At 35.9% G+C, this 60,948-nt stretch overlaps 5 protein-coding genes across 6 annotated transcripts; 2 read left to right on the forward strand and 3 right to left on the reverse strand.

The window, feature by feature from the left end:
• Nucleotides 1–9,899: 9,899 nt before the first annotated feature.
• On the reverse strand, nucleotides 9,900–10,722 carry LOC110698659. Its single transcript, XM_021876150.1, has 2 exons — nucleotides 10,419–10,722; nucleotides 9,900–10,332 (listed from the first exon to the last, which is right to left on the reverse strand). Exons 1-2 carry the CDS (start codon nucleotides 10,597–10,599, stop codon nucleotides 10,121–10,123), a joined length of 393 nt encoding a protein of 130 aa, XP_021731842.1. The 5' UTR covers nucleotides 10,600–10,722; the 3' UTR covers nucleotides 9,900–10,120.
• Nucleotides 10,723–19,085: 8,363 nt separating this feature from the next.
• LOC110698660 (phospholipase D alpha 1-like) lies at nucleotides 19,086–25,253 on the reverse strand. 2 transcript variants are annotated; one of them, XM_021876152.1, is made up of 5 exons: nucleotides 24,916–25,253; nucleotides 24,545–24,662; nucleotides 20,276–22,175; nucleotides 19,505–19,959; nucleotides 19,086–19,394 (listed from the first exon to the last, which is right to left on the reverse strand). In XM_021876152.1, exons 2-4 carry the CDS (start codon nucleotides 24,635–24,637, stop codon nucleotides 19,523–19,525), a joined length of 2,430 nt encoding a protein of 809 aa, XP_021731844.1. In that variant the 5' UTR covers nucleotides 24,638–24,662; nucleotides 24,916–25,253; the 3' UTR covers nucleotides 19,086–19,394; nucleotides 19,505–19,522. The 2 variants fall into 2 exon arrangements, with proteins under 2 accessions (XP_021731844.1, XP_021731843.1); XM_021876151.1 differs by having other exon boundaries at nucleotides 19,086–19,959.
• A 2,886-nt stretch (nucleotides 25,254–28,139) lies between these two features.
• On the reverse strand, nucleotides 28,140–30,577 carry LOC110698963 (protein MAIN-LIKE 1-like). Its single transcript, XM_021876467.1, has 2 exons — nucleotides 30,359–30,577; nucleotides 28,140–29,351 (listed from the first exon to the last, which is right to left on the reverse strand). The coding sequence occupies exons 1-2, from the start codon at nucleotides 30,425–30,427 to the stop codon at nucleotides 28,140–28,142; spliced, it is 1,281 nt and encodes a 426-aa protein (XP_021732159.1). The 5' UTR covers nucleotides 30,428–30,577.
• Nucleotides 30,578–37,403: 6,826 nt separating this feature from the next.
• On the forward strand, nucleotides 37,404–38,815 carry LOC110698661 (ethylene-responsive transcription factor WIN1-like). The gene is made up of 2 exons (XM_021876153.1): nucleotides 37,404–37,595; nucleotides 37,971–38,815. The coding sequence occupies exons 1-2, from the start codon at nucleotides 37,507–37,509 to the stop codon at nucleotides 38,425–38,427; spliced, it is 546 nt and encodes a 181-aa protein (XP_021731845.1). The 5' UTR covers nucleotides 37,404–37,506; the 3' UTR covers nucleotides 38,428–38,815.
• Nucleotides 38,816–56,224: 17,409 nt separating this feature from the next.
• Nucleotides 56,225–59,893, forward strand: LOC110698891 (cytochrome P450 71A1-like). The gene is made up of 3 exons (XM_021876398.1): nucleotides 56,225–57,011; nucleotides 57,959–58,277; nucleotides 58,705–59,893. Exons 1-3 carry the CDS (start codon nucleotides 56,431–56,433, stop codon nucleotides 59,320–59,322), a joined length of 1,518 nt encoding a protein of 505 aa, XP_021732090.1. The 5' UTR covers nucleotides 56,225–56,430; the 3' UTR covers nucleotides 59,323–59,893.
• The last annotated feature ends 1,055 nt before the right edge of the window (nucleotides 59,894–60,948 follow it).

Below are 60,948 nucleotides of genomic sequence, written 5' to 3' on the forward strand. Positions count from 1 at the left end.
GCTTCTGAAGTTTATGAAGCTCGAGTACTCGGCACTCCTGCCCCTCCTCCTTTCGACGAGTGGGCTGAGAAGGGGTTAGGGTCAGAGCCGGATGGGGTGCCAATGGGAAACCAGCCGAAGCAGCTGCAAGAGCAGACGGCTGAGACTCAGGTTGGGCAAGCTCAAGGGTTGGAGCAGCCTCAGCAACAAGAGCAACAGCAAGATTGATATTTTCTTTCTTTTTTTACCGGCCTGCGTGCCGTGTATTTTCGATGTATCTTTCCCGGACAGGGGTCCGGCTAACATTTCAATTAATCTATTAACCGACACAGTCGGTTTTTCTATCTCTATTATTAGCATTTTTTTTATTTATGCATTTTTAAAAGTATTTCAGCCGTTCTATATATGCCGGATGAAGAAGCGATACCACAATATGCCCCTGAAATGGCTACCTGTTTCCTAACAGTAGACTGGTAGCCGTTTCATGGAAGCCGGATGGGGGGTCAGTGACTGACCTAACCTTGCCCCGTCTGGTACAATTATATATAGGATGGGATGTAAAACCGTTTAGGTGGTTACGGTGGCCCATTAGGAATTTCATTTTTCCGGATGGACCTCTTTTGGGTCCTTGCCGGATGAATGCTAGATGCAAAGGATCATTTCTAACGGCTGCAAAATTGTTTTTAGACAAATGCCGTTGAGTTATTGGATCGCTAGAACAATGTTCCACCCAGAAGGGAGCTGTTCTCTCCAGTGATTCACCCGGATGGACCTCTTTAGGGTCCTTGCCGGATGAATCCTAGATGCAAAGGATCATTTCTAACGGCTGCAAAATCGTTTTAGACAAACGCCGTTGAGTTATTGGATCGCTAGAACAATATTCCACCCAGAAGGGAGCTGTTCTCTTCAGTGATTCACCCGGATGGGTGTCACCGGATGACTGCTCTTTTTGGAGCAGTGGTTTTAACAAGTGTTCTTCCGTCTGTGTTCTTGCACTAGACAGGTGCAAATACAATTGTATGAATGGAAATTATATGCTTTCACATTTCAATCCTTAGAAGTAGTACTTTTTCAAGTTATCTACATTCCAGGTACGAGGCAGCCGCATTCCGTCTGGGGTTTCCAGGCGGTATGTGCCGTTTCTAACTTCTTCAAAAATCCGGTAGGGTCCCTCCCAGTTTGGGGTTAGTTTCCCTTGTTCGTATGCCCTACCGATTGCTTCAAGCTTCCGTAATACAAAATCTCCAACTTTGAGGGGGCGTTTAAGCACCCTTTTGTTGTAGGCCCTCGTCATTCGAAGGCGGTAGATTTCATGACGCAAGGCGGCGTTGCCCCTTCTTTCTGGAAGAGTATCCAGAGACAGGCGCATGGCTTCCCAATTTGCCTCTTCATCATACAACATGATTCGAAGTGTTAGCTCATATAATTCAATGGGAAGCACCGCCTCTGTGCCATATGCCATAAGGAATGGAGTTTCACCGGTTGACCCCTTCTCAGTAGTTCTGATGGACCAAAGAACGTGAGTTAACTCTTCTGCCCAAAGCCCGCCTGCCTTCTCGATCTTTTTCTTTATGCCGCCTGAGATGAGCTTGTTGAAAGCTTCAACTTGACCGTTTGCTTGCGGACGGCCAACGGATGCAAAGTAGTAGGAAATCCCTTGGTCTTGCAACCAAGTCTTTAGGACAGGCGTTTCGAACTGGGGGCCATTGTCAAAGACCATTGACATTGGTACACCGAACCGGGTGATGACATTTCTCCAAATGAAGGAGATGACATCCTTAGTTTTGATGCCCTTTACCGCCTCGGCCTCAACCCACTTGGTGAAGTAATCAACAGCCACTAAAATGTATCTTCTGCCGCCTGGGGCAGGAGTGTATGGCCCCAAAATATCCATGCCCCATTTTGCAAAGGGAATTGGGCTGTGAATAGCTGTCAAATCAGTTGCCGGCTGCCTCATCAGCCGGCCGAACCTCTGGCACTTGTCGCATCTTTTCACCAGATCTAATGCATTCGCCTCTAGTGTAGGCCAAAAGTATCCTTGCCGCCGGGTTCTTTTGGCGAGGGTCCTCCCGCCAATGTGAGATCCACAGAAGCCGGCGTGGAGATCTTCCAGTATTTCCTTGCCCCGTTCTGGGGTAACACACTTGAATAGCGGCTGCAAGTAACCCTTCCGGAACAGTTCACCTTTGTGCATTGCGAAGCTTAATGCTCGTCTTTTAAGAGCAGCTGCTTCGGATGAGGTTTCCGGTAGAGTGCCGTCTACCAAGTAATTCCGGATGGGGTCCATCCAAGTGGAGCTTCGATCTAGAACTCCAATGGGGTCATGTTCAATGCTTTTCTTTTCCATGACTTCCCAGAAGACTGATCTAGGCGTATCACATGTGGCGGAGGATGCAAGTTTGGATAGTGCATCCGCCTGATTATTCTCGGATCTGGGTACTTGACTTAGGTTGAATTCATCAAATGCCCCAGCCTCCTCTTTGACCGCCTGTAGATACATAATCATCACCGGATGGGTGGCCTCGTAGTCACCGTTGTACTGGCTAACGATGAGTTGGGAATCTGAGCAGGCGTCAACTTTCCTTGCCCCGACTGCCTTACACATGCGGATACCGGCTAGCAGGGCCTCGTATTCAGCTTCATTATTCGAAGCTTGAAACTTGAATCGTAGAGCATACTCGTATTTGTCCCCCTCCGGAGAGTGAATAATTACACCCGCTCCGCAACCATTCAGCGTAGAGCTCCCGTCTACATAAACCCTCCAAACTTCATCAGTTTTATCCGGCTGTATTGGCCTTGTCATTTCAACGATGAAGTCGGCAAACGCCTGACCCTTCACTGCTCGCCTGGGTTCGAAAGTGATTTCTAAGCTTTGGATTTCCACAGCCCATTTAATCATTCTTCCGGATGACTCTAAAGTGGTCATAGGCCTTTTGAGCGGCTGATCAGTGTAAACGGTCACCGGATGTGCTAAAAAATACGGTTTCAGCCGCTTGACTGCTTTGAACAAAGCCAGACCGAATTTTTCGATCATGGGATAACGAAGTTCAGCATTCCGGAGTACATGGCTTATAAAGTATACCGGGAGCTGATTACCGTCTCTCTCAGCAAGGAGGACGGCGCTCAAGGAGTGATCCGAGACGGCCAAGTACATGTAGAGAGCCTCCTGGGGTAAGGGACTCACCAATCTTGGCAATGAATGCAGGTGTTGCTTCAGCCGTTGAAATGCCGCCTCAGCCTCTTCACCCCATTCAAACCTTGACCTCTTTTTGATTGCTTGAAAGAAATACAGGCACTTGTCACCTGACCGGCTGAGGAATCTCCCCAATGCCGCCAGGCAACCGGTAAGCTTTTGAGCCTCCCTGACGGTACGTGGCGACTGCATGTCAATCACCGCCTGTACTTTGTCCGGATTGGCCTCTATGCCCCTCTGATCAATCAAAAATCCAAGAAACTTCCCGGACTCAACTCCAAAGACGCATTTTTTTGGATTTAACATGACTTTATGCCGTCTGAGGGTGGTGAGAGTTTCTCGGAGGTCGGCTAGATGATTCGCCTGCAGCTTTGATTTGACAATCATGTCATCAATGTACACCTCCACGTTCCTTCCAATCTGATCATAAAAGACCGAGTTCATCATTCGCTGGAAAGTAGCAGGCGCATTCTTCAACCCAAACGGCATCACCTTGTAGCAATATAGCCCTTGATCTGTGACGAAAGCCGTCTTCTCTTGGTCTTTCTTCCACAAGGGTATCTGATGGAAGCCGGAATAGGCGTCCATGAAACTCATCAGGGCATGGCCGGCTGTAGAGTCTACCAAATGATCTATCTTTGGAAGTGGGTAGCTATCCTTTGGACAAGCCCTGTTGAGGTCCGTGTAATCTACACACATCCGTCAGGTTCCATTCGGCTTTTTCACAAGGACGACATTGGCTACCCAATCCGGGTAGTAACTTGTCCGGATGAATCCAGCATCCAAGAGTTTCTTGACCTCGGTTGCTGCCGCCTGGGATCTTTCCTCGCCATGGTTCCGTTTCTTTTGCCTGACCGGCTTCTTCTTAGGATCCACAGCGAGTCTATGTACAGCAAGATCCGGACTTACACCCGGCATCTCTTCTACTTCAAAGGCAAACACATCTTTGAACTCCTTCAGCAAAAGGAGCAAACCTGATCCCAAACTTTCAAACGCAGCCGTTCCAACCTTGACGGTTCAGTCTGGCCGGCTGTCTTCAAGGACAACATCAATTATTTCTCCTGCCGGCTGAGGGCGAAGGACGTTTGTCCTCTCCCCGGACAGTGATTGCTATTGTTTCTCCTTCACAGGCGCCAGTTGGTCCGCCTTCCTCTTTTTACCGGCTGGCTTTGTAGCCGGTAAGCTTTGATCACAGTCGTCAAGTTCAACAATTTCTTTCTCTTGACCGCCTGTGTCAAGCGTTGGTTTGATGTCCGAGAGGTAACACTCTCTCGCCATCTTTTGGTCCCTACTCAAGGAACCGACTGTGCCATCATCCCTTTCAAACTTTATCAACATTAGAGATGGGATGATGACTGCCTTTGAGAGGTTAAGGGTTGGACGGCCAATAATCAGATTGTAGGCAGTCAGCTCTTCTACAACAAGAAACTTGACAACCATATGCCGGCCCTTACCCTTCTCTCCGAACCGGATGGGTAGATCAATCATGCCCACCGGATGTACTACTCCTCCCCCAAAACCTACAAGAGGGTATGAGGCCGGAAGCATGCTACTGGGCTTATACTTGAGTTTCTCCAAGCACCGGTAGCTGATGAGGTCGGATGAGCTCCCGGTATCAATTAAGATCCGGCCAACTCTTTGATTGGCGATTTTGCACTCGATGACTATGGGGTCATCATGAGGCCGCCTGACCTCGCCCCTATCTCTCTCGGAGATGTTAACTTCCGGAAATGAATATTCAGACGACTGGCCCTCGTCCACCGAGTTGACCAGTTTCCGAATATTGTCTTTTGTGCCCCGGATGGTAGGCCCACCTCCCGCAAATCCACCGGCTATGGTCAGGATGGTTTCCTCATCCGTATCCGATTGAGTAGCCGTCTTCTTTGGGGGTGGTCCTCTTGCTTGTTTAGGTGTACCCCTTGACTTGGAAAGATAAGATTTGAGAGCCCCCTCATCAGCGAGCCGGTCGAAGAGCCGCCTGAGGCTAAAGCAACCCTCAGTGTCGTGGCCAATTTCCTCGTGAAAAAGACAATATTTGCTCTTATCCCGGGTGCTTAGAGGACTCTTCATAGGAGACGGTTTTTCAAGATTCAACCAGTCCTTTACTTCGTTGAGAATGGAGGCACAGTCCTTGTTGAACTCGTACTTTGGCACATACGGATCCGACCTCTTCCTTTTCTGGAAAGGTTGTCCGGATGAGTCTGCCGCCCATACCCCCTTTCTCTTGTCTTCCTTTTTGGCCGACTGGGTAGGCCGATTCTCTTTTTTATCGGATCTTTTGTAATTCGTTGGAAGTTTAACAGCACACAATTCCACTGCCTGAATGTAGGCCTCCGCCTTCATGAGTGCCTCGTGAAGAGTGGAGACCCTCTTCCTAACCAAGTCAAACTTAAAAGTTGATCCATCTTTTAAGCCTTTGAAGAAATCAGTATAGGCAACGTCATCAGACAATCCATGGATTTGGATCCTCATCAGGTTAAACCGCCTGACATATGACCGGAGCCCCTCTTTGTCTCCCTGTTGTATTGCCCCTAGATCAAGGCTTGTTTTCTTGGCAGGGATGTTCATAGAAAAGTTGGACGTAAACCAGTAGGCCAAGGTCCTGAAATTATTGATGCATCCGGCTGGGAGGTTACCAAACCAACGTTGAGCAATCCCTTTCAGCGTAGCCGGGAAGCACCGGCACCATGCGGCGTCATCCAAACCCTGCAAATACATCAGGTTGGTGTATGCCATAAGGTGATCTTCCGGGTTGGTGGTACCGTCGTAGGCGCCTACCAACACGTTTTTGATTTTAGACGGCTGGGTCATCTCGGTGATTTCTCTGGAGAACGCCGTTGGCTGTTCCCCAAGGTTGAGCAGCCGGAGCTGCCAGTCCATAGGCTGGACGGGCGGCTGATGCTGCCCCCCGAAAATACCTGCCTGTGTATAGGGGGATCCAAAGGGCGTATACGGTGTTCCATGCACTGCCGGTTGGATCATATGGGGGTCGGATCGAGCGGAAACCTCGCTCGTCCGGCTGTCATTGTTTGTTCTCGAGTGCCTTCCTGAGGTGGCATTGAAGCTGTCTCGAAAGGTCGATGTTGATGCCGACTCGGATCGCTGAGTCTTTTTATCTTGGATGAGCGTCCGGGCATCAGAATAGACTTTCTTGGTTCCATCCGGCTGAATGTGCCGGACGGGCTTTCTGACTCCATCTATAGGAGTGTGCATCTTTGAGAAATCAAAGAGCCTAGCCGGCATGTTTGACTTCGGATGCGGGGTAGATGCTCTACCCTTTACTGTTTTGGCTGTCTTTTTACCGTGACGCCTTTCTTCCGCCTGACCCTTACGGGGGCCGGCTGTATAGTCCAGAAGGCCTTTGATCTCTCCTTTGAAGCTCATCATCATATTCATGAGCTCATCTCTGGAGACTGGGGAGTCTCCAGCGGTAGAGGTTAACCCAAGCGGCCCCCTAGTTGGCTTGCTAGGAGCCGCCTGGTTCCCTTCCCGTTCTCTCTTATCTTTGGAACGGGTGTTCTTGGTCCTCAAAGAGCCATCCGCAGCAGTGTAGGCTTCCAAGTCATAGTTATCGGCTGTATCTTGGTCCGAATGGACCTCAACCTCCCCAGTAGGCAGATTGCCTTTACCAGGTAGTATAGGCTCAGATGTCATCTAGAAAGTACTCTCCCCACAGACGGCGCCAGATGTTTGGGGGTATTTTATGTCCTTCGGGAGAGTTACAATTTCCTAGCAGACTTCCTTCTTACGCCTGTACCTGCACCTAGCAGACTTCCTTCTTACGCCTGTACCTGCACAAGTAACGGAGACTCCGGATGGGGGTGGGAGTTCCGCCTCCGAAGATTAAGTTAGTATCTTTTCGAAGTGGAATAAGAACAATAAAAGCTTCTCGGTTCGAGAGCGTTTCAGTGGGTTTGGGCTTTGTTTGTTTTTTTTGTGTGGTTGCAATTAATGTGTCCTCTTCATAAATAAGGTCTACCCTTACTATTTATAGTAAGGGAGAACTGTACCTCAATTAGGGTATAAGGGACACGTGTCGCAAAGGGATTGAGCCTTTGCAGACCGTTGAAAGATTGAAACGTGTCAAGCCTTTATTGGGCCACGTGTCTTAGGGTATTTTCACCCTAAACAGTAAGGATGGTTTTCATCTGATTCACTTGAACGCTTTTGAAGATTTGACAATCGTTGCGATTCCAGACAACACTTTACCAACGAACTAATAATTGGGCAAAAGATGATTACCTTTTTAAAAACCCTAACACAAAAAAAAAAAAAAAAAAACCATAAACAAACAACTAAACTAACAAAAACTAACGACTCTACCATTGGGAGACTGAGAACATCTCCACTACTCGTGTAGATTTATTGAAATCTAAATTGTAAAACTTAAAAAAAAAAAAAGAGGGGAAAAGGGTCGGAAATGAAGAAATTAGACTATTTCCGGCCTAAATGGCCAAAAAATTTAGAAAACCCTAGAAGAGAGGAGGATAGAGGGGGAGTCGGTAATTTATATAAACATGTTTATATAAATATATTTTATCTGAACTTATTTTATTTTACCTAGGCATATTTTGTTAACTTTTCTAAACTTAATTATATTCTATGAACTTATTTGTTCTGAAATTATTTTGTCTGAGCTTATTATTTTTTCAAATAAAATAAATTAAGTAAGATGAAACAACTATTCAAAAAATAAAAAAAAAAAGTAAGTAAGATGAAACAAACATAGCCTCATCTTTGACTTATTACTTTTTATACTACATATTTCATTTCAATTCGACCACCCGTCTAAATTTAATACGAAGTATTATTTACTCCATATTCGATATTTCATATGTGAACTTACGCCTTGTTTGGTTAATGGTGTTTACAAAAAATGATACTGTGAAAGAGTTTATATGTAAATTTAAAAAGAAATTCCATGTTCATTTTCCTGATCATTGAAGATGACTCTTAAGTTGTCTAATTTTCTTCAAAATTTTCATTTCCACCTAATACCACCTCTCAACTCAAAGTGGTAATGGAAATATATTAATTAAGAAAACACATGCTTTAGAGATGAGATTTGTTCCCCATTGGAGATTAAAAGTTGTTATTTCCATACTAAATTACACTTAAAACTCATTCTCATTACCACAATTTATTATCGGCTATCAAGTAGGCTGTTAATAAACCGATCTAGCCAACTTACCATTTACCAATGAGGTTTAGACCTAGTGATCAACAGATCAAGAGTGAGTGTCTTTATACAGTAGGTTATAAGTTTAAATCCCTATTTCCCTACCTTTTTAAAAGTATGAGAAATTCTTATGAATAGGGTTTAGAGTATTATACCCCTAAAATGTTTATTTACGTATTTATCCCTTTTAAAAGTATGACCACACTTTTATGAATAGCATGTTGAGATGATTATGTCCCTAAAATGTTTATTCACATATTTGCCCTCATTAATGTTAATTGTTTTTTTAAAACTAAATCTTAAGACTAGTGTGTGGACATTTATACTACTAAAAATATTTGTTTACATATTTTCCCTAATTAGTGCTACTAACAACAAAAGTTATCACATAACGCCAAACCTAAAGAACTTTTGAACATGGCTAGCTATGACACGCGTTAGCCGCCCTAGTTGTTGTAAAAAATTTGATAATGTTAAGCATTAATTTAATTTAGCTTGTATTCTCCAGTATAAAATGTTAATCACTACACGTACGAATACATAAGCGCAACTCCGATCCAAGATGTTGTTTTAATAGATTTTCTCTAGCTATAATTTGCTTGGCCAAGCTAGTTTTAAATTCATTAAAAATACTTTTCAAAATGTTATGTTATAAAATTTGAGGATATAATTATTTTAGAAAATGTAAAAAATTTGTATAAAATAACTTGTAAGGACAAAATCAGTCTAAGGAAACGTCCTAATTTGGTGATTCATAGTATCAAGTGGTATAATTTGGTGATTCAAAGTATCAAGTGGTATAATTTTGTGATTCATAGTATCAAGTGGTTCAATGGTCTTCATATAATCAACTAAACAGACAAATTAGGAAAAATCATAATTTGTTGATTCCTAGAATCAAATGGTTCACCTAATTAACTTGTTGGTAAAATCTTAAGAAATGATACACGACATTCAGTACATCATATCCCTTTGTAAAACCAATACTTCCTCCGTTTCTTTAGTCATATTTGTTAATACACAAATTCAACCGTTAATATTTTTAATTACTGATAAGCAAAAATTATAAAAAGTCGATACTTTGAAAATATACATCATGACGAATCTAACATGACCTCACATGATTATATTTTTCATTACGTATAAATCACAAACTCCGGTCAAAGAGAAGTGTGTAAATAATGTTAAAGTCAAAACGTGTCAACTACTCCTTCCACCCTTATTTATATGCCTATTTCTAACATTTATTACTCACATAAAGAGAAATAGACATATAAATAAGGGACGGAGGGAGTAATAAAAAACAGAGGTAGTAATATTTTCCTTGCGGAAGTTTCTCCAAGAAAGTGGTGAGATATTATAGAAACTCATACTCAAATTGTCTTCTCCAACTTCCTCAAATCCAAAATTAATGTCTAAATATTGCATGCAGCAAATTCACAAACACTTGTTAATCAATTTCTGCCAAAATTCAATTTCTAGAACACCTCTGTTTTTTTCATTTAAACAATAATAAAAACAAAAAATAAAAAAAAAACAAAAAAAAGGAGAGAGAGAAAAAAAAATAGATAAATAAACTAAAAAACTAATATTCATCAATGCAAATTACAGTAAAACTATACAAAATTCCAACTTGAACTGTTTGCTTTTGCTGTGGCTATATATATGTACCTCACAAACTTACTTTTCCCAGAAAAAAAGAAAATTAAAGGTTGTTAATTTAGATTAAATCTAAAAATTAAAACTTGAAATTAAAATTGATAAGAACATTAAATTCGATGAACTCTATCCCTCAAAATTCCTTGGTATAGAGCAGCTCGATTCGCCGGCATTCGACGAAATTCTGGAATTTTATCATCAATAAAAATCTCAACTTTCTTCTCTTTTTTCCCATTAATCATTTTGGTTAATTCACTCTTATGATCCTTAACATTCTCAGCAAATTTCACCCTTTTCTTCTTCTTTTTCTTCTTTTTATCATCTGCAACAAAAAACAGAGCAAAATCAGAACCATATAAAAATGAAAAAAAAAGGGGGAAAAACAGAGTAAATCAAAACTTGAATTACCAGAAGATAAACATGATCGTAAACAAGGAGGAGGAAGATAAGTTTGTGAATTAGAAGATGAATTTTGATGGGTTGTTGGTAGATTTCTAATTCGATTAAGAGAAAGCAAGATTACAGCTCCTGAAACTGCCATGGCAGTTGTCAAGATTACACTTTGTGAGGTAATAACAGAGGAAGTCATGCTTATTGTTTTGAAGAGAGAGAAAGTAGAGAGAGAAAGATAGGTGTTAGTTGGTGGTTGCAAATTGTAGGAGAGAGAGAGAGAAAGATAGCGAGGGTTGAGCAAGAAGCAAAGATTTTAGGGAAGAAAGTATGAAGATTTATAGTGAGTGGATGTGGATGGGGTGGATTTTGGGGGGATCCGAGTAATTTCATTTAGTTGTGAATGTGGGTCCTTTTGAGTACTAAATTGGTGGTCTAGGTATTATTTGAATTTTAATACTAGTTTTTTGGCCCATGTAGTACTCGTGTTGCACACTCTCCTCCGTTTCTAGATGTAAAAACTCGATTGTTTGGATCGGATCAAATCGATATAAGTGATTTCTAGTAAATCTTGGGTACCATTGTATCAAGTCTGGTATTTTAAATTGAGTAATCAAATATGAATCAGTTTTACTGTACTTACCTAAATATGAATAAGTGAATTACTTTGATTTTTCACTATTTATGTATTCTCAGAGTTATCTAGCTATTTTTATTCTTCTTAAACACGATACCAATTGCTACAATAGATTTCAAATTTGTAACCATAGAGCCATCAAGATTATATATTTCGATCTTAGGATCTAATGAAACGGAAGATACGTAATACAGACGATAAATATTTAGTCATCACTTTAATTATAATTTTAAAAAAAGTACTTTGTAAATGGGAACATCTTGATTTTGTAAAATCCTTCATAAGGGGAGGGGGAAGGAAAGTAGATAAGTAATATATCTATGTTTTATTTTTTCTTTGAAAGGAAAGATACTTAAAGGATATAAAACTTGTCACTGGAATCATATAAGATTAACAGTGTGTTTGGATAGAAAAAAAGGAGAGAAAAGAATGGGAGGGAGGGGAAGGGATGGGAAGGGAAAAAAAAATGAGTTTTCCTTCCAAAACTCTTTATTATTAGAGAGATCAAATTCTTATAATTTAATCTCTCTATTTATTTTTCCTCCAATTCACTTCCTTCCTTATCTGTTATTCAAATAAAACATACTTCATCCCTAGACCTGTCAATTTTCGACCCAACTCGAACCCGACTTGTTTTTGTGGGTTTTGAACAAATTTTTTTGACCCGTAACCCGATTTAACCCGAACCTGTTTGACCAGCAAATTTGTGGGTCAAACCCGAACCGTCAACCCGATTTTATGGGCATTTTTTTTAAAAATAAAAAAATATTTATTTGATAATTAATATTAGTGTATTGATTAAGTTTGATCATTTGTCTAGCATCGAACATTCATTTCATCTCTTTCTCATTTATCTATCTTATATAACTCTTGCTCAAATCCACACCAATCACCTCGATCTTACACCAATTACCAACCCACACTAATTGCATCCGCATAACCCACATCACCATCATGCCACCAATTAACAGGTCTACTAATATTATGTCAAACGAGATATTATACTGCACATATATAATAATGTTGGCCTCCACCTTAAACTTTTGGATGTTTAAAAGTTTTATTTTTAATGTTATTATCATTTTTTATTAGTTAGGAATTGATGTACTTTGACGAAATGGTGACGATTTAAATTACGTAGTATGTAATGGCTAAAAATAATATGGTGAAAATGTTCGATTAAAAAATTGAAAAAAAAAAGCTTGAAAAATTAGAAATTACTAAAAACCAGCCAAAAAAAATTAAATAAAAAATTGTTCTAAACTCGTTGGGTTGACCCAAACCCGAAACTTTGGGTTAGGGACTTAGGGCTGATTATTTATCGATCCGTGACCCGAAGTGACCCGACCCGAAATAACCCGTGACCCGGAGTGACCCGACCCGATTGACAGGTCTATTAATCATCCCTCCATTTTCCTTCCCTTCTCTTCCTTTTCCTCTATTTGCTTCAATTCAGATAAAGTGTAAATAAATAAAGAAAATTTGTGAGAAAAAACCTTTTAAAAGCACCATTTTGCGGAAAAAAAAACCTTTTAAAAGTTTTTTGGTAAAAAAAAACCACCACGTTCATTTTTTATTGCAAGAGGAAACCTATTTCCTTAATTACCCTCTAGTTAACTTAATTAAACTCTAATTTCCTCCCATTTCTTCTAATTAACCTCTAACCCACCAAATTACTAAATAATTAGATTCAATTTATATATAAAAAACCACCACCCCCAACCACCAACCAACCACCCCTCCTCTTCCTCCTCCCTTGGCAGCAACCCCCTCCCCCACCGGACCCGCCGCCCAGATCCCCCCACCTCAAGCGACCTACCTCCACCACCGGCTGACCCTCCCTTTGCTCTCTATCCCCGTCGGTGACCACCACCTCGCTTCGAATTTTTGGCTCTAATTACTCAAACATGCTCAAATCAAGTCCAAATCAATTGCAATTTGCTTCTAAATCACCCTAATATCACATACATACATAATCAAAGCCAAAACAAGCATCAATTGCAAGCAAGATGCACGAAATAAAAAAAACCCTCAAATCGATTTTCTAGGGTTTTTCAAAATCAAGAAGGTAGTGATGGTCGCCGGCGGGGATAAAGGGGAAAGGGAGGGTCGGCTGGCAGTAGAGGTAGGTCGACGGAGGTGGGGAGAACTGGGCGGTGGGTTCGGTAGGGGAGGGGGTTGCTGCCAAGGGAGGAGGAAGGGGAAGGGGTGGTTGGTTGGTGGTTGGGGGTGGTGGATTTTTTTATATATAAATTAAATATAATTATATTGTAATTGGGTGGGTTAGAGGTTAATTAGAAGATATGAGAGGAAATTAGCGGTTAATTAAATTAATTAGAGAGTAATTAAGGAAATAGGTTTTCTCTCGCAAAAAAATGAACGTGGTGTTTTTTTTTTAGCCAAAAACCTTTTAAAAGGTTTATTTTGACAATATTTTCAATAAATAAAAAAAATAATCGAAGAAAAATGAAATATATACAATTAGTTCACAAGGAATTGACCAAATACATAAAAGGAGAGTGGTAATTAAAGTGGGAAAGAATATATGGAAAGACATTGAACAAATGGTGGGAAAAGGATGAGATAAGAAGAGGGAGAGTTATATTTTATGTTTTTTCTAGAAGAAGAATAAGCAACATAAGGAAAAAATGAAAAGAAAACAGGGGACATGTGGCATGCCCCCTCAATCCCCCCCATATCATATAACTCCAAATTGGAATAAATATCGTGAGGGTAGGATTGTGAATGAATTTATGAGAGGTGTAAACCAGAAGATTAATAATACAAAACCATACTTATTTTCTTCTATCCCACAGTTCATTTTGTAGGCAATAATAAGTTGCGCTAATGGAGAAAATCAATGTTCAGTCCCATAATTATTTAAGATGACCCCTCGATTTGATTATTTTCCTTTCTAAATTTTCCTCCAAAGTAATGGAAAAATATGAAAAAAAAATAAACACAAATTTGGAGATGAGATTGTGTTTCTATGAAGATTATAGGTTGTTTTCTATACTAAACTACACTTAAAATTAATTCTCAGGCCATGACCATATTTTATTACCGGATGATTTTACAGCGGTTATTTGAAAAATGATTATCATATTATTTTAATATATATAATATGATTGGTTCATATTTTCATGTTATAAAATGACCACAATTAGTCTTATGATTTCTACAATGTAAATATAAATTTTGAAAATTTTAATCCAACATAAAATAAATATTTTTTTGAGAAACTATAAAATAAGAATAAAAATTACATAAATGAAACTAAAAATTTGATAAATCAAAAAAATATTGATAATAATATTTAATACCATTAATAAAGTAATATAATTAATTAGTTGGAAAAAATATGTCAATTATGAACTATATAATCATTAATACATTATAGTAGATTTCATACAAGTAAAATTTTCAGTTATTACCGGCAACCACATGAACCGTTAACTTTCAATGTGAATGATCTTTCCATATAAAACAAATGAAAGGATTGATGTTTCTTTTGCTTTTCTCTTAATTTTGTGTGTGCTCATTATTAAGATATTAAAGACAGCTATATATGAATGTAATTAGGCCCGTCTTCTCTCAAAATTAAGACCTAATCTATATCATATATTACATTCATATAAAAATTAGATCATCCCATGCTAATCTCATGTATTATTAGACGGCTTGGCACATACAATAACACGTAGTTATGTGTCTACCTAATGTCCTTACTATTTTTTCCCTCGTTGAATCATGTTACGCCAAGAACCGGCCTAACCAGTCTAATGTCATACTTCCTTCGATTTTATTTACTTTCAAGTTGCAACACTTTGACTTAGTTACTATTCGTATATGCCGTATAGTACTCTATTTAGACTATGTTTGATGATTTATAATTACAGAAATATTTTGTCATGTAGAATCTTGTTGTATTTGCCTCAATTTATAAATACTTTTATAATATCAAAATGTTACTCGTATAATTTTTACATATTGGTGGTTGAAGATATTAATGATTAAAATAATGTAGCCATTTAAGTAATTGTAAAACAAGAAGTGTTGCAATTTACACCAAAAAAAAATAAGGTGTGTAAAATGCATCCATATTCCATACATCAATATATTTATTAAAATCATTATTAATAAGTGGTCACGTCGTCGTTGGCTCCCGTTATCTCTATTATGAAGGGTTTAAGATGACTAAAAAATTATCAAATTCTACAAGCAATTAGACGTGCAAAGAACTCTACCATGGGAATTAAAAGTAAATTATTCCACTCTAAAGTCTAAAGTGTGTGATTAAATACTATATTATCCGTTCATACTTTAATTTATGTGATTCTAGTCAATCTTATACACTAACAATAACTTTAGCTTTATGCAAAATCTATGTAGCTAAGCATTCCCCATACTAGAATAATCTACATAGAGTACGTATATTCGTTAGCTATGTAAAATTATATCAACTAAAGCAATAAGATTTCCTAAGTTTACAATAAAATATATAGCAAAGGACATGAATCATATGACAATAAAAACTACAATTACATTGTAATCGTCATGTAATTAGGTACTCTGATATTTTAGTGAGAATTTTATGGATGAGAATTGTCTAATGTTGAATCAAGCGATAGGGGTGGCGAATCTATTTTTTTTATAGTCAAGAGTGGCCTGGGTCAAACGACTCATCTTAATTGCACTCATAATTTTTTTTTTTTATAAAAATCTTAATTATACAATTTTGAAAATTCTAGCATTCCGTTTTTTATTAATTGTAACAAAGGAAATTTTCTATGTCTCAAAAATAATACTCTTTTATTACAACTAATAAGAAACGATTCAAACGAATATAATACTCTGTATTAAGCTAACAAACCTTAAAACTTTCACCCTATTCACCTCATTTTATTTAGTTTTGACTAAATAATATTCTGTATATCTATTTTTATGAACAACTAATACAATTTATACAAACATGCTTTGTCAACTTATATGTTTGATCGTAAATCATAAAAAATGAAAATACATATGTATTAATATATAAAGATATATAATCAAAGTTACTATTCTAATTATAAATAATAAAAAAAAGTTAAAATTGCGTTATAATTTATCCCGAATAAAAGATGATTTCTAGACCCGTCACCGACTTGTTGGAGTAGATTTAGTAGGGAGAGGGACAAGTTGAGAGTATGTGAGGACAGAAGTAGCAGGAAAGGGTCAAATAGAGGTCATTGGTTTGGCTTTCAAGTAGGGTAAGGCGGCAGTTACATCGTCGGTTGAAGCGTCCACGAGCAACTACATCTTGCAACAATAAATATTATTACAACTTGAACTTGTAACCAATTGAACTCGGAAGTTGGAAGTACAAATAAAATAGTAGGAAAACAAAAACAAACTAAGATACAGTGAAGCTTCAGTACTTAGTAGTAACATTTTTGAGCTGTTCGTGGTGGACTACCATGTGAAGTTGCATGTGTCTTTCCTTTGTTTTTTTCATGAATTTAAGTGATATTTTCTAGTTAGGATTTTGGGTTGTAGGTTATTGACTTGTTGTTATATGATTTGGAGTATATCTTAGTATTCATTTGATGAATTATTAAATGGTTTAGTTGTTAGGAATCTTGCTTTTTCGGTTTGATTTTTGAAGGTAAGTAGTGGAACAAATTACGTGTTATTATTCGACATACTTTTAAGGTGAGATTTTCATACTCTACTTCCTCAATTTAAGATGTTTAGACTGAAACCATTCTAAATATGAAAAATCTTGATCCAACCTTAATTTAATCAATTAGATTAGTTGTTCTCCTATCTAATGCTTTTTTCTCATGGACCAATTAAAGTTTAATGACCCCAACGATCAATCAAATGCTAAACACGGGATATTTGTCCGATCATTTGACCATCACTACACGTATGAAATGAATCTCTATGCCCAAGTTGCAAAATCATCAACTACTATCTCACATGTACGTCCAAACTTTTCTTGTACTTATTTTCTAAATTTTCCAACCTAAATGTTAATGGAGTATACTTATCCAAGTGGTCAACCCTCGAATATTCCCACCTTGTAATGTAGTTTATTAAATTAGTAGGGCTCCGAGCTTTACTTTTGATGTGACCATTTTCATTGACTTCCATTTTTTTTTTAAATTTTTTTTTAATGTATTTGGGTTATTAATGTACAATTTTTCGAATTTACATAATTATTGTGAATTTTCACTGATCTTTTATTTATTTTCTGAATTCTAACGTTTTTAGTTAGTTTATATATTGAATCACTTAACCCCATTCAGACAATCATTACAGGGTTTGTTATGTTGGCTACACATCTATGAGCCTATATTTCGGATTTTTTTTAGAAGCACTATATAAACTCACTATGAAACCTAGCTACTACGGAGTACTATGTAATCGGTACTACCCTTAATATCCATATATTTCTTTTCTCGCCTATCGTGCTATTAGTGGACGTATTTTACTCGTCTCAGTAAACCATGTATACTCTATTTGCTCTTGTCTATTGATTTTCGTTGATCTTTGTTAATTTTTTGTTAACATTTTTGCTATGTTATGTTACGATCGATATTTTTGCACCAAGAGGATATAAACTGCGAAAGCTAATAGCAGGAACACCAAAGCCAAACACGTTATGACGTTACCAAACAAATCCAAAGTAAGCTAATCACGTATCATCCTACACCACCAGTTACAAAGTTTAGAACAACAGAAGGAGATTAACAACTGTCAACTTCTTGTTCGGTTTTCGAGTGTCGTAGTGCCAAATGGAGAGATCTTAGAGTGCCACCTGTCGCTAAAATATCTAAGAATCCATTGGCTTAATTAGGTTTACTAGTTATCATAAAATTTGGCTTTGTATCAATTATTAGAAATTTTATGTGGTCCAAAAAATAGACCGAAAGTGAAACATATTATGAATGGTTGATTTTTATTTGTTGATTCATTGGATTGGACTCCAAAACACACTTCAGGCTATTGCTTTCCTAACTATCTAACTCTCCAAATTTTGGAGGGTTTGTGTTAATTTCAAATTTTAGGCCTAATATAATGTGATGCACAAATTCGATCATAGATTGCACATCCTAGATCGATTATAGTCGACCACGTAACTATCAAAAGCAACATTTCTTGTAAGATTACATTAGTACTAATTACGTCCTTGATAACTTACGGACATTCCTCATCCATAGTCTTGTTGAGTATACGAGCAAATGAGACATAACTGAGCATCTTCATTAGTGAAGCATGTTATTTTGTAAAACGAAGCCTAATATTATTTTAAGTTAACCTCGTTTGAATTACTAAATTAAAAAAATAAAAGTATAATTGAAACATCATGCTGAAATGAAATAATTCTTATGTGAGATTAATATTGATGCATAGCATAAATCCAAACTTCAAATCAACATCTTAATTAAATCAATCCAAAGTTTGGATTAACCAAGTATAATTCCAATTTTAGGGGTCATGTTCTAATAGCAACTTTTGTGTGCGATTGGCCACACTGTGTGGCCAGCTGACACACCAAATAACCCCTGACTGATCGAGTAACCCTTAGCCGACTTAGTAACCCTTGACCGAGTGAGTAACCCAGACCGAGTAAGTAACCCAGACCGAGTAATCCCTGACCGACCGAGTAATCCCTGGCCAAGTAACCCGTATAGCACTAACAAAATAACCCTTATAATGGTTGGCCACACAGTGTAGTCAGCCACATATAAAAGTTGATCTAAGTGATAAAGAGTACTTTCTACTTCGTACAGACTTTAGAATAGTTCCACAAAACACAACTTTTTATGGTTGATTTATATTATTCTAGTAATAATACAATCTTTACAGTTAGGAGTAGTTCTTATTTCAAAATTATGATTAGAAAAAGGTGACTGTTATAAGTTACCAGAAACTCTAAAAGAATATGTGATTATTAATTCTAAACACATGGAGAATATTTGCCATGTATGACCATGAATCATCAAGACATCAATCACCATAACCACAATAGCTTGATTTAATGTTAACGAGCCTCAAGATTTACCGAAAAACTAACTCCAAAATGATACAGATGCTTTTCAAATGCAGAACAACACTGATGCAAACTGAAACAACTGTCTGAATCCATAATCAAAGCACGAGCTAATGAACTATAGCCTGTTGCCTCATCTTAGTATAAATAAGTCAAAATGGGGAAAAACTTCACAACAAAGTACATACGTCGATAGCCTATACAGATTCTATAGTTAACAATCTTAGAGATCTGTTACGAAGGCAAGTCGACTCAAACAAAGATTTGGTAACTACCAACATCATTGGAAAATGAAAATAAAACTCCTTGTGAAAACCTGAATACACCAGTAGAAAGTTTGAATTACCAGCCTACTAAAAAACACAGCTTTATTATTATGCCTAATCCCGGTATGTTTCACAATAGCATGAGTAAAAGGGTTGTTACCTCTCAGAATGGATTAGCTTAAGTAGTCAAGATTGGTGGAAGATAGTCAGATTTAGTACCAAGCACTCGTGCTTTGGTATCAGGGAAGAATTCAGAGCCTGGGAACTCTGTGACATCTCCTTCACTAGATATACCAATAGGGTAGCGAAGCAGGTGACCAGGCAAATCACGCTCAAGAGATTCGCTTGAATAAAGATCCCAGTATTTATCTGCAGCTCGGTTTACCTTTTCAGCGCATTCGCTGCTTTCAGGCTGATTGAAAGTGTCATCAAGCATGCCAAGGTGCTCATACCACAGGGCCATTCGGAATCCATGAATTTGACCCTGTGCTCGTTTGTTCCTAGTTGCCAAGTGGTATGGTTGGTAGGCCCCCATGGCTATTTCGGAATCCCTTGCACCATCCATTGATCTTTGGTTGATATTGGCAGATCCAACAATAATGTATTCATCATCAACTACAGATTTTAACACAGCATATAAGTAGCAGTCAGAAACTAGTTCCACAGACAGTTTGAAAGGTTTTTAGCTATGAGGTTTCTATAGAAAATAATCATCTAATTAAACTATAATATCCATAAATTAAAGTGCAATGGTTGTACAGACGTACAGGAGAGTGATAATCGACATTCTACCTTTTTTGGTGGAATAAATGTCCAAGGGTTGAACTGTGGTAATGTAATAAGAGAAGAGGGGAAGGGTGGGGGGGGGGGGGGGGTGTTGGGGGCGAGGGGGGTGGTAAAACAAAGAAGAAAATAGATGTGAAGAGCATACCAATCATCATTTTTGAATGGACATAAATCATAAATCGTCGGTTCTGCTGAGCTCTTTCATAGTCAGAGTCAGGCTCAGGCTGTTCTGAAGGTTCATATTCACCGCTCCTCTTCATCTCCCGGTTGGCCAAGCAGAAGAACGTCAGATAGTTCCTAGGATCCTCATCGCTACCCTGCTTCCGCAGAGCATCAATAATATCTTTATACATCATTGTCATTGTCCTCCTTTGCCAGTCTAATATAGCCTGAACTGATCCACTTTCCGGCATTCCCTCTGGCCACATTGGAAGAACTATGTAAACAGTGAACCTCTCACCAGCTTCAATCTTGTTAACTATCTTTAAGGAGAGTTCCTTGGGGATCAGATGTAAGGCACCAATTTCCTCATTCTGGATATCATCTGATTGCTCCCATGCAAATGAGCTTCCAAGGAAATATTGATTTTCAATGTATATGAAATTTCTAGCTCGGCGAATTGCATGGATATAAGCATCCTGGATGCTTCGATCAATAATATTATCCTTACCACTTATAAGTCCTGCTTTGGCTGCCTCTTCAGGTGTGTCAGGGAAACCAAAAGCAGCACCACCGTCAATTGATCTAAACAGCTGAACATTCCAAGTCTCAGGGTCATCAGGGAAAGTCACTGGTGAGGGAGGTATAATATCATCAAGTTCCCTCAGTGGGATTAGTACATCTTTCCCACCCTGCTTTCTCCATCTCTGTTCAAAATTGAACAAGACATCCCAAGCAATAGGTCCTTCAAGACGAGAGTGAATGTCGTGCCAAGGTTCCCTAGGCCCACCTTTTGTAATTGCACCATCAGGAAAGTTAGGTTGATGGAAATCGTCATGATGTGCAGTGTCAAGTGTCCTGAATAGTGAATGGAAGGGAGTATCATACCTCCCATCACAAAGATCAATACCCCCAACAAAACTTACAATCCTCCTCTGCTCTGACCCTCCTCCAGGCATTGCACTGTCAACCGCAACAATCTTCTGGTGATGAGTAAACATAGTAGAAATCTGTAGATCCTGAACCATGCTTCCACCATTATCAGGATTGCGAGGGCACAGGACACAATGTACCTCAGAATCACGGAAGTATTCCTCAGTTTCTTGATCATGTGTTGCCATCAAACCATCCTTCTTCAATAAACCAACAGATGTTCGGTCATCCCACACAAGCATACAGACCCTCACACCTTCATTTGCCTTCTTCTTAAGCAGCTCGCCAATGGTAATGTCACCACCAGACTTTGGCCTCCTTGAATCCCTTACCAGTAATATCTCAGTGTATACAGACCATCCAGTTATGTAAATCAGGTGTTTTGCATTAGTAATTGCATCAAAGATATCTTCCCAGCACCTGTGAGGCTCATAATACTTTCCACCCGCAAGAGGTATCTTTGGAATAAAATTATCCGGGATATGGGCATCCTGGTACAGAGAGACTTTACATCCTTTCCTTTGTGGGAAAAAGGTGTATGGAACTCCAGGATATTTTCCATTTCTAATACCATGATTGAAACTCTTCTCTTGGGTAACCTTAAAGAATTGCAGCTTCACATGAATTTTAGCACCACTATCTAGAGGGTTCTTCTCTTTATCACAAATTTCAACCCATTTGTCAACTTCTTCCCCTTCAATGATTTCCTCGACAGGTACATATGCTCTTCCAATCAATGTCGCCCCAATGGGATTATCATCTTTCACAGTGAAAATAATATCTGAAGCCAAATGAGCACAATATATATGAAATGACTCATACCATCTGGGGTTAGAAGGTTCATTTTCTATCATTCTAGTTCTCCCAACTCTAGCCTTTTCAAGATCAATGGTTGCATACATTTTAGGGGTTCCTTTCCCAACACCAACAGACTCCTCAATATTTGCCATAAGCTGCAAACAAATTATTTGCCAATATATCAGAATATACAACATGGCACACACAAGTACACAACAGAGGAAAACAAGTAAAAAGAAGAAAAAGGGCCTGACCAGAACAACATCAAATACAGGAGTCTAACACTATATTATTAATAGACAGAGGAGAAGATAACATAATGATATTACACCATATATTTGTAAAAGATCCATCACTGGACAAACTTCTTGAATTGTTCAGATAGTTGTCAATGTAAGTAGTGCACGGCAGCAGGAACATTACCTGGAAAGCTGGAAGCTGAACTCTCTATTCAGAAAGCCTAAATGAGTTTTGGAAGACTGACAGCATTCTGAAGGAACACTACCTATGGCAACTTAATGTCTTAACACCATAAAGAACAATTGAGCAAGGGGTTTCCTTCCAAAAAGATTGCCCAAATGCCAAGTGTTGATGTACATAAATGTTGATGGATAAACAATAAAACATATGTATGCTCTTTGGAACTGAATCTTACAGGCCCTTTTGTTTTGAAGATATGTGGTCGTCCAGAAAACTTATGTTTCAAGGGGATATGAAATAAAAGCTAAATAAGCTATTAACAACAAATTCATGTTTAAAGATACGAAGTATAAATCATACAAGATTAATTCACAAAGACTAAGGTTTTGGGAGTGATTGGTGATCATACATCAACATTTTAGAGTAACAAGTAATAATCCAAAGAAACAAGCAGATGAGTTTTTTAAATAATCAGACTTGGATAAAAAGACAAACGATAGTAAACTAACAGAGTAGTCAACATAATATGCATAAGGCAATTAGTGGTTAATTTTTGCAGCCGTATTATAGGTGGGTGATTTTACTCAAAGCTAGACCAGCTCCTGAGGTGTATCATTAGCTATGAGAGGCCACAGAAATGCAAAGATTGGCTGATAAACAAGGCAACCAGATCAAAATTCAACATATATAATCTAATAAATTCACTGTACTTCAGTCTTCGATGCATATTTTAGTGTAACTTGGATACCACTCCATTCTAAATTAAGATCTCTTCATAGTGGAAGTTTTCCAATCATGTGGAAGAAATCAGCACATTGTACAACTAAAGTTCGAAATACATTGGAAAGTAAGATACAAGTCATTGGCTTCACCGAAAAGTTGTATTAAGGACAGCTGAATATGCAATTTTCTCTGTTGGGCTGATGGTGATGGGTGTAAAAACGTAAATAATGAAGGATATAAATAAAAGAGAGTACCAGCGTATCAAGCATGGCTGGATTGGAAGAACTACAATGCATCAATCTATCCTTTATAGCAATCTCTATGTGCTAAAATAAATCAGATGGTCAAACACAATTATTTGCATTTTACTGTTACAAAGCCTTAAAAGAGTTGGAACATGCCATGTCAGTTTGAGATAAACATATGACATCTTTTTATCGAGTATAATTCACCGTATTTCGAAAGCTGCATGTTTTCCAGTTTAATTACGCAGTCCCTATTATGTAACATCCAAATGAGAATACACAAAGACTAAACTTGACAACAAAAAGACGTCCTCAGGTAATCTCTTGGCACTATGTATCTCTCCATACTCCTCCCCATTTTAATGCCCTTGCACCCACCAAACAAGTGTTGATGGTTAAAGATTTTTACACCCATCAAAATTTCTTTAAAAAAGCCAAACATTTTACATATTTCAATTTATCACCCAATTTTATTTAGCTACCATTCACCTTTCAACCCCAAGATCCAGATGCCAAAAAATATTCTATTGATGTTTTTTACATTATTTGCCAAAATTCAACTACATCTACAAATCCCATCAACAATTTTCCAAATATTTGCATTGATTAAATTTTTTTTATCACTTTTTCCTTACAAAAAGCATGATTCTAATACAAGGACAACTTAAAACCTCAAAAGCACATTTAATGGGAGATTCTTTGAAGTTTCAGATACCTTCCTCTCAAGGGATGATGGGGCCTAAAAGTTGACCCCTTTTTAATTTTACATCTTTTCATCAACTGTAACTTTAATAACTTCAGATTTAATCACAGTCACAGAATCACAAAAATTAAAAATAAATAAATAAAATCTGGATGGCCAAATTAAAAACACACCACAAATTCCCAATTCATCAAAATATATATATATATATATATATATATATATATATATATATATATATATATATATATATATATATATATATATATATATATATATATATATATATATATTGAACAACAAATAGAGGAGTGGATAAAAAATTAAAGTCGTGACGGGTGGTACCCAATACTCGGGATCAATTCTGGTCTACATTATTACCCTTAGGCCAAAAAAATATAAAGTAGATTATATATAGAGGAGAGAGAAAGACCTTGCGGAATACACCAGGTTCGCTACCATGGTGAAGATCCTGAGCATCAAAAATCGTAACATGTAAAGTACCATGCATTAAAATCTGCTCCATTTTCCACCTTTTTTTTCAAGTCCAACTGAAATCAAAACCAAAATCAAATTAGTTTTTCATGATCTGCAAAAATTCATCAACCCCATCATCTAATTCATCAGAAAAATCCAATCAAATCCCACAAAATCAAAATTCCAACACAAAATTCAAATGAAATAAAATCAATGTTGATCAAAATAGCAAGATCAATAAAGTAATTCAACTATGATCATTGATGAAAATGGATGATAATTACAATAAATTTTAATATAAAAAACAGAGAGAATTAGAATTATTACATGAGAAAAATAGAAAGAGGATGAAATGATGAAAGATCTGACAAAAACGAGGATTTATAGGGGGAGGTGAAGAGAATGTGTTCGATTAAATTAATGAAAAGATCAAAGATGGGATCTTGACTCTTGAAAAGGTGGGGTTTAGTGGGTGGATTGCGCGTAAAATGGAGAGAGAAAATTTAGGAATGTAAAATTAAATTAAAAGAGATCCGTAAATGTTTGAGGATTGTCTAAAATTTTTGAGGGAGTACGTAAAGTTAATTTGTAATTGACTAATTGTACTAATTGTGTGAATCTATCTAATTTTGATTTTTAATTATCAATGATTAGTTTCTTTTGATGGATGAATGGATGGACGAGTGACATGATGCATACTAATTTTTTAGTTCGGTTATAGAATTATACAGTATTGTGGAATTGATGGTCGGTATGATTGTGTGACGAGTGTATGTGTCTTACTTGTGTGTAGAGTCTATAAAGACAATTAAGGCACACGCTCCACCTTGAGAATATGTATACGAAGTATCATTGTTTAAATTTGTGCAAAATGCTAAAATTTGAATTGAAGGAACCTTCACTTTATTGTTTTATTAAGTGGAATATATGTTCAACCTAAGATTGAGAGAGGGAGAGACTTTCAAGTGAAATTTTAGCTAGGTAAAACTATGTCAAATTGAGGAGAGCTTGGATCAATTCATTTCAATTGGGCTCGTGGATAAGTCTAGTGGCAATTGTAAACTACTAAACTATGACCCTGTCCTTATGAGTTGTTTGATGGTTGTGTTTTATTGTGGAAGTTAGATAACCTATGTTACATAAGATCATATACAAGTACAATAATATATCGGTTCAAAATTAGGAGATACGAGTATGATGAACTACTAATCATCAAATACGAAGTACTTCATATATCATTAAAATAAAAAATTGATTAATAGTTTACTACAATGGTATAAAAACATTCAAATTACTTAAAATAAGCAAATATTATATGTAATGCAAGCATCATGATATGATCTTGAAATTTATGGCACCATAAATACGAAGATAAGAAAGAAGAAACATACTTTGTATGAGTTAGACATTTCCTGTATAGCTTAATTTGTTTTTGCTACCGTAGTAACCAGGGCCCATAATCTAGTTATTCGAGCTAGTAGAGGGGCCTAGCAATAATCCTATCGTTTCACCAATGCCCCCCTCCCCCACACACAATGATAAAAAAATGTGTAATAGAATCATACAAGTCATTGATTTTCCTTCAATTAAGAACATCTTGTTAAGGGTTTTTTTGTTTTTTTTTAAACGGTAAGATAGGGGGGTGCCTCTCCTATTATAGGAGGGGTGGATCATTCCTGGGGGAGATGGAGGGACGGTCCCTCCACTCCAATATCCTCTTTTTAAGTTGTTAATGACATAGATTTTGCAGCTATTTTGTTGAAATTGGGCCGCAAAAGTTGGCCTGCATGGCCGAATTTATACCAGCCTAGGCAACCTATGAATCAAAGGAGCTTTGCTCAATCCAATTTCTATAAGTGGATCAAGTAAAGTTGTAAAATTAAGTACTAAAAAGTATATACAAGTATATACTTGGAATGAAAAATCAATTGAAGTAGACGGGTAATTTTTCAAAGTAGAGGGGAAAATAATGAAATCTACTATTTCAAGTATATGTAGTTGGGGAAATTTGAACATATGATTCTTAAAGCTGAATCGCTATTCGTCGTTCGCAAATTACTGGGTGACGTTCACATTTTTAATTGAAATTACATTTTTGCCCTTGTGGGTATTTTACCTATTTAAAGGTCCACCATGGGTAAATTTATTTACCGACAACATAAAAACATTACCGACCCCACCACTTGTGTTAAAAAAATCCCGAGCATTAAAAAATCTCGGTTCCACCATTGTACGGTAATCCCGAGGAATTTAAAAATCCCGGGGCATAAAAGAAAAGTGTACGGAGTGGTGTTTTACGATGGACGACGACAACGTTCACACGCCGGAGGATTCGACGGAAGAATCTGTAAGTATTTCGGAAATTTTTTTTTTATGTAAATAAACATCCGCCTTTTATTTCCGGAAACATGGGGGAGATCCGACCAAAATTTCCAGATGTCCCCCATGACATCCGGAAATTTCATCCGGATGGGTACATCCGCCTGAAATTTCCGGATGTATGTGGGGACATCCGGAAATTTTGGGCGGATCTCCCCCAGAATTCCGGAAAAAATAGGCGGATGTCCCTTTTTTTTTCTTTTTTTCTTACGTAATTGTTATTGTTGTTGTTGTTATTATTATTATTATTATTATTATTATTATTATTATTATTATTATTATTATGGTTATTAATATTAGTTTTGTTAATTTTGTAAATTTTTGTTATGATTATGATTATTATTAATATTATTACTACTATTATTATTACTATTGTTGTTATTATTATTATATTAGTTATTATATGTTAATATTACGTAGTTATTGTTGTTATTATTATTAGTATTATTATTGTTATTGTTATTGTTATTATTATTATCATTAGTATTATTATTGTTATTATTATTATTATTATTATTACTACTATTAATACTATTAATATTATTATTGTTATTATTGTTATTTTTATTATTATTATGATTATTTGTATTATTATTGTTATTATTATTGTTAAATTTAAAATACTAATTCTTGCGTGTTTTATTTATTTGTGTTGTTATTTTGATAGGATTCGGAGGTTGAAGACGACGGTGACGTTGTGAATTACAGTGCACATTTTGTGACAGACACAATTTTTCTAACGTTTGACGATGCATTTACATGGGCGGATGCTGTTGCAATAAATCTGGGATTTATTTTGGTGAAATCGTCTTTCAACAAACAGAGGGATGGTCGACCAGTTCGATATTTAAGATGAGACCGAGGACGCAGGAGTAAGCCGAGAGATCTTGAGAACGCAATTCGGAAGGACACCAAAACCAAGGGCATTGGTTGTCCTTTCTACATCAAGATATGTTACGAGTTCGTCACCAATACTTGGTTTATCCGGGCGAAAGATGATGTAACTGGGACCCACAACCATCCAATGATTGCGTATCCAGAGGGTCATCGTAAAATTAGTGGGTTGAGCCCGAATGCGAAGCAGGTTGTGCGTGACATGACGAAGTCTAAGGTTGCACCGCGTAACATCATGGCAACTATTGCGGAGCAATTTCCTGCTGATCATCCAAACATCAGACATCCCAGGCGGACGCACGAGGAATAGCAAGCTCTCTGGTCAAGGTCCCCTGCTGAGGCCGGAAACACGGAAAGTACTCGTAGATCCACGCCTGCAGAAGCGTAAGGCAGCCAGCGATAGAATCAGCATCTCTTCGTGATGCTGTACCCAATTGCCGGTACATGTATGCTAGCACAGCAGAACCCCAGGAGTACTCACTAATCTGAACATCCTCAAAAAACAGCTCGTTGAGGAAGGAAGGATGAGTACGGTTTCCACTCTTGTCCAAAAACAAACAACCGCCGAGTACTAACCACAGGTACGCCCTGTAATGGAAACTGAAGGGCCTCTGCGCCTCCAAGGTCGACTCCACTATCCTCTCAGTCAGGACCCTACTACCCTGCCATACGGTTTTGGTACCGCACTTCTCATTCAGCTCTTCCTCAGTCATATCCAAGGTAACCGAGCACGCGTCCCGTAAAACGTCCGTGCTAGGAGTAGTGGAAACCATGGAACCGTCGACACGAAGCCCTAGAATATGATACACATCATGCAGCATGATCGTGATCTCCCCAAAAGGCATGTGAAACGTGTTCGTGTCTGGCTGCCATCTCTCAACAAAAGCAGAAATTAAGGGCCAGTCAAACCGCCGGAACATGATCCCGGGTAAATGAGATAGACCAGTGCCATCAATCGGTTCCAGGTGCTCCGGCGGAAGACGAGCGCGCCAGTTACCCAATTCAGAACACAACTGTGTCCTGCTCAAACACCGCAGCACGTTTCGCTCCTGCCCACCCCATATGTAGGCAGACACGTGACCCCCAAAACTCGGAATAACGGTACCATCCTCAAGCCCACCTGACATCGGCTCCTGCACCAACCATGACTCTGACTTGCTGGTAGAAGCTTGACCTGGTTCACTACTGCTAACATATCTCCCATGGTCACCCCTATACACAGTACGGTAATCCTGAGGGTCGTACTGTGCATCTCCAGTAGATTGACTTCCTCCATCTTCATCCTCCTCCCGATCTGATGAAGGCACTCCAGTAGACGAATACATGGGGGCGCTCCCCTGTGACTGGTGCTCCCCCGACCAAGCACCAGCAGTCCCATACTGCTGCTCATGCTGAAACGGTGCATGTGAAGGTCCTGCACCACCTAACTCCCTCCTAACAGACGCATTCAAACGTCTTGATCTTGCATGACGAGGACCAGAACCCTCAATCTGCATTAAAAAAATAAGTACAGAATCATATTTCAATAATAATTCATAGTCAAAAAAATCAAATCAAAACTATAATAAATCAAATCAAATAAACAATAATAACAAAATTACAAATAATACTACTAACAACAACGACACACTAGCAGACTAACAATACTAACAATACTAATACACTACTAACAATAACAACACACTAACACACTACAAATAATTTCAACACAATAACAGACCAAATCAAAATTATAATTAACCACAAAACTGCCAAAATTTAAACGCAACAACGACAACCCAATAAAAAAAACAATTACAATAACAATAACAACAATTTAAGTAAACAGCCATAATACATAACAACAACAGCAGCAAAAACCAATACAAACCAAACCAAATTTACATAACAATAACAATACATAGCAACAACAAACATATTAAAATAAAATCAAGAATTATTGCTAAACTATAATTATTGTAAAACTAAATCAACAAAAATTACATATCAATAACTATTGCAAAACTAAATCAAGAAAAAAATTATTTTAAAGCCACAAATGAAGGACACAAATTACTTCAAAAAAAAAAAAAAAAAAATGAAGGACACAAATATTTTCAAATTAAAACATGCACCAAATCAACAAAATCGAGGACAAAAAAAATAAAATTAGAAAAACATAAATTAAAAAACAAAGGAAAAACAAAAAAAAAAATAATAAAAAAAGGGGGGGGGGAAACAGAAAAACACAAAAAACAAAAAAAAAAGGGAAAAACAGGAAAAAAAGGGGAATAACATATAAATAAAAAAAAAATAAAAAAAAAACCTGGAAACTGGACTTCTGCCCAGAAATTCTGGAAGTCCTGGGGATTTTCCGGAAATTTCAGGCGGAAACCCCACTTCCGCCTGGAATTTCCGGAAGTTCCCCTGGACTTCCGGAATTTCTGGGCGGAAGTCCAGTTTCCAGATTTTTTTTTTTTCAAAATTCAAAAATTTAATACAAAAACAAAAAACTCACCGGCTCGCCGCCGCTAACGCCGCCGCCACGACCACCAAACGTCAGCCTAATTCTCCGTCGGTCTGCCATTGTCGGATTCAACGTTTGATTGCAAGATTTCAGATTTTTTTTGGATTTTTTATAAAAAAAAAATTTCTGATTTTTTTTTTCCAAAACTTCTGATTTTTTGGAAGGTTTTACAGAGAGAAAGTGTCAAAGAGTGAATTTGTGAGATGGGAAATGTCTCGTAAAGCCCTAACTTACTTTAGCGAGTATTTATATACGGAGGGCAATTTAGGAAATTCATGTAAAAAATGTAAACGTCACCTAGTAAAATGCGAACGACGTTTAACAACCCTCTTCTTAAAGTCTAAAGATAAATTCTCCACTAATCTCCAAGATGTATAATACTTGCAAGTTGCGACATATTTGACACTGACAAAGTACTAATGTACGATACTTCACGTTTTATTTCCCATGCTTGGATACTCGTAACACATTTGAGTTTGGGAAGAAGTTGTACGGTCGAGAATGACCTTTAATAACTACATGAAGTAATGTCACTTAAATTACTAGCTAACATAAAATGGCTTGAATCAATCTTATCCTAAGCTAATGGCAACGATACATTCGTCATTAAAGGTGGGCACGGGCCATGCCGGCACACGGGCGGTACGGGCACGGCCCAGCACGAGTCCGTCTGAGGCACGGCACGGCGGCCCACCCGTGGGCCATGCCGTGAACACCGATTTTGGGAAACGGCACGAGCACGCCACGGGCACGGCGGGTTGGCACGAACATTGGCCCACTGGCACGGCACGAGGCACGCCGGCACGGCTATTAATGGCTAAAAACGGCTATAATTATCCAACGGCCATATTAACGGCTATAGTAACGGCTAGTTTTGCATCCTAATTACTATAAATACTCCACTTCTTCCTCCATTTTTTTCCACAACTCATATACTCTCTTATTCTCAATTTCGCATATTCTCTAATTTCTACTCTCTTATAATTTCTATTTCTCAAAAAAAAAAATCTCATATAATCTTTAATTCTCTCTAATCTCATTATCGCACTCGTAAATTTTTAAATTATGTGCATTGTTACTTTTTGCTAAATAATAATAAATATGTATAATAATAACATAAATAATAAAGAGTAAAAGAACTATAATAAATTAATAATAAAAGCACATTAACAATATAATAATACAAAAACATAAACTTAAATTAATAATAAAATTTTAATTTAAATATACTTATTTTACAAGTTGTTTTTTTAAAAAAAAAAAAAAAGTTGGGCCGGCACGCTGCCCGGCACGGCACGACAGGCACGTGGGCCGTGCCGCGGGCTGGGGTGTGCCAAAATGAGGCACGACACGTGATTTGGTGGGCACGGCATGGCACGAGCCACCACCGGGCACGGCCCGTGGCGGCCTAGCACGGCACGGTGCCCACCTCTATCCGTCATTGTTTAACCTTAACACCACCGTCCATGCATGGCGTCCGTGCCCATATTTTGGCCATATCCCTTTGGCTGGCTGGTTTAAGGCTGCAATTATATTTATTAATTATTGATGCAATAAAGAATTAAAGATAACAAAGATTAATATTAATATTAACAAATCAAAAGTATTATCGCACACTCCCTTACGACTACATAATAACATCCCTCTTGTGTGTGTATCAGTGTATCTGTGTATGCATGCACATGGAGGTGCAGTCTGAATAATGTTAACGGCAAATAAAGAGTAAGTTTATTTTATTTTATTATATACTGTATGAAGTATTTTATTATATTATATGTGCTATTTGGTAATTTTAAAGTTCACTTTAGATAAATTGGTTATATATTATTACAAAGTATATGAAGTATGTTTTAATTCATATTTCAAAGTAATACACTCTAATATTTTTTAACTATAAAATTGAAATCGGTATTATAAAACTATATTTCCAGATATATCTAATAAGATTTTATGTGACTTTATTCTGAGTAGGAGGAGAGAAACCAAATGAAAACATGGAGTAGACGTTTGAGGTTAATCTGATCGAACAACAAATAAAGAGCGAAAACGAAGAAGCTTATGTTCCAGCTTGAGGTTAATCTGGTCGACTGCCAACAAAAATTCAACTCAGAATTTGGCTACGAAATCTAACGATTACACCTACTCCGACTGCCTAGTCGTCGACGGTTGTATTGGGCTGCTCAATTGATGGAGTTTTTTCCAGATTGGGAAGAGAGAGGAGTATGAAGAGAAAGGATTCAATTCACACAGTTAAAAGAATCGTTAACGTCAATATACTTCAAAATGGGGCGTGGAATAAAGGATTTCATTAGATACAAATTTCTTGACAAAAATGCCCCCAACTTAGTTGCTGAAAAGACAACACCACCCCTATATTAACAAATTTCATTGATATGAGATATCAACTTGTATTTACGAAGCATGCATATCACGATATAAAGTTAAATAAATTTTAATTTTAAAAGTACAAATTATGCAATCTTTACGAAATGGTACAACCTTTACACATTATCAATCCATAGACGAAAGTTGCACCGAATAATTTATTTGGAAGATTCATATGAATTCATCTAAAGATCAGAGATCCTAAAACAATGTATGTAACACATAACTATATAAGAGATCATATTACATGTGCGATTGTTTTAACCTCCACCCTACCAAAAAAACGAACGAAAAAGAGGACGTAATCTTTAAAACAAACTCCTAAGTGTAATTACTGCAATTGGTTGCTAAAAGGCAGCTCATATTTCTCTCTCCTCCAATCACTATACGTTCAAAGGAAAGTTAAAATGATGCAAGGCAAATTGGCCTAATGTCCTTACGTCTATTATTGGGAGAGGGCGACTTGTATGACGATCGTTATTTATTTTTTGTACAACCACACAATTTTTTTTTTTTCAAAAAATGAAAAGTAAAATTAAAAAATAAAATTTAGGATGATACTTTTAAAAAATCTTTCCTCATTTTGCAATTTGTCAATTTTTTGCTAGGTTAAGTCTTTTGTCTTTTTTATGCATGTAGATATAAATTTTAAATAATATTGAAGGGCAAATTAACTCAAATTTAAAACTAAATATGAGACTTAAATCTTAATTGTACTCGTATTTAAAATTACATGAATTGATTATACCTATGGATGGAAGTTAATAGTCTAATAATATTGATCATTTTATCATAATAATCTAGTGAGTAGCCCAGGCGTTGCCCCAAGTTGCTACTGTCGTAAACTTGTAGACGTGTAATCGATAATTTTTATTAAATGCTTTTTAAAACTGAAATTGTCGTTGTCAAACCAAAATTAAGTTATTATTTGAGTATTTTTTTTTATTATTTATAATTGAACCTTGTGGTTTGTACTTATATAATTATTTTTACACATTAATAATGTAGTTGATAATTGACTTAGATGGTTAAATAGTTGTTCTTGTTATATAAGGTTGAGGGTTCGAATTTCCTTATCCTTATATTTTTATACCAAATAATATTGGTTATAGTTTTTTTTAAGATAAGATTTAAAAGTTATTAGATGTTTTCCCCTACAACAACTCCCATATAACGTGTGAGGAATTTGGTAAAATCTAGAATAGACCTGGTCCACAATAACTTATTGTGCACCAACCATCTAGTATATCATACAAAATGTGATTATATCATTATAAAAGTGATTATATCATCCAAAAATTGATTATATAAATTTATAATTCTAAAAGTGAATTTAAAATTAAAAAAAAGTATCAAACAGTAATTAAATCATTTGAAAAATAATTATATCATCCAAAAGATAATTATATCATTTCACTAAATTGTTTAAAATACGATTATATCATTCAAAATATGATTCACAACAAGATAATTATATCATTACAAAAGTGATTATATCATCCAGAATGTGACTATATTATTTGAGAGTGTTAAATTTTGAGTCTACAATAATTTATTGTAGACCAGGTCAATACAAGACTTGCTAGATTAATTTTTTCAATTGCGGATGATTGCTTCGGATTTTTTTTTTTAAATAAAGGCAGAGCTTATCTTATTTACTTTGTTACTTTGAATTATTGCCATATATACAACTATATATTATCTATTATTCTACACGTAGTAGAATAGGAAATTTTTTTCTTTTTTAATGATAGAAATTTTAATTATAGATTGACATCATATCCAACTGATAATAGAATTTTACTTAATGCAACACACCACATATCATAATTAATATGAATATCCTTAATAATAGAATGTTACTCCTATACGAATAACACATTAACACATAATCATAATTATAAATATGATCATGTATCATTAATTTTTATTTGTTTACATTGAATTATCATCAAACCTTTTCAATCAGGTATTCTTCATTTATTAATTTTGTATATGTTTGTGATTTCTAATCTTAATTTAAATAATTTTATTATTACATCTCTCAGAATAAGAACATATATGGGTAATTTTTGAAATTTGACAAACTAAGAGTATGCATTTTTTTTCTTCTACTTTATTTGATATATGAAGATTAAATCATACATGCTAATTATGCTCATTTGCTTACATAAATTATAAACTATTACCATGTGTTTCTCACGGCAGGTAATATATCTTTTGTGTCAAATGGCGCAACAAAGATTTATACGGATGTTAATATACCAGAAGTGAATGGATTCGATCATACAAAAGTACGTAATAAATTTATTAAATTGAAAGCAACTAAATTTATTTCCCAATCTATCATGCATCCTAATTAGACCTTTGTTTAATTTTTTTATTAGGAGAACCGCAGCTGCATTAGATTTTTGTGTAGAATTAATTACCTCGCCAAACAAAGGGGAAAATAATGTGATTAAGACCCTCAAATTAGAGGAACTTACTCAACTAATATTTAGTGATGATATTTAAGATGGTACTAAAGTAGCATGCAAAGCAACCATCTCTATTTCCAATAATTTTTAAGATAAATTGTTGTATAGAGTTTTATTATCGATAGAATTTTAATATTATATACAAAAATTAATCATAACTGTTAATAAATATCCTATAACTCAATTCTATTTCCATCATTAAATTCGTTTTAAAAAATTCATCAAAATAAGATCCATTTATAATAAATTTAATCACAAACTTTTATACGTAGTTGGCCAAATTGTGTCACCAACTAAACAAGAGTTACTTCGTTAGTATTGTAGGGGTTACTTGGTTAGTGTTATAGTGGTTACTCAATCAGTGTTTTAGATAGGGGTTACTTAGTCAGTGTTAGAGGTTACTCAGTTAGTATTACAGGGGTTACTCGGTCAGTTTTATAGGGGCTACTTTGCCATCCATATGGTGTGGCTAGCCGCATACAAAATGCATTATTATTAATTTATTTAAAAAAATATTAGAGAATTAGTAAAAATAAGTTTTAATCGGAAAAAATAATTTCAGTTTGGTAAAAATACTTTCAGTTTAGTGAAAATAATTGAAGTTTAATAAATAATTTCAAGTCAATAATAACATAGATATATATTTACAAACAAAACTACAAAAAATACACTATTATACAAATATAAGCCATGTGATATCGTATGTTTAAATATCCTACATTATCAGAACGAATTATTTAATCGTATTAAAAAAATTTATCAACCATTTAGGCATCGCCCGAGCGCAAAACTAGTATATATATAAAAAGGGGAGTTTTTTCTCGAGTTTTTAGAGAACCGCATAGGATAGAATTTTCTTAACACGCTATGTAGGATTATAAATTTTAGTGCTAGCCAATCAAATAAGAGATTTATAATTTCTTTTAGAATTAAATATTTCAAATACCAAAATTGACGAATGAGATTTTAAAGTTTAAATTAATTAAATATAATATATTATCTTTTGAAATTAGGAATTTTATCTAAATATATAACGAATGTATGGAAATTCACAATATATAAATGCCAAAAAAAAAAAAAATTGTTTTAAAAAAATACAAACAAACCGTGCATCGCACGGACTTCATCTAGTAATATATTAATATATGATCTACTTTGAAATTCTAATCAAACCATAATACTCCGGTCTATAGTAAATGTTACTATCCGAAAAATTGAAATTATTTTTTATAAACAACTTTTACAAAATTATGACATAATAAATCCTACGAATTATTATGTATTAAATATATCATTTTTGTCTATGAATAATTTTGAGGTGCATATAAATGAATTACTTTGAAATACGAAAAAATAATTATCTAAGTAACTTATTTTAAGTTAATCTAACATGACCGGTAAACAAAAGCTACACTTATATTATAATAAGTTTATTATTTGAACCTATCAAAACTTATCAGAGCTTAATTTGTCTAAAATAAATCTAATAATGTGAGCCAAACATAGCGTAAAATTGATTTGATAACACATTTTGAAGATTTTAACTTAGCTTGTAAGATTTTTACATGACATAAATAAAGATATCAAAATTTTAGCAAAGGTAGAGTCATGGGATCGAATTGTAGTGGACTAGTGATAGTGAAGAAGGCATAAAGATTTAAATTAGGAATTGATGTAGACATAAATAAAAGTATAATGAAAAATCAATCTTAACCTTTAGATGCGCTCCTAAAACTTTCTCAACTAAATTCGATCATGCAGCTGTCATCTATATATATATATTATATTTTCTTCGTTCCTTTTTAAATGACACAGTTTAACTTTTACACTATTCACAAACAACACTTTGGTTGATTTTTGTGATTTGTAGTTATGATAAAATATAATCATGTGAGATCTTTTTTGAATCGTCTTAATGTATATTTTATTAATATTCACTTTTTATAATTTTACAATGTTGATAATGGGAGATATAAATCGTTAAAATTGTGCATTGACAAACGTGATAAAAGAAGCGTGTCATATAATTAAAAACGGAGGAAGTAGTAGTGATACGAGAAAATTATAGAATAAGACAAATTTAGGAACGGAGCCGACAAGTAAGCCTTGTTCTAGTTAAATGCATTGTGGGGCACGTTTGATCAACCTATAGTCCTCAAATCACTTACGTATACCTTTAACTTGAATTCATCTCCATCTACCCACACTTATAATTAGCAACCCCTTTTCTCAACTATCCCATTGTACTTTGCACACCCACTATCACTCCCAAAAATTATGGGACTCTTACAGTCTACTAAGAAGTTCAGAGGTGTCAGGCAGCGCCATTGGGGTGCTTGGGTTGCCGAGATTCGTCATCCTCTATTGTACGTACTTCATTCTCTACTATACTATTACTATACAACCCTAATTTTTACCTCATTTTATTTTAAAATCATGTTACACAATAAAATTTCCACAAAATCAAGAAATTTAACTCCTTTATCGGTACCTAATCACGCATTTTGTGCATAAAATTTTGTCGGAGTTAGTGGTGTATTAGTTTTAGTTCGACTTTATTTTATTTATCAATTACTGTAAAATAACATACATCTTTAATTTACGGAGTTTTATCAATATTTTTTCTTGATATAGGATTATTGTGCATAGACTCAATACCAAGGCAACGATGATAATCTATTTATGAATTTTATGTGAATAGTCATGATGAATTGTCTAAACTTGGAGTTTAATTTGTGAAGGAAAAGAAGAATATGGTTGGGGACCTTCAAGTCCGCCGAGGAGGCGGCTAGAACCTACGATGAAGCGGCCGTCCTAATGAGTGGCCGGAAAGCTAAGACAAATTTTCCTGTCACTACCAAAATTAGCGGCTCAAGCAATGAGGTAACATCAAGACCATCAAAAGAACCATTATCAAAATCATATCCAAATTCTGTTTCCTCCCTCCTTAACTCGAAGCTTCGAAAGTCATATCAAAAGTTGTGTCCTTCCCTCACTTGTCTAAGGCTAGACACTGAGAACTCCAACATCGGAGTATGGCAAAAGCGGTCCATTGGAGGGCAATCGAACTCGAGTTGGGTCATGACCGTAAAATTTGATGCAAAAAATAATGTTGAAGCACAAGAAACTAAGGGTGGAATTAGTGAAGAAGAGAAAGTTGCGTTACAAATGATAGAGGAGCTTCTAAATAAATACTAATATATAGTACGAAGTATATATATATTATGTTTGTTATACTACGTATATTTTAGCTTTAGTTAGACAAAAGTACGGTACGGTATAGGTATATAGTACATAAAATACTTGGGTAATTATTAGGAATATATTATGTGATTAGGATTAAGGAAGTCGTGTTACTCTAGGAATCCTATACTAATACGCTTCCTAATTACATAATAGTAGTAGTATATTCTTAATAATTATAAAGTATTGATTGGCTGTTATTGCAAGTTAGAAAAGCTAGCTAGTGTATGTATTTTAGTAATTGCAACTTTGTCATTTTCTACATGATGGCAAACTTATGGGATATATATGTATGTGGGAATAATAAATTACACTCATTAAGGAGTAGAATTTTGTAAGCAAATCAATTTATAATTATTAAATTCATTATTATTGTTGTTGTTATTATTATTATTATTATTATTAATTTTTTTTAATTATTATTATTATTATTATTAATTTTTTTTTAATTATTATTATTATTATTATTATTAACAAAAACATACAAAGTCAAACAATTTACAAGAAATTAGTGGGGAGCCGAGACACAATGTGGGCCCCCACGTCACTCCTCTAGCTATAGCAAACCCGATCCTGCTGAAGATGTGAGCAGCAACACGAGCACCTATATCTTGAGTCGGTAAGATAGATAACTTTTCGGTAAGATAATTATGTATTTAACACTATGGGATTGTTACAATATAATTATTCGGTAAGATAGGCAGCTTTCCGGGCGGTATTCAGTTCTCGGTAGTCGTGCATTCAGGTCCAGCGATTTCAAGGCGTTTTAGGTGTTTTTTGGCGTAATTCTTGTGGAGTCGGGCTTTGCTAGTGCATGAAGAAAATATGCGGAAACGATAAATTGGTTAAAGCTTCTATTTTTCTTATTTTGATCAATTGGTGAAGGATTACATTTATACAGAGTTTCATGGAATAATTTCCATAAATATATCCTAAATTACTGCCTTAATTATGCCTATTTTACAGTCTATCAAATATTCTAATTGATACAATATATACAATTATACTATTTTCTACACTCCCCCTCAAGTTGGGCAGTAGGTTCACCAATGCCTAACTTGCACAGTGTTTCATTGAAAGTTTCAGTACTGACAGCTTTAGTTAGAATATCTGCTAGTTGATCTTTTGACCTGACAAATGGAAGTTTGATCACCTTTTCTTCTAATTTGTCTTTGATGAAATGTCGATCAATCTCAACATGCTTCGTTCTGTCATGCTGAACTGGGTTTTCTGAGATACTTATGGCAGCTTTATTGTCACAGAATAATTTACATGCAGTTTTCTGTGGAAAACCTAGTTCCTTCATGAGTTTCCGAATCCATAAGATTTCGGTAATCCCTTTCGCAATTCTTCTGAATTCTGCCTCAGCGCTTGATAGAGCTACCACCTTCTGCTTCTTACTTCTCCAAGTAACTAGATTACCTCCCACTAGAGTAAAGTACCCAGAGGTAGACTTTCTGTCATCACGATCTCCTGCCCAGTCGGCATCTGTATATGCAATTAGATCAAGATGACCATTTTGGGCGAAATAGATTCCTGTACAGCTTGTTCCCTTCAAATATCTCAAAATCCTCATAACTGCTATCATGTGTTGTATTTGTGGAAGATGCATAAACCTACTCACTACTCCTACAGCATAGGCTATGTCTGGTCTTGTCTGAGCTAAGTATATGAGTTTTCCCACAATCTTCTGATATTGTTCTCTTTCTGCCAATTTTGCCCCTTCAAGAATTTGAAGACCATGATTAGTTGCAATTGGTGTCTCAGCTGGTTTACAGTCTAGCATTCCAGTTTCTGCCAGGAGATCAAGGATATACTTTCTCTGGTGAATGAAGATACCTTGTTTCGACCTCACAACCTCTATGCCCAGAAAGTACTTGAGAGTCCCTAAGTCTTTCATCTCAAATTCTTGAAACAATTTTCCCTTTAAATCAGTGATTTCCTCTTCATCATTTCCAGTAATAATCATATCATCTACATAAATCAACAGGCAGGTAATTCTATCTCTGTTCCTTTTCAAGAACAAGGTGTGATCAGAATTGCTCTGGTTATACCCAAACTTCTTCATAGCTTTTGTGAACCTTCTGAACCATGCCCTAGGAGACTGTTTTAGACCATAAAGAGCTTTCCTCAGTCTACACCCTTCTCCATCTCTGAATTCGTGAGAGTACCCTGGAGGTGCCTCCATATACACTTCTTCCTCAATACTACCGTGAAGGAAAGCATTTTTATCATCAAACTGATATAGAGGCCACTCCTTGTTTGCTGCTATTGAGAACAAGACTCATATTGTATCAATCTTGGCAACAGGGGAAAAAGTCTCGGAGTAGTCAATTTCATATGTCTGGGTATACCCCTTTGCCACTAAACGAGCCTTGTATCTTTCAATGGTTCCATCTGCTCGGTATTTGATGGAGAATACCCATCTACAACCCACCTTTTTCTTTCCTTTGGGAAGAATGCATTTCTCCCATGTGTTGTTTTTCTGTAGAGCTACATACTCTCCTCCATAGCTTGCTTCCACTTTTTGTTCCCAAGGGCATCTTCAACAGTTTTAGGAATGTCAGAGGAGTATAGAGAAGCAGAAAAAGCTATAGCCATACTGGACAAGTTCTCATTGCTAATTTTCTCTACAGGATATCTCGACTGTTGAGACTCATACTTTGGATCATACCTCCTTGGAGGAATTCCTCTTGTACTCCTGGGAGGTAACTGATATCTGTCTAATGCAACGTCACTAGAAAAATTATTAGTTTCAGGAACATTATCAGTTTCAGAGTTTTTAGAGGTTACCTCTACTGGTGAGTTATCAGGTGAATGCTCATCAGATAGAACAGGAGTAAGAGATGGATGCTCATTAGATGGAATTGAAGTAGAAGGAGGAGAAGAGACTGATGTTTCAGGAGCAACATCGGCGGTATTACCTACTTGTGTTATAGGATCTGGAGTCATCACTTCTAGATATGTCAACCAGCTAAGGTCATCACTCAGACTCTCCCCCTGAGGACTAGGCTAGGTATAGTAGTAAGATTGTTCAAAGAACTTACAGTCCAAAGTAGTATAGACTTTATTTTGGATAGGATCATAACACCGATACCCCTTTTGATTTACCCCATACCCAATAAAAACACATTTAACAGCCCTAGGTTCCAGTTTGGTGCGAACTCTTCGGAAGATGAACATAGACAACACATCCAAAAACTCTAGGAGGTAATGAGTGTGAGGAGGGAATTGAAACATGTGAACCAAGAGTGTCAAGAGGAGTGGCATAGTTGAGGGGTATTGTGGGAAGTCTGTTAGTGAGGTAGGTAGCAGTAGCAATAGCTTCAGGCCAGAAATAGACAGGGACATGAGATTATATCATAATAGCTCGGGTGATTTCAAGAAGGGTTCTGTTTTTTCCGTTCTGCCACACCATTCTGTTAAGGTGTGTTAGGACAAGTGGTCTGGTCAATAAGGCCATGATCAAGAATGAACTGTTCCATGTCTAAGGTAATATACTCCCCCCCATTGTCAGATCGCAAAATTTTGGGTTGAGCACTGAGCTGAGTACAAATCATGTGGTAGAATTTAACAAAGACATCAAACACTTCAGATTTTTGTTTCAAAAAATACACCCAACTCATACGAGTAAAATCATCCACAAATAGAACAAAATATGAATAATCATGAAATGAAAATTCCGGAGCTGGTCCCCATACATCAGAATGAATCAAGGCAAATGGTTTACTATCAGTCAAACTAGGATAATATGAAAGTTTATGGCTTTTAGCTAACACACATGCTTCACAATCTAAGTCTACCACAATGTTTTTCAAAGAGGGAAATAATCGTTTGAGATAACCTAAGGAAGGGTGTCCTAACCGGCGGTGCCACATCCAGAGTTGATGTTCCGGTGATCCATGGGCAAGCAAAGCGGTACCATTTTGAGTCGTTCCATCCACATAATACAGTCCTCCTCGTTCAGTATCATGACCAATGATCCGTCCCGTCTGAGCATCCTGCACAATACACTCAGAAGATGTCATAAGAACAGTACAATTAAGTTCCCTAGTTAACCGACTAATAGACAAAATTTTATGAGTAAGACTAGGAATTAAAAGACAGTTCTGTAAACGAATATCAGAAGTAACATCCACAGTTCCGGCCTGGGTGATGGGTATACACTCGCCATTTGCAGTTTGGATTTTGGTACGGTGGGAATTGGTAGGAGATACAATATCGGAAGGCTCATATGTCATTGTATCGGTGGCACCACAATCAAAAATCCAAGTGTTGGATAATTGTTAGCATACAAGGCCCAAGGGTCTGATTTCATTTCGGGTAGGTGTTTTGGGTTTTTGGGCTGCGTTAATTTGGTTCGTGGGTTTCTGGGTGAAGTCACTTTGGGCCGTGTGGTTTTTGTGGTTTTTGGGCTGAGTTGGATCATGGTCACATGGCAAGGTGGATAAAGGTTGGGCCATGTGATTCTTGGGTTAGCAAAGGTTATAAGATTTCTGTTCAGTGAAGGCAAATGAAGGGTTAGGGATTCTAGGACCTTCTATCCCTTCCATATAAAAAGAGGAAAGAGAGAGATTATTTCCATTTTCATGGAAATTTCTGGAAAGTGAAAGATCTTTCCACCTTCATTGAGCTTTCTAGTTTCATCTTCTTTTTCCTTCTTTACCGTCCTTTCCTTACCTAGAAAACCACCACAAACGGTGGTTTCACTGCCTGTACCTTTAGTTTGGTACGCCGCCGTTGTGGGGGTGTCGCCACCTGTGCCCTGTTCTGCTAAAGCGAGGTTGGCCTTGCCGCCGGTCCGGGAAACCGTGGCCTTGGTGGCGGCCTTCCTCTGCTTTAGGTCCTCCCACCATTCTAGATACCCGATGAGTTTGAAACACCCATCTTTGGTGTGTTTCGTACCACCACAATGGCTACATTTCAGGTGAGTCCTATCGTCTCGCCGGAGTGAAGTTGACTCTGACCGGTTTTTTGCGAGCAGCCCAGTACTGATTTCTGAGGGACCTTGTCCCGATGATGAATCGCCAGCCATTATGCCGCGACGAGCAATTTCCCATCGTATAGAGGCATAGGCGGCATCTATTGTGGGTAAGGGCTCCTGATTCAGTATGTCCCTTTTTTCCTTGTCTAAGGTGTCATTTACACCGGCCAAAAATTGGTATAGTCGTTGCCTCTATATGAATGAATTAAACAGAGTAATATCCTCTGCACATTTCATGGGATTAGGCAGTTTTCTGTCTATCTCCTTCCATAGAGTATTAATTTTACTGAAATATACTTCTATGGTGTCTTTTCCTTGTTTCATGGTTGCTGCTTTTGTGTTCATATCGTAGATCTGTAGTTCATTTCTCCCACTGCTAAGGAGGGTTTCGATCCCCTTTAATAATTCTCTAGCTGTCTTGTAATCAAGAAATTGGTTAACGAGATCGCCATCAATGTTCTCGATAATCCATGAGAGGACCATTGAGTCCTTTTTGAGCCCACTGCTGGTACTGAGGGTCTTCCGGTGGAACGGGATCGGCTGTGATATGATTGAGCCGTCCCCGACCACCAATGGCAATGTGCATCAATTTACACCATTTGGTGTAGTTAGTAAAATTCAATTTCTCATAAACACGCACGGTTTGTGGTGTTCTTGTTTCTGGGTTGTTTGGGTTTTTTTTGAAGGTTCTGGAACATTTGAAACATCTGCTCAACCTGTTCCATGGATATTAGTTGGTTTGGTGGTTGGTCGGCCATTGTAGGTAAGAATATGGTATATGATGAGAATAAAAGGTTTCTGAATCCCGAATCGAACCTTACGGCTCTGATACCATGAAGAAAATATGCGAAAACGATAAATTGGTTAAAGCTTCTATTTTTCTTATTTTGATCAATTGGTGAAGGATTACATTTATACAGAGTTTCATGGAATAATTTCCATAAATATATCCTAAATTATTACTGCCTTAATTATGCCTATTTTACAGTCTTTCAAATATTCTAATTGATACAATATATATAATTATACTATTTTCTACAGTGCAGTCTTGAGAGCGTTTTTGCGGCGTTTTTCAGGCGTTTTTCTAGTGGTTTTTCGGCGTCGGATTTTCTGGGCAGTTTGGCTTTGTTTCTGGGTTGTTTTCTAGCGTTTTCTGGTCGTGTTTTGGGCTGTTTATGGGCGTGTTTCAGGTGATTTTCTGCTCGCTGTTTTCACGCGTTTTAAGGGTGGTTACTGGCGCTTAGGGTGCGTGTTTTAAGCAGGTATTACGGCCATAATCCGTCCAAATTCCGGTGCTAATTGGTCCGACGAGGTGCTCTGTTTTCTGTCGTTATTTCAAACGTTGTTGGGGGCATTTTTCAGGCGTAATTTCAGACTATTATATGGTCTTTCGGTGCATCTCTTGCTGCAGATTTTAGTGTTCTTTGGATGCAGTTTTCAGGCGATTTTTGAGGCTATTTTCTGGTGCATTTTGGGTGCGTTAATTGCTGCAGTTTTCTGGTATCAGTTTTCTATTTTCTGGTCTTGGTTTTTGATTAGTTTCAAGAAGGTTTTTGGTTTGCTTTTCGTGCGGTTTTTGGTGTGCTTTGGGGTCAGTTTTGTGGGTGTTTTTGGTGTGCTTTGGGTGTTGTTTTGGTGGCAGATTTTTGGAGGTGGCAGTGTGATTGCATCATGGTGTTACCTGATCAGTTTTGATGTTGTTTTCTAGTTCGGTTATTGGTCGATTTGGGTGTTATTGCAGCATAAGTTTGTAGCGAGTTTGTTGCGGCCTTCGCTGGTGGTGTGGTGAGTTGGTTTTGCAGTTGTTTGAGGTTACGTTCATGCCTCCTTTTGTTCTCTTTCATTGCCCGTTTGTGGGTCTTAATGGGTGTCTTAATGTTGGGGGGAATGGGCTCACTAGAGTATATTTGATCACTCATCTCCGTGACCGTGCGGGATATGACCCGAAACTCTCTTACCTCTGATTTGGGTATTTTCTTAGTGGCGAAGTCAACCTTTCATCGTATGGGCATTTGGCTTTGTGGGGAGTGTTTCAAGACACATACTCTTCGTATGAAGTGTCGACATGGTCCTAGTTCTGATGATGTTGTGGCCCTACCTGATTCTGGGGATGGTGTTGTTCGGTTTTTTCTTTATAGTTTTCCTAAACCGCTGTGTCCATCTTCAGAGGTATCTGGTCTTGTTCCTAGTGTGCCTCGTGAGCCTCTTTTTGCGTTCGATGTTGCTCTGGATAAGTTTCTATCTAAGCGATTTTGTTCGGTGAAATCTATTCCTCCTAAGTTTCGATTGGGTTTTTCTCGGGTTCTCAAAGGAGCGCTTAATAAGGTGATTTGAAAGCCAGATGACGTCTCTTGTTGGGTTCAACTGCTTGTGTTGCCTCTCGATGTTCTTAAAACCTTTTCTCCGAGGAGTAGTCATGAGTGTTCTTCGGGTGTCAGGCGGCAGCGGCAGGAAGAGAGTATCGTCGCTGCTATTCGATCTTGATGTGAGCCTAGTGGTTTTGTGCATCTTGTGCGGGACACGTTGGCTGATGTGTCTCCACCTTTGTTGGATGCTGATGATGAGCATGATTTGTCTGAGCGTAATATTAAACAATGTAAGAGAAAGATTTGTGATGGTCATTACACTGCTGCGGTTAGGGTTCTTTCGTCTTCTGGTCTTGCCCCTTATAATGATGCTACTCTTGCAGATTTACAAGCAAAGCACCCTTTCTTTCTGGCTCCTATCTTACCGGATATTCCCGTTGATCAGCACCTTATTGCTTCACCTACTGTTGTTTTGGATCAGATTAAGGGTTTTTCGCGTGATACATCATGCGATAGAGACGGCTTACGTGCTCAACACCTTATGGATTGCTTGAGTGGTGCTGCAGTTGCTATTTCGGATGAGTTGGTAGACTCTATTACGCAGGTGGTTAATCTCTTTTTCGCTGGGAAATGGCCTGCTGAGTTGGGAGAATACATTGCTAGTGCTCCTCTTACGCCACTTGTTAAGCCCGGTGGTAGTATTCGGCCTATTGCCGTGGGTACCATTTGGAGGCGTCTAGTTTCAAAGGTTGGGGCTGCTTTAATTGGTCCACGTCTGGGAAGCTATCTAGGAGGTCTTCAGTTTGTTGTTGGTGTGCCGGCGAGTGGTGAGGCTATTCTTCATGCTGTTAATCGTTTGGTTGAGGCTCGTGGTGGTGATGTTGGCCTCTCTATGTTGCTGATGGATTTCTAAAATGCCTTTAATTTGGTTGATCGTACGGCTTTACTGCGTGAGGTTCGTCTCCGTTGTCCAGCTTTCTTGCGTTGGGTTGAATTCTGTTACTCTTCTCCAGCCAGGCTGTTTTATGGGGAGCATACCTTAAGGTCATGTCAGGGAGTGCAGCAGGGTGATCCTCTTGGCCCTTTGCCTTTTGCTTTGGTGCTCCATCTGTTGGTGTGCCGAATCAGGGATTCTTTCGACTTATGTTTGCAGGCTTGGTATTTGGATGATGGCACTATTATTGGTGACACCTTGGTGGTAGGAAAGGTTGGAGTTGATTTTGGTGGAGGGACCTCGTCTCGGCCTCCATGTAAACGTTTAGAAAACGGAAGTTTTCTGGCCCACGGAGGACCCATGTAGCCGTCTGGTCGGTGTCTTTCCTCTAGATATTGCTCGTCCTGTACATGGTGTTAAGTTGCTTGGTGGTCCTGTCAGTGCGAATTCCTCTTTCTATGGTGAACTTGTTTCGTAGAGAATGTCGAAGACCATTGTGCTGATGGATGCTGTTGCTAAGCTTGATGATCCCCAATGTGAGCTGTTACTACTTCGTGCGTGTACTGGGGTTTCAAAACTCTAATTTTCTATGCGCATTTGTCCTCCTCGTCTTTTTGAAGCGGCCTAGATTTCTTTTGATATGGCCCTTCGAGCTTCTTTGGAGCGCATTGTAACTGCTTCAGGGCCAGATTTTGGTGATTGGCAATGGCGACTTGCCACCTTAACTTTTTCTTATGGTGGATTGGGTGTCTATTCAGTGGGTGATGTTCGGCACTATGCTTTCTTTGCGTCACGTTTGTAGTCTTCTAGTGTTCAGGCTACGCTTCTTCGCAATTCTAGTATTGTTGGTCCAGGACCAGCCTTCGAAGGTGCTCTTAGTATTTTTAATAGGACTGTGGAGACTGACCTTATGAGTAACCCTAGTGAGATCGCTGCCCCCAAACTCATAAAGAAATTGGCAGATATATATTTCACGAAGGTCACTGCATCTGTAGAATCCACTTTCTCCTTATCTCCGCGTCAGGTTGCCTTATGGAAATCCCAGCAGAGGGATCACACTTCTACCTTGTTGCGAGCGGACCCAATATCAGGTTTGGGTCAGACTATGAATGGTAAGACTTACCGCTGTGTTCTTTGCTACCGGTTGGGTGTTCCCTTGTTCTCCGTTTCGGCATCGTGTTCTGCTTGCTCAAGGATTTTTGATGGGGATATTTATGGGGATCATGCAGTGTCCTGTGTTGGGATGGTGGGTATTGAACATCGGCACAACGTTGTTCGTGATACCCTTGTTGATATTTATTTTCGCTATGAGATTTCTGCAAGAAAGGAGGTTAATGTTGGGTTGACTGAAGGGAACGACGGGGCTTTTCGACCAGCAGATGTGTTGCTTTATTCCTGGGATAGAGGCCTTGATGTATGTGTTGACTTGATGGGGTCTTCTCCTTTGACGCAATCTGGGTTGCATGACTTCGTTCCTGGTCGTGTTGTGTCGGTTGCGGCTCACCGGAAGCAAGACAAGTATGGGGCGTGTTGCAGGGCTATTGGCTATGGTTTTCTTCCTTTCTCCTTTTCTTCTTTGGGGGAATTAGAGAATGATGTTGTTGCGTTGCTGAAGCGGGTTTAGGCGTTCGCAAGGACCCAAGTTGTTATATTTTTAGGATAATACAAACTACAAAATAGTAATTAGGTTAAACCATAAAGCGTTAATATAGTATTCCATACCATAAAACAGAATATTCTAACATAATTGAAAGAAACTGATTAAAGATATATTCTAGAATATATAATTGAAAGAAAATTTTCACTTAAAAATAAATAAATAAACTTTTGGCTGTTATTAGGACCACATTTATTATTTTTCGAAAAAAAAGAAAAAGAACTTTTAACAAAATTAGAAAGAATTTTAGAGCAAGCAAGTCATCTTTAAAGCTATTAAAACGTCCAAGCAATTGGTACCTTGATCATACTCATATATAGACCTAGTAACCAATTGTCTAAAAGCACAAATAATTAAAATTCAACATTGTTGGTGAATGATATTAAGTTTCATTAAACCTTACTACTCCAATCTTAAATAAAAAATTAATAAAACTCACTAACTAATGAAGTGATTGGATTGGAGTAGGTTCTCTCAAAAAGCAAGAATTGATAGTAGTGGCCCTAGTGGGTGATTAGAAACGAATCCGAGATTTACACTTAATACACATCTTACGTAACATAATCTAATAGGCCATGATTTTACAACTCTCTATCATATCCTTCTTGTTTGTCTCACTCTTTTGGAATTTTCACTTTGAGCTAGGAGAGATCAACTTTTATCATGAAGATCTACTCTATATGACATATATGAGAAAATATATATTCGGAATCTTGTTGAATTTGTTTGATGTGCATTTTTGAAATATTTTTTTTAATGACTTTTAAAATATAACAATGCTCACATAGATTCATTGGAAAAAGTATGTAAAAAGGCAAATGAGACTACATTACCGAATTTTCACCCTTACATTTTCGATTTATAAACCAAATTTTGCTATGCCTCTTTAATGATTTTGGACAATGAATAATGATTCAAATTTTCAATACTCAACAAGATTATTATTAATATATTTTTTATTTATTTGATTAATTATCTTTTAAACGTGGATATCAATTAATTTAGAAGAATTCAATATTAAGAGGTAGCACCAAAACTTGAGATTAAATCTGATTTACTTTTTTAGCTATTTGAAACTCCCTTTACCTTTGGGTATTTTTTTTTTAAAAGTAAAATGAATAAATACAAGTAAATCAAAATAAACTCGAAGAGGTGGCTATATATTTCCTTGGCCATAGGGATGTCAATGGGGCGGGTCGGGGAGGATGTTGGTTTTCCCATCCCCATCTAAAATTTTCATCCCCATCCCCATCCCCGCAGCGGATCCAAAATTCATCTATCTCAATCCCCGTCTCGGCAGACATAATTTCAAAACCATCCCTGCCCCACCCCCACTTGGATATCCACCTCCACCTAATCCCCACCCAAGACCCACCTAATCCCCGCTTCACATATACACAATCCTACATAATTAATATAGCATAAAAAATCAATGTCAATATTACGCACCTTTTTGTTGTAACATAAGTGTATTACAAAGTATTATATTTAGTATTTTACATAATTTTTTTTAATAAAATAGTATAAAAATATATAATTTTGTTTTAACAATTATATAGATGTGGGTATGGGATGGGGATGGGGCGAGTACGAAGTGGGGCGATTGGGGCGGGATGTAACACCCTAGAGATTCCTTTCCTTTAAAATACCTGTTTTGCTCTTTTTAAAACACGAAATAGAAAATTCTAAGACATTAACGCCACCGTAAAATGGCTAAGCAATTATCAAATACACATAGTGGAAGACTCTCTTTAAAAACCATTCAAAACAAGTCAACTTAAAAAGTCAAATAAAATGAAAGTAAAGTCGACTAAAGTCAAACCAAGTCAACCTACAAGTTGGAGCCAATTATATAGGCCCTTAATAAAACCGAGATAAAACATTTTAAAAACATTTGCGTTAGTCTCACAAGCAAAATATATAAACAAAACCATATCATATTCTTATGAAAACTAAACATGATTCGCTCTTCACTCATGCCCATCATGAATATGCTTCCACACCTGAAAAGCTCCTCTTTACTTTGTCCCCACTAATCGCCATTAGAAATGGGTCGTCGTAGGGCCAAAATAAAGACAAGGCCAAACAAACATACAACACACAATCAACAATGCTAAGTACATAAGCTTAAACAGTACACACTAACATGCTTTAATCCTATCAACACACAACTTACCATGCTGCACCTGTTTTCAAGCACACAACGCAACCATCAAATAAATAGGCCATCAAATTGCTTATTTTATTTGATTACGCATCGAACGGATTTCCCACCAAAATCCCTGCCCCAAATAAATTGAGGTAAACTACGCCGGGAGCTACCCGGGTAGGCAAATGTCATATGAAGTGACTGGACGTCCGACACAATAAATAAATAAAAGGAAAATACAGCGTCCTGTACTCCGAGTAGAAGTCAGGTTAAATATAAAACCCCATAACTCCCCCCATATGTTCATACTCAAGCTATATACGTTCCAAGAGTTTTGGTGCGTAATCTCTTTCACTTTAGGTTGTTTACATTTTTTTTTTTGACTTAGTGACGACTCTTAAAACTTAACACAATCAATCATAATAAATCATTCAAGCAATCATACCAATTTAATTCTTGAATAATTAGTGACCACATGATTTAATGTTGAATCCTTTTTAAACTATCTCGGTGTTAAATAACACCTTAACTGTATAAGGCACCGCAAATCCTATCCCTCGGTGTTTAGAACACCTTAAGTGCACATAGGCACTGTAATATAATTTATTCCTGTGTACTAAGACACTTAATAGCTCAATTCCCATGTTTAAAGCATCAATAAAAATTATATGAACCACAATAAAATTCCCTTTTCATATTCCAAACCAAATTAAATATTTAGTTTAATTAAACATGCTCTCAGTTATGCCAATAATAAAAGTGTAGTTCATATACAAAAAAACACACGCACACAAGGGGGAAATAGGGAGGGTGGCTGGTGCCACCTCCCACGGCTGCTGCTGTTGCCAGCCCTATGTTAACGGCGGCGGCCGACTGTGGTGGTGGTGGCAGCCGACCACCGTGGTAGTGTGTGAAAATTAAAAAGGGGAGGGGAAAAAATTAAAGGAGAGAGAAAATAAGAGGAGAGAGAGAGTTTACCTTTGGTATTTTTCACTGTGGGCAAAATCTAATTTGCTCCCTCTCTAAAACCCTCCTAAGCTTAAATTCCCTTTCTACCCTTAATGATCTCTTCTCCTGTTCAAACTAGTCCTTTGACTTTCCTTAAATACCATTGATTTTAAATTTCTTTTTATAAAATAATATGCCCCAAAGTTTCTAAATAATAAAATAAAATATTTTCAAAATAATTAAATAAATAAAAATGGACCTTTATTTAAAATAATTCTTTTTCAATTAATAAAATACCATAAATAATTCATTTTAAATTATTTAAATACTTTATAAAGTAATAATTTAAATTAAAATACATATAAAAATACGGAGTATTACACGGGACGGGTATGAAGTGGGGCGGGGATGGGGCGAGTACAACCTAAAATCCACCCCAGTATGATTTTTATCCCCATTTCCGCCTCACCACCCACCAAATCGAGACCCATCCCCGCCCCAATGAGGCGGAAATGGGACGAGTCTCTTACTTGACCCACCCCACTGACATCCCTACTTGGCCATCTGTCTCATATAGTAAAGCGCCCCTAAATTCCAATTTCCATTTTACATGGAATAAGCCAATTATAGGCCCGCCCCCTTAATAGAATTGTAGTGGAGTTATAATTGGAGTGACAGTGAAAGAGACTTGTCTTTATTTTATTTTACTTTAATATTTATTTGGTCACAAATTAAAGTGATTGGTCTTAATTAGGGAGATGGCAATAGTTTCATAGTATGGTTGGTAAAAACCTTCTAATTAATTAATCATGGATCATTCATTAAATGCTCAAGTATGGGTTGGTCAAATTTTTGGGCAAGAAATAGAATTGCTTGCAAGAACTACATTTTCTTCTTGGAATTTGATTTAGGAAAAATTGCCAAGAATAATACCACCTTTCGCCAGTCTGTTATAAATATTATCACCTTTATTTTATCCATGAATAATACCACCTTTACCATGGATCTTCAATAAATAGAACAAGTGACCGGTGACCTGCTAAAGGGGTAACCCTTAGCCACGTGTCACGTTTTTATAGGTTAGAGAATTTTTTTTTAATTTTACATTTTTTTTAAATTAGAAAAAAAAAATAAAAAATCAGAAAATAAATTTTAAAATCAGATTTTTTTTAAAAAGATCAGAAAAAAATAAAAAATCAGAAAAAAAAAATCAGAAAATTAATTTAAAAATCAGATTTTTTTTTTAAAAATCAGAAAAAATAAAAAAATCTGAAAATATTTTTAAAAATCAGATTTTTTTTTAAAATCAGAAAAAAAAAATAAAAAACTCAGATTTTTTTTTTAAAAATCAGAAAAAAAAAATAAAAATATCAGAAAATAATTTTAAAAATCAGATTTTTTTATTAAAAATCATAAAAAAAATAAAAAAAATCTGAAAATAATTTTAAAAATCGGATTTTTTTTTTAAAAATCAAAAAAAAAAAAAATCTGATTTTTAAAATTATTTTCTGATTTTTAAAAATATTTTCATTTTTTTTCTGATTTTTTTTAAAAAAAAAAATCTGATTTTTAAAATTATTTTCTGATTTTTAAAAACGTTTATTAGATTTTTTTAATTTTTTTCTGATTTTTTTAAAAAAAAAATCTGATTTTGTAAATTATTTTCTGATTTTAAAAAATATTTTCAGATTTTTAAAATTGCAAAATAAAAAAAAAAGCAACTGACCAATTACAAAGTGACACGTGTCACTCTAACCCCTTTAGCAGGTACCAACCGGTTGTTCTATTTATTGAAGATCCATGGTAAAGGTGGTAATATTCATGGATAAAATGAAGGTGGTAATATTTATAACAGACTGGCGAATGGTGGTATTATTCTCGGCAATTTTTCCTTTGATTTAAAGGATTAGGGTTGTATAAGAGTTGTCCATATTTGGACTTAATTAGTCATTAGAAGGCAAACTTGAGTTTTTGGAATCAATTAATAATAAATTAATCCTTTTTAAAAGATATGGATTATTTTTTAACGCGTGTTCATAAAAACTAAAAAGGTTTATGTTAATGTAATTATTCTAACATATCATCAAATAAGAATCTTATCATATATAGCTAGTTAATTTAAAAGTGTATTTATGGGAGTATGGGACTATTTCGAGATTGAGTTGTATTACTATAAACGTTATAATTGGTTTAATGGTTTGTTTAATCTAGGTGTTTTGCTTCTTGGCGTGTTGTGCATTAGTTTGGGCTTCTTATCTATCTTCAATATGTGGGATTGTGGGAAATTTGATCAGATATTGATGGTACACAAATTCTTCAAAAAGGCGGGTATATTTTAATTTATTGTAATAGATTAAGTATATTAGACTTTTTAATATGTAATCATGAATCTATAAGAAATTACACATTAAAATAAAATTCAAACCAACGACAAATTAAACGTTACCCTTTAAAGGATTAAAGTTAATATAAAAATAGTTAAAGTTACTTTCAAACTAACCGTCTTACAATAAAATTAACGTACACCCACCCTATACAAGACTTTCACTTGATATTGAACTAGGTGGTGTGCAGTTGTGGCTAAAATCAAACAAAAACTTATCTAGTGCAACGATAAATAGGTAAAAATCTAAAAATTATGATTTTTATTTGTAACAGCGATAATATTTTACTTATGGCCTCCATTTTTTTTTTGAGTGCAATACTTTTTAAAAAAGACCTTTTTTTTTTTTTTAAGTGCTATAATCCTAAAATTGGAATTCCTTTACACTTTTTATTAGCAAATCTATTCTGATATTTTCATAGGTGAATCAATCTTACATTCCCCTTTTGTCCTCCATCATATCAACTGATTACCAATAGGGTTGTTCACCGATAAAAGATCAAATCTGACCGAAGATCGGAAATTTGAATTTTAAGAACCGAAGACTGGACAGGTTAGGCTAAGACTGGACCGAAATGAATTGGAAAAACTGATCCAAAATCTGGACTGAATCGGTTTTAAGTAGTTTTAGAATATATTTTGAAAAAATTCAAAATTTTAAAAACACAACATGAAAAAGTTAAACTCGAAAAAAAAATATATAGGAAAAACCATTAATTGACCAATACTATTTGTTATTCGATTTTGTTTTGTACTATGTTGGTGTTTACTTTGATTTTATACATTATTTACAACTTCCCATCTTGTTCATAAGTACACTCTATTACATAAGTATATTTTTTTCAGACTAAATAATAAAATAATTTTTTTTTTGAACTTGTTGAGAAAGAAAATGAAAAAAATGCAATGTAGCTTGTGCATTGAGATTGCTCTTGCATCAATGAAGAATTGTTGAAGTTTTTTATGTGTTAATAAGTGATACCTTAATTGTCCTAATAGAGAAACTGTATTTTAGAGTTTACTTTGTAAAATATTACTCGTATTTTGAAGAATTGGATAAAAAAGTCATTAATAAATAGGAGGATATATATAACGTACATAGTCCGTTGAAATTAGCATGTGCAAAGATCTTGTCTTTCGTAAACTATCACTATGCTGGAGTAGAAGCCACTAAACTAGGTTCTTCTTCTTAAAATTTTCGAGTGCACAATGTTTATCGTAATCACAACAATTTAAATAATCCCTCCATTTCATATATATTGTCATCTATTTATTTTGCATGGCTTTTCAGACTTACTTTTAACCAATATCTTAAATACATATTAACAAAAATTATAAAAAAATGATAGTATAAACTTCACCTATATTTTTTTAATATTAACGAAAGCATTTTGGTAAAATATTTTGAAAAATTGACAATGAACATGAAAATGAGTACTATATTATGGAATAGAGGAAGTAAAGCATTTATGTATCCCTATACATATGAACAAAAAGAACATAGTTCAATTTGAAAAAACCATCAAAAATGTCTCAGCTACCCTATTAATATACGGAGTATAAAACAAGAATAATAAATCAATATTAATATGAATTGGGAAAAGAGTGAGAATAGACAAGTAATTAAATTTAAAAATCCGAGATTATTCAAAATTCGTACGTGATTTTGATGTCCCGAATGATAGATGATCGATTTCCATGCTCCATCTTATGAACATCATAATAAAGATGAAACAAATTATATCAAACACGATACATTGATGCGTATTAGGTTTCGATTAATGCGTTAGGGTTTATTTAGAGATGGCTTAAAGTTTAATGATATTTGGAGGCATAAGGATTTTGTCTATGGTAGGACGTGTAAGTCAAGAAGTGAAGTGTTGTTGCATATCCATAAGATATATAGACATGAGCACACGATTGTGCAAGAAGAAGCATATCCATTACCACTAATTTAAGACTAATATCACCACTACGACCCTGTTTATTTCACCTTATTTTTGTTGAAATGAAAGTATTTTGCTGAACATAAATTAATTTTACTCAACTGAAATTATTTTTACTAATTCTCCTATTATTTTGAATGGAACTGATTCTCTATTATAAATCTTCCTTACATTTACAGATTTTTACTGAACTAAATTAAACTTAATTTAGTAAACTGATTATTTTGACTGAACTAAATACTTGAATTATTTTTATAAGGTGAAGTAAATAGGGCCTACCACTAATTCATTAAAGTCAAAATATATCCAAAAAAAAAAAAGAAAAAGAAAAAAGAAGAAGTATTATATTATTTATAATCTCGTACTAATATTTTCTATATACTTCGTATAAATCATAATCAATAGAGTGAGATCAGATCTGATATTTTAATAATTGTAGTAATTAAATGTAAGTGATTAATTAAGATACTAAACAATTAGTAGGTGAATTGTGGGAAGTGTAAGTTGACGAAGACTCTAAGAGCATGTTGCCTCATAACACACTATAAGTACAATGCTTGTTCGTTGCATGGTGAAGGCCAGGCTAGAACAATAGCCATAAAATCTACTTGTTCCAACATAAAAAGGCTAGGGAAAAGAAAATTCTAGAATATGGTAGTCTTAGATTTCTTACTAGTGTTAGGTTTAACCATCATCTTTCTCATTCTTCTTCTTCTTTCAAAAAATCGAAAAACTAAAGTTTATAATCCTCCCCCTGGTCCAAAAGGGTTTCCAATCATTGGAAACTTCCACCAATTTGGCCCCCCAAAAACAAATTTCGCCGAATTTTATACATTAGGCAAGACCTACGGACCAATTTTGAAGCTTCGATTGATGAAGCAATCGATGATTGTGATTCAATCAGCGAAGTTGGCCAAAGAGGCAATGCAAACAAATGACAAAAATACATGTGATAGACCAGTAACAACCGGTAGAAAAAAGGTTTCGTACAACTTATTAGATGTAGCATTTGGCCCTTATAATGAGTATGTTAGAGAAATGAAAAAGATACTTTCGGCTCATTTTTCGAGCTCCAAAAACATGCAACTTTTTGCTAACATACGAAGGGAAGAAGTTACAAGGTTGATGCAAAAGGTTTCTTCTTTATCTTCTGCTTCTAAACTCATCAACTTGAACGAATTGATTATCAATTATGCAAGTGCCAATGCAAGTAGGTTTAGTTTCGGCAAGAGGTACATACTACTCCCTCCGTGATTTTTTTTGGTTTTGTTTTTTGTTTTATATACACTTCTCTTTCTCGGAAACCAAAATTTATATTTAGACCTTGTATTTTACCACCAAAAAATAATCACATTTTATTTTTATTTTATTTTAAAATACTACCTAAAAAAGACAATTAGTTAGATTTCACTACCATTTAACACTTTCCGTCAAAAAACTTGTTAAGTTCCATTTTAAAAAAAAATTAATCATTGATTTTCGTGCCAGCATTTGCTCTATTAAGGTTTTAGGGTCATTTTGACTCTATAGGGTCCGAAAATGCCTCTTTTTACGTGCATCACGCAAACTGAAGTATTTTTTTTAATAAGCAAATGAGACTTTTTCCAATATCTTTTTTTGACAATTTTGACCTCGCATCAAAAAAAAATGTTTTGGCGCGGAAATCAAATATTTTTTTTAAAAAAGTTAGATTTAACAGTTTTCATGACGGAAAATGTTAAGTGGTAGTCAAATCTAATTTTTTTTATCTTTTTGGGATGGTATTTTATTATAATAATTAAAATAGGTGATTAGTTCAAAAAGTGGGTTATTTTCGAGTGGTTGAATAAAAAAATATTAAAATATCCAAGTAGTATTTGGAGTATCTCATAACATTTACTTCTTTCATTTTATTTAATAGCAACGAACACATTTATTTTTACAATATCCACATATCATATAGTAATTATTTTGTAGGAAAAACTGCATAGCTATGCAAAATCTTATTATTCAATTTGTCTAGCTACTTATTAAGTATTGACAATACTGACATACGATTGAAATTATACATGGACAAGTCTGAAAATTAAAACGTTACAACTAGGAAACATGCATACGTTACAACTAGGAAACATGCATAGGGGCTCTAGTAAAATTTAATCGTAATACAGAGTATTAATTACCTATGTTTGGTACGCAGGTACAACGACGAAGAAGTGTTAGGAAACAAATATCATAGGCTTCTACATGATGCTGAAACTATGTTCACAGCTTTCTTCTATAATGATTATTTCCCAATTGTTGGTAATTTGCTTGATAAGCTCACTGGAAAATCTTCAAGGCTTGAAAAGATTTTTAAGGAATTAGACGCTTTTTACGAACAAATCATCAACGATCATCTTGGAGATAACAAGCTTAATTCAGAACACGAATATGTAGTTGATCTTCTGCTTCGCCTCAAGAATGACACTTCCTTTCCATTTAAACTCACAATGGAGCACATCAAAGCAATTTTTTTGGTAATTTAATCTATCTCTTAGAATATACTTTTCGAATTTCTTAGTGTCTTAATTAAAATTAAATGTAGTTTTTTGATTGATCACATTTTTTAATGTAGTACTTTAATGATGACATTTTTTATATGCACGCAATCAGTTATATTTTATGCATGCATGACCAATTTGATGACCGGTATAACTAAAATTATTTATTATTTTCCCATATTGTACCAATTGAGTAAGTGGGTCAAAAAAAACAGCTTGACAAGTTACAACCAGTTGTATGATGAAAATCTCTTAAAACGAATGATCAACAAACATTGCCACTAATTGATTACAATTATTCATGCACAAACTTTGTTAAGTAGATGTTCAATAAACTTATAACCGAAGCATGTAAAGCCCTAATTATGTTAGCTAATAGCCCAAATACATGCAATGTTTGCAGAATCTTTTTGCTGCTGGAGCAAATAGCAGCACAGCTACAATAATATGGGTAATTTTAGAGCTAGTAAAGAACCCAATTTCAATGAAAAAAGTGCAAGAAGAGCTAAGGAATGAAGCACAAAAAAAGGGTACTACTTGTATAGAAGAAATTGATCTCCCAAATCTCGAATACTTCAGGGCAGTAGTTAAGGAAACACTTAGGTTGCATCCCCCAGCGCCATTGTTGATTCCGCGAGAAGTAGTCCATAAATGTGTTATAGGAGGATACAACATATTACCCAAAACTAAAATTTTTATTAATGCATGGGCTATTGGACGAGATCCTGAATGTTGGGAGGATCCAGAAAAATTTATTCCGGAGAGGTTTGTGGGGAGTTCAGGGGATGTTTTCAAAGCGCTTGAATGCTTTGCAATGATTCCTTTTGGCCGTGGAAGAAGAATGTGCCCTGCTTACTCTCTTGGTGTTGCTAACCTTGAGCTCGCGCTTGCCAATTTGTTATACTCTTTTAATTGGGAGTTGCCTACGGGTGTAAACAAGCAAGACGTCGATAACAAAACGAACCCTGGTATTACAATGCTCAAGAAAAACACCCTTTACCTTGTTGCGAACAAATTCTGATTCATATTTGTACTACATCCTCTTTCCCTTCTCCATCTTGTTATATGTTTAGGGTATACTTCCTTCAAAAATAATACTATTTCGAAATTAAATATTATCTCCTTTTTATTTTGTTTTAATTCGGTTTTTGTTTTTAAAATGTACTAACAATTTAGTGATTCAATTCTACAAGTTACGTGCGTCCTTTTTTCTTTTTCTTTTTTTTTTGTAAGTTTGCCAAAGATGGAATATCAATTATGTTTAGTCGGTTTGATTAAATATTGTTAAACGCATCAACTCAACCAAAAACTTAAGCTGACAGTTGAAGCCCAAAATTAGTTTATATAATCTATCATGCCCCTCACATGAGAGCTTGAAATGTGGATGCGATGTAACATCCTAAAAATTTCTTTCCCTTAAAATACCTGTTTTGCCCTTTTAAAATACGAAATAGGAAAATCTAAGACATTACCGCCACCGTGAAAACGGCTAAGGCAATTATCAAAGACACATAGCGGAAGACTATCCCTAAAACCATTCAAGACAAGTCAACTTAAATATCAAACTAAACAAAAGTAAAGTCAAACCAAAGTCAAACAAAGTCAACCCACAACTTGGAACCATTGTAAGCCTTTATTAAAACCGAAATAAAACTCAAAACCTTTGCGTTAGTCTCACAAGAAAAACATAATAATGTAATTAAAGCAATAAATCACATCATATTCCTATGGAAACTAAACATGATTCGCTCTTCACTCATGCCCATCATGAATATGCTTCATCACCTGAAAAGCTTCTCTTTAATTTATCCCCACTACTCGCCATTAGAAATGGGTCGTCGTAGGGCCAAGATAAAGATAAGGCCAAACAAACATACAAACACACAATTAGCATTGCTGAGTACATAAGCGTATTTTATTCAATTCAAGTATTATATTTTCTTCTTCTCTTTGTTTTATTTTCTTTATTATGCTAGAGTATATTATTATTCTAGGGTTGAGTTAAACCCTAATATGATTGATACTTGATTTATTCTTTTAAATTCTCAATCAATTGTTTACGTGTTCATGCTTAATTGATTGTACTTATGTCAATACTAGATTAAGGATAGTTGACATTGCTATAATTCCATTGTCTTGATCGTAACGAAGTTGGGTTTTGACGGATTTGATTATTTCAATCAAGGACATGAAATTCTCCACGAAAGTAGGTAGAACGGATTTTTAGGAAGTTAGGGTGATAGATTTAATGTTTTTAATTTGCATGATTCTGTAGAAATAGGTTTGAGTGTTGATTAGGGAAGTCATTAACAATTCGATCGGGAGAAATCTTTGGAATTTTATAGGGCGTATCCTTCCTTGTGAACATATATATAATTGATTGGTTGGGGTAGGAATTTGTCTTGTATTGATTGTGCTAGTGGTGATACCTAATTCTAGATGTTTTTTAATTATTGGATTATTGTCTTGCTTTAGTAGTAGTTTGATAACTCCGACCCTATTTTGATTGACTCGACTAGTCATAAATTATAGCAACCTAATATTGATACTAATTTTTTCTGTGTAATCGACCATGACTTACTCTACTAATAAAAGGCATATTTATTTATACTAACAAAAATTATTATGAAGGATACGTATGAAAATA

Source organism: Chenopodium quinoa, unplaced genomic scaffold (assembly GCF_001683475.1).
Source record: "Chenopodium quinoa cultivar QQ74 unplaced genomic scaffold, ASM168347v1, whole genome shotgun sequence".
Classification (NCBI taxonomy): Eukaryota; Viridiplantae; Streptophyta; class Magnoliopsida; order Caryophyllales; family Amaranthaceae; genus Chenopodium; species Chenopodium quinoa.

Coding starts and splice junctions, on each gene's coding strand:
- LOC110698891 (XM_021876398.1), top strand. CDS start 56,431: ATGGTAGTCTTAGATTTCTTACTAGTGTTAGGTTTAACCATCATCTTT. Junction 57,012..57,958: donor AGGTTTAGTTTCGGCAAGAG/GTACATACTACT, acceptor TTTGGTACGCAG/GTACAACGACGAAGAAGTGT. Junction 58,278..58,704: donor ACATCAAAGCAATTTTTTTG/GTAATTTAATCT, acceptor CAATGTTTGCAG/AATCTTTTTGCTGCTGGAGC.
- LOC110698963 (XM_021876467.1), bottom strand. CDS start 30,427: ATGGCAGACCGACGGAGAATTAGGCTGACGTTTGGTGGTCGTGGCGGC. Junction 29,352..30,358: donor GCGTTAGCGGCGGCGAGCCG/GTGAGTTTTTTG, acceptor TTTTTAATGCAG/ATTGAGGGTTCTGGTCCTCG.
- LOC110698659 (XM_021876150.1), bottom strand. CDS start 10,599: ATGACTTCCTCTGTTATTACCTCACAAAGTGTAATCTTGACAACTGCC. Junction 10,333..10,418: donor ACGATCATGTTTATCTTCTG/GTAATTCAAGTT, acceptor TTTTTGTTGCAG/ATGATAAAAAGAAGAAAAAG.
- LOC110698660 (XM_021876152.1), bottom strand. CDS start 24,637: ATGGAGCAGATTTTAATGCATGGTACTTTACATGTTACGATTTTTGAT. Junction 22,176..24,544: donor AACCTGGTGTATTCCGCAAG/GTCTTTCTCTCT, acceptor ATTTGTTTGCAG/CTTATGGCAAATATTGAGGA. Junction 19,960..20,275: donor CCATTCAAAAATGATGATTG/GTATGCTCTTCA, acceptor TAAAATCTGTAG/TTGATGATGAATACATTATT.
- LOC110698661 (XM_021876153.1), top strand. CDS start 37,507: ATGGGACTCTTACAGTCTACTAAGAAGTTCAGAGGTGTCAGGCAGCGC. Junction 37,596..37,970: donor GAGATTCGTCATCCTCTATT/GTACGTACTTCA, acceptor TAATTTGTGAAG/GAAAAGAAGAATATGGTTGG.